The sequence below is a fragment of the Carcharhinus amblyrhynchos genome, unplaced genomic scaffold, assembly GCF_965287045.1.
Source record: "Carcharhinus amblyrhynchos unplaced genomic scaffold, sCarAmb.v2.hapA scaffold_54, whole genome shotgun sequence".
Classification (NCBI taxonomy): domain Eukaryota; kingdom Metazoa; phylum Chordata; class Chondrichthyes; order Carcharhiniformes; family Carcharhinidae; genus Carcharhinus; species Carcharhinus amblyrhynchos.
Genome location: NW_027649795.1, coordinates 49,673 through 121,566, shown reverse-complemented (window position 1 = coordinate 121,566; position 71,894 = coordinate 49,673). Strand labels below are relative to the sequence as shown.

The 71,894-nt window shown below is 48.0% G+C and overlaps 1 protein-coding gene across 1 annotated transcript; it reads left to right on the top strand.

The window, feature by feature from the left end:
• Positions 1-16,344: 16,344 nt before the first annotated feature.
• frmd8 (FERM domain containing 8) lies at positions 16,345-55,927 on the top strand. Its single transcript, XM_080182423.1, has 11 exons — positions 16,345-16,449; positions 25,508-25,589; positions 29,264-29,431; positions 34,615-34,716; positions 35,475-35,533; positions 36,681-36,847; positions 39,589-39,807; positions 41,469-41,592; positions 42,836-42,985; positions 46,328-46,517; positions 55,450-55,927. Exons 2-11 carry the CDS (start codon positions 25,508-25,510, stop codon positions 55,569-55,571), a joined length of 1,383 nt encoding a protein of 460 aa, XP_080038549.1. The 5' UTR covers positions 16,345-16,449; the 3' UTR covers positions 55,572-55,927.
• The last annotated feature ends 15,967 nt before the right edge of the window (positions 55,928-71,894 follow it).

Below are 71,894 nucleotides of genomic sequence, written 5' to 3'. Positions count from 1 at the left end.
GCACAGTGGTTAGCACTGCTGCTTCACAGCGCCAGAGACCCGGGTTCGATTCCCAGCTTGGGTCACTGTCTGCTGGAGTTTGCACCTGTATCTGCATGGGTTTCCTCCAGGTGCTCCGGTTTCTTCTCACAGTCCGAAAGACATGCTGATTAGGGTGCATTGACCCGAACAGGTGTTGGAGTATGGCAACTAGGGGAATTTCATAGTAACTCCATTGCAATGTTAATGTAAGCCTTACTTGTGACTTTAAAAACTTTAATCTACGTCCGTGTTGTTAGCTGCAGGATAAACATTGGCCAGGACACCAGGTAGAACACCTCTGCTTTCTTTCCAAATAGCAGCCATGGGATCTTTAACATCCTTGATTTAATATCTCATCTAGAAGAATGAACCTCAGACAATAGAGTCATACAGTCAGAGGTTTACAGCATGGAAACATGTCCTTTGGCCCAACATGTCCATGCTGATTTTTTTAATAAAACCCATCCAACTTTATTTCAAACATAACCTCCAATTCCAAAACTTGTACTATTGTCTATTGAGGAATTTTTGCATGGCACATCTCCATGGTGCACGTAGTAATTTGCTATGTTAAACAGTCATGCAGAACCTTTACCATTTTTACAAGCATGCTAAGATTTTACAGCTGGATATTAATCTACGATAGATCAGCCATGATCTTATTGAATGGCGGGGCAGGCTCGAAGGGCTAGATGGCCTACTCCTGCTCCTATTTCTTATGTTCTTATGTTCTTATAAGATAATCCCAATTACCCGCATTTGGCCTATATCCCTCTATACCCATCTTACCCATGTAACTATCTAAATGCTTTTTAAAAGACAAAATTGTATCTGCCTCCACTACGACCTCTGGCAGACACTCACCATCCTCTGTGTGAAAGGACTGTCCCTCTGGACCTTTTTGTATCTCTTCCCTCTTCCCTTAAACCTATGCCCTCTAGTTTTAGGCTCTCCTAACTTTGGGAAAAGATATTGATTATCTAACTGATCTGTGCCCCTCGTTATTTTATAGACTTCTATAAGGTCATCCCTCAACCTCCTGTGCTCCAGAGAAAAAACTCCCAGTCTATCCAGCCTCTCCTCATAACCATCAAGTCCTGGTGGCATCCTAGTAAATCTCGTTTGCACACTTTCTAGTTTAATAATATCTTTTCTATAATAGGGTGACCAGAACTGTACACAGTATTCCAAGTGTGGCCTTACCAATGTCTTGTACAACTTCAACAAGATGTCCCAACTCTGTATTCAATGTTCTGACCAATGAAACCAAGCATGCTGAATGTTCGGCACTCCTTCAGTGCACATACCGGGCTACATTTTGAGCTCAGGTGTATGGAGTGGGGCTCAAACCCACATCCTTCTTCTCAGAGGCAAGAACTGAGCCACAGAAGTTGAGGCTAATGTCACTTGCTGTCTGTATTAAATCAGTCATTTTTTTAACATCTGGAGCCAAGGTCACCAAATTGTTGCGTGTTCCTCTCCTCCCACTGCTTCCCGCTACGATTCCTATGGTGGGTGGGATGGGAATATTCTACCCAGATTTCAATCATGTCACCCCATGCTTCACAGCTAAATTATCCCTTAGTGTCCAGAGATGTGCAGGTTAGGTGGATTGGCCTTGCTAAATTGCCCCTTAATGTCCAAAGATGTGGGGTTGGGTGGGATTGGCCATGCTAAATTGCCCCTTAGACCAACGATGTGGGGTTGGGTGGATTGGCCATGCTAAATTGCCCCATTATGTCAGGGGGACTAGCAGGGTAAATGCATGGGGTTGTGAAGATATGGTCAGGGTGGGATTGCGGTTGGTACAGACTCAATGGGCTGAATGACCTCCTTCTGCCCTGCAGGATTCTATGATTTATTTATATGGCACTTCTAACCTCATAAAATATCTCAAGATGTTTCACAGGAGCATTTTAAAGCCAAAGATTTGACACTGGGTCACGTAAGGAGATATGAGAGCACATGACCTAAAGCTGTGTCAAGACGATATGTTTTAAAGAGCATAATAAAGGAGGAATAAGTGATGGAGAGAGGCTCAGCTGTTTAGGGAAGGAATTCTATGGCTTAGAGCCTAAGTAGCTGAAGACATGGCCAGCAGTGGTGCAACAGTTATAATTGGGATGTTCCAAAGGCCAGAGTTATAGAAACGCAGTGTTCTCAGGGAGCTGTGGGGCTGGAGGAGATTAGAAGTTTTATTTATTAGTCACAAGTTGGCTTACATTAACACTGTAATGAAGTTACTGTGAAAATCCCCTAGACGCCACAGTCCAGCGCTGTTCGGGTACATTGAGGGAGAATTTAGCACCTAACCAGCTAAAGACTCAGTCTTTTGGACTGTGGGAGGAGACTGAAGCACCCGGAGGAAACCCACACAGACATGGGAAGAACATGCAGACTCCACACAGACAGTGACCCAAGCCAGGAATCAAACCCGGGTCCCTGGCGCTGTGAGGCAGCAGTGCTGACCATTGCGCCTCCATGCAGAGTGGGGATTTTACATCCTCGCTCACCCCAAAACCATAAAATCCCATCACCAGTGAGGCGCGTTGCCTCCTGCTGCTGAGAAAAAGGCTGAGGGGAGGCCTGAGAATCTCGCTTGCTATGGGCAGAATTTTACCGGCACGTCCGCCCAAGGTTCGTATGATCCCGCCCCAGGCCGACAGAGAATGCCGTTCTCCGAGCCTCGCCCGCCCCTGGAATCGGGATAGACGTGCCAGTAAAATTCTGGCCTATGTCTCTGCAATTTCCTCTGCTTCAACAGTCCCTACACTTCTAAAATATTCCTTTGGTTGGAAAAGCACTTTGATATTCTGAGGGTATGGGAAACGCCATGCAAACACAAGTTTTATTTCTTTCTTTCCACCAGTACAGTTACAGTTGGAGTCAGCATCAATTCCAGCTCATTTTCTTCCAGACCGTCACCCTGCTTAGTGTTGAATTCAGAAGAGAAGCAGAAAAATGAAACGTAACATGCTAGCTCCAGTGAAAACTGGGGTTAGATCTGGATATTACATTCTTGCCAGGACTTTGATTTGATTTGATTTATTATTGTCACATGTATTAGTATACAATGAAAAGTATTGTTTCTTGCACGCTATACAGACAAAGCATACCATTCATAGAGCGGGAAAAGAGAGGGTGCAGAATGTAGAGTTACAGTCACAGCGAGGGTGTAGAGAAAGATCAGCTTAATAAAAGGTAGGTCCATTCAAAAGTCTGATAGCAGCAGGGGAGAATCTGTCCTTGAGTCGGTTGGTACGTGACCTCAGACTTTTGTATCTTTTTCCTGAAGGAAGAAGGTGGAAGAGAGAATGACCAGAGTGCGTGAGGTCCTTAATTATGCTGGCTGCTTTTCCCAAGTAAAAAGTCAATTCCCACATCATGCTTTTCCCAAGGCAGCGGAAGGTGTAGACAGAGTCAATGAATGGGAGGCTGGTTTGCATGATGATATTGGGCTACATTCATGACCCATTGTAGATTTTAGCGGTCTTGGGCAGAGCAGGAGCCATACCAAGCTGTGATACAACCAGAAAGAATTCTTTCTATGATGTATCTGTAAAAGTTGGAGACAGTCATAGTGGACCTGCCAAATTTCCTTAGTCTTCTGAGAAAGTAGAGGCGTTGGTGGGCTTTCTTAACTATCGTGTCAGTATGGGGGGACCAGGACAGGTTGTTGGTGATCTGGACACCTAAAAAGCTCTCAAAACTTTCTACTTTGTTCCCATTGATGTAGACAGGTGCATGTTTGCCTTTGCGCTTCCTGAAGTCGATGACAATCTCCTTCATTTTGTTGGTGAGATGGTGAAATCGTAGCTGACATGTCAAATTTCCCTAGCCTCGAGAGGATGGTGAAGCATGTCTTGTAAGACAAATTGACCTTGAAATTTGCTTCTGTACAGACCAACCATTTGTCTGTCACAGTCACCTGTAGGATTCTCCTGAGCTCCAACTCTTCTTAGAGGTACATATTTAATTTACTGTCTCTTGATTCAGTCCCTTTTTCTAAACTTTTTTTCAATACTTCCAAGCTAATCTACTTGTTGCCTTCTTTGGCACAATACTCCATGAGGACCACTGCAGATGCTTCCGCTGGTTTAAACCCTTGGTAACGTTCCAGCTTTTAGACATCAGTGTTGCAGTTATCATCGCTTTATACAAACTATTTGGGTTTGAGAAGCAAAATGTTGATCCCAAAACAATGAGTTACATTAGAACATACAAATCAGGAGCAGGAATAGGGGTTCAGTCTGTCAAATCAAGACGTTTCTGAAACAGTGCCATGGTTATACAGAAGTGTAAATGTAGACGTAAATGATCACAAATAAGTTCAGGATGGTTCCAATAATCCCCAGCAGTGCTAACATGGATTCTTCCATGTCTTCTTTGCAATCCCAGTGTTTGCGATACTCAGAAACTGAAGAATTCTCCATTTTAGTGGCAATCTGTGGCAGCTTCTGGTGGAAGAGAGAAAAATTCATAGAATCCCTACGCAGAAGGAGGCTGTTCGGCCCATCGTGTCTGCGCGGACCACAATCCACCCAGGCTCTATACCTGTAACCCTACGTATTTACCCTGCTAAACCCCTGACGCTAAGGTTAATTTATGCACCCCAACCCGCACATCTTTTGGACTGTGGGAGGAAACCGGAGCACCCAGAGGAAACCCACGCAGATACAGGGGAGAACAAGCAGACTCTGCACAGACAGTGACCCAAGGCAAGAATTGAACCCAGGTCCCTGGAGCTGTGAGGCAGCAGTGCTAACCCACTTTGCCACCGTGCTGCCCTAGTCTGCATTATCTTCCATTTCCTCTGCATTAGATAATGAAGAACAGAAGGAAAATGGAATGGAGGTCTGTCTCTCTTTTGGTGACATTTTGGAACCCTCCTTTTGTTTCAATTAGTTTGGGCAAATTTTATAGATTCTGTGGAAGGTGTAATGAGATAAATGGTCTTTTTTCTACAGCACATTCTTATTTATCTTTTACTGTTTTCCCTCCACTGGTATTGCTCAACAATTTCATTACTCTCACCCTACTCATTCACTCCCTCCATTGAGTAGCTCCCCAATGAGCAAACGTGGCTCAAGCGGCCATCCATTGGAGGTCAACCATTGGCAAGCGCTTTTAAGTGACAGGTGCTGTATTGAATTGTAGAATCTCTACAGTGCAAAAGGAGGACATTCATCCCATCGAGTCTGCATCAATCACAATCCCACCCAGGCCCTATCCCTATGACCCCATGCATTTACCATAACTAAACGCCCAACATTAAGGGGCAATTTTAACATGGTCAATCCAACTAACCTGCACATCTTTGGACTGTGGAAGGAAACTGGAGCACTCGGAGGAAACCCATGCAGACACAGGGAGAACGTGGCCTTGGTGAAGCCACACCTTGAGTATTGTGTGCAGTTTTGGTCTCCTAGTCTGATGAAGGATGTTCTTACGATTGAGGGAGTCTAGCGAAAGTTCATCAGACTGATTCCTGGAATGGCAAGACTGAAATATGAAGAGACACTGGATTGAGTGGGCTTGTACTCACTGGAATTCAGGAGAATGAGAGGGGATCTCACAGAAACATCTAAAATCCTGATGGGACTGGACAGGCTAGATGTGGGAAGAACGTTCCAGATATTGGGGAAGTCCAAAACTAGGGGGGGGGGGTCACAGAATAAAGGGTAAGCCATTCAGGACTGAGATGGGGAAGAACTTCTTTATTCAGAAAGTTGTGAACCTGTGGAATTCTCTACTACAGTAAGCTGTGGAGGCCAGTTCATTAGATATGTTCAATAAGGAGCTGGACGTGGCTCTTGTGGCTAAAGGGGTCAAGGGGGGGATAGAGAGAAAGTGGGAGTGAGATACTGAAAGTGCATGATCAGCCATGATCATATTGAATGGTGGTACGGGCTCGAAGGGCCTACTCCCGCACCCATTTTCTACGTTTCTAAAAAGTAATTCACTGGCGAAAGCCTGGGGGAAATGATCACCTCATTAAAAACTCAGACATTAAAAAAGCTCTATGCAAGTAAAAACCTATATCACATATGACTGAATTCACTAATATCCTCCCTCTGATGTTGTCAGTGGGAGGTCTTGTGATGCAGTGGGTAGCATCCCTGCCTCTGAGCCAGAAGCTCTGGGTTCCAATCACACCTCAGGACTCAATGGCTAAGGAAAGCCAATCGGTTAAGTGTCAATCTGTAAATTCCATCCAGCACATACCAATGGCAGGTGGCAAGAACAGCAGAAATTCCTGGTCAGCCAGCTTGATATGGAGTGATGCCTCTCAGTCTATAAGCTTCTGGCGACAGGTTAGCCATCAGTTCTCGGATAAAAACTTGCTATTGGAACAGATGAAAAACTGCCTTGTGTGCCAAGAGGTGCAGAAAGTGAAATGGTGCACAGTGGGTTAGCACTACTGCTTCACAGTTCCAGGGACCCAGGTTTGCTTGGGTCACTGTCTGTGTGGAGTTTGCACGTTCTCCCCCCGTGTCTGCATGGGTTTCCTCCAGGTGCTCCGGTTTTCTCTCACCATCCGAAAGAGGGTATATTGCAAGCTAAATTTTCCCTCAGTGTACCCGAACAGGTGCCGGAGTGTGGTAACTAGGGGACTTTCATAGTAACTTTACTTTAAGATGTTGTAAGTGCAAGGACGTCCTCCAACTTTGCAAAGCCTATTATAGGAAAGAATTTGGAACATTGGCACTGAGACACTGTGACACTGAGCATAATATCAAGGGTAAGACTCTTAGCAGTGTCGAGGATCAGAAGGACCTTGGGGTCGGGGTCCATAGGACTCTTAAATCGGCCTCGCAGGTAGAGGATGTGGTTTAGAAGGCGTATGGTGTACTGGCCGTCATCAATTGAGGGATTGAGTTTAGGAGTCAGGAGATAATGTTGCAGCTTTATAAGACCCTGGTCAGACCTCTCTTGGAATACTGTGCTCAGTTCTGGTCGCCTCATTACAGGAAGGATGTGGAAGCTATTGAAAGGGTGCAGGGGAGATTTTCAAGGATGTTGCTTGGATTGGCTGGCATGCGTTATGAGGATAGGTTGAAGGAGCTCGGTCTTTTCTCCTTAGAGAGACGAAGGATGAGAGGTGACCTGATAGAAGTGTATAAGATGTTGAGAGGTACAGATCGGGTGGATTCTCAGAGGCTTTTTCCAAGGGCTGGAATGGTTGCTACGAGAGGACACAGGTTTAAGGTGCTGGGGAGTAGGTACAGAGGAGATATCAGCGGTAAGTTTTTCACTCAGAGGGTGATGGGTGAGTTTGACAAAGTCCCTCACGGTAGGCTGGTAGAAAAGGTTAAGGCACATGGGATACAAGGACAGGTAGCTAGGTGGATCGAAAACTGGCTGGGAAATAGGAGACAGAGAGTAGTTGTCGAGGGGACCTTTTCTGACTGGAGGCCAGTCACTAGTGGTGTGCCGCAGGGCTCAGTACTGGGACCTCTCCTCTTTGTAGTATATATAAACGACTTGGAAGGGGGTGTACGTGGTGTGATCAGCAAATTTGCAGATGACACCAAGATGGTAGGATTGGCAGATACTGAGGAGGACTGTCAGGTGACACAGCAGGATACAGATAGGTTGGTATATTGGGCAGATAGATGGCAGATGGAATTTAATCCTGACAAATGTGAGGTGATGCATTTTGGAAGGAATAATGCAGGGAGGAGTTATGTGATAAAAGGCAGACTGATTAAGAATATAGAGATACAGAGGGACCTGGGAGTGCAGGTGCACAACTCTCTGAAGGTGTCGACACAGGTAGAGAAGGTTTTGAAGAAAGCTTATGGAATGCTAGCCTTTATAAGAAGAGGTATAGAGTATAAGAGCTGCCGTCTAATGGTTCAGTTGTACAGAACGTTGGACCGCATTTGGTGTACTGCGTCCAGTTCTGGTCACCTTACTACGGAAGGACGTGGAGACCCTGGAGAGGGTGCAGAGGAGGTTTACCAGGATGTTGCCTGGCATGGAAGGACTGAGTTACGAGGAAAGGTTGGAGAAACTGGGGCTCTTTTCCTTAGAAAGACGGAGATTAAGGGGTGATATGATAGAGGTATATAAAATACTGAAGGGAATAGATAGAGTAAACAGTGGAAGGCTTTTCCCTAGATTGGGGACAATTACGAGAGGTCACAATCTAAGGGTGAGGGGGGAGAAGTATAATTTGGATATGAGAGGAAGGTTGTTCACGCAGAGGGTCGTGGGGGTATGGAACGCGCTACCAAGTAGGGTGGTGGAGGCAGACACGTTGGACTTGTTTAGGGTTTACTTAGACAGACACATGAGCGAAGCAAGGATGGAGGGTTATAGTAGAGGGTATTAAATAGGGTCAGAGCCTCGGGACGACACCGGAAATGAAGTTTTATATGTTAACGTATTATCTTTTTATTCCACAGGGTTGGTCCATCTTGTTGTCAAACGAGGGGCATGCACACGGTGGGTTGTGTGTGGGCTGCTCTTGGAGGTTCCGGGAGTGGCCTAGTACTTTGTGTCATTGTGTGTGCTTAATCCTGGACCAGCAGATGGGCACCACAACAGCTCAGTGACTACCACTGCTAGCTGTGCAGAAACATGGATTTGGGCCTGTGTCTGTGGGAGTTTGCGCATTCTCCCTGTGGTTGCGTGGGTTTCCTCTGGGCGCCCCGGTTTCCTCCCACACCCCAAAGTTGTGCTCTTAGGCTGATTGGTGTACCAAATTGACACTATTCTCCCCTGAATCTGGCTACATTAGGGGTTCCACTCACATACACACAGGGCGGGGTAGGTGTGGGAAGATGCGGCGGCGCGGGCTCGTTGGGCCGAAGGGCCTGTTTCCCGTGCTGGGATGTTCTTTGTTCTTTGTTGAATCGGTTGCTGTCAGTGGTGGTGGAGGCAAATTCAATCTCTTAAGAGACTTTGGATGAGTACATGGAACTTAATAGAATTGAGGGTTATAGGTAAACCTAGTAGGTATGGATATCATCGGCGCAACTTGTGGGCCGATGGGCCTGTTTGTGCTGTAGTTTTTCTATGCTCTATGTTCCATGAGACACACATGGGCAATTTAGGGGAGACAGTGGCAGTTGTAGCATCACTGGGCTAGTATTCCAGAGTTACAGGATCATGGTATGGGATTCAAGTTCATTCCAACTGGTGGAATTTTGACATTCAGTAATGGTCTCAGTAATGGTGACCATTAAAGTATCACTGATTGTCATAAAAACCCATCTGTTCCACAAATGTCCTTTAGGGAAGGAAATCTGCTGTCCTTACCCAGTCTGACCTACATGTAATCCAGAGCCACAGCAATGTGGTTAATTCTCAACTGCCCCTCTGACATGGGGAGGCTATGCCACTCAGTTCAAGGGCAATTAGGGATGGGCAACAAATTCTGGCCTTGCCAACAACACACCACATTCCCACGAAAAAAATAAACGAAACAGAAATACTGTAGCCCTACCAGATAGGAGAGAATTGTCCTCTGTATGCCCTGTACATTAGAAACATATAGCCCGTACACCAGAGGGGAAGGAATCATTTCCTTTTATTCAGTGTGCACTATAAATATACAGGAGCTGGCAATGAAATACACACAGCCCAAATAGTACAAGCTGGGGCTGGATCACTCTCTTTACCTGGTATAGTATGCAAATGCAGAAGATGTTAAAATGTCACTGTTCGACACGTGGCCTGTCAGGGCGAACTGTTCCCTTGTGCACCATGGGGCAGCACGCTGGCACAGTGGTTAACACTGCTGCCTCACAGTGCCAGAGATCCGGGTTCAATTCCGGCCTCGGGTGCCTGTCCGTGCGAGTCTGCACATTCTCCCCCGTGTCTGTGTGGGTTTTCTCCGGTGGTCCAGTTTCCTCCCACAATCCAAAGATGTGCAGGTTAGGTGGATTGGCCATGCTAAATTGCCCCTTAGTTCCAAAGATGTGCAGGTTAGGTGGATTGGCCATGCTAATTTGCCCCTTAGTGTCCAAAGATGTGCAGGTTAGGTGGATTGGCCATGCTAATTTGCCCCTTAGTGTCAGGGGGATTAGCAGGGTAAATACATAGGGTTATGGGGATAGGGCCTGGGTAGGTTTGTTGCTGGTGCAGGCTCAATGGGCCGAATGGTCTCCTTCTACAATATAGGAATTCTATGATGTACTGCAAATGTCCAGAAGATATTGAGGTCCACACCACCCAGGAGAGAATCATACTCTTTCACCTGCTTGGTACTTGTAAATCTACAGAAGGTGAGACTGAGCCACATGCACACACTCTGTTAAATTATCTCCTGTGTGTTGCGGCTTATAAATACATAGATATACCCTCCCTAGGAAACACGTTACAACATAAGGAATAAATTGGCTGGGGGAAATCACAGTTTGTTCCTGAATTCCCTGCTCATACTTTGAACAGATAACGGAGCTTCTAGAAACATCTAACATCCAATTATAAAGTTGGAGTGGCTTCCAGCATCAGTAAATAATAAATCTTATTCTGAATAACATATAAAAAAGACCAGGCTTACCTCACGATGCAACAATAGATGAATGGTTTTAGGCATACTTAAAAGCCTGTTTGGATTGGAACAAAACAGTCTACATTCAGAAATACATTCAGTTATGACAATCTCAGGTCAGTAAGGGATGGCTAGATGAAACGTAATATTATTGTTTTCAGTTTTCCCTTCACTCCACATGCCAAAAGCACACTCTCCTCTGTGACTTCCGATCTGAATGCAACATAGTCAAGGGAACGTCAAATCATTTCTGGTTTTGGAAACGGGAGATAGCGAGACCTGTGGGCGTTTGGAATGTGCAATCTGCTGTGGGAGTGATACCAGAGCCACACACACACACACTCACACATATTACACATACAGGCAAACATACACATGCACTTATACACACATTGCACACACATAGACATAACATGCAGACTTTCGTATACATTACACACAGACAAACATATACATGTGCTTGCACACACACACACACAAAAATTCATATGCACACACACACATACACACTTCACATGCACAGACAAATACACACATGCATATTTCACACACACTCACATAAACATCACACACAGACAAACTTACATACACAGACACACACATACACATTACACACACTCATGGACAAACATGCACATGCATCCACATACACTCACAAAAACACATTATACACACACAAACATATACATGCACTCACATACATACACACACACACACACAAATATATGTACACAAACATGCACACAAATCCAGAAGTGCACGTTTATTAACATACAAATATAAAAGTAAAATATAGCAGATGCTACAGATCTAAAATAAAAACAGAAACAGCTGGGTGTTTCTAGAACTTTCTGACACTGGTGTCACATCAGTCTTTCCTTCTTTGTCTGAATACACATTGGATCCTTAAATCTCCACTGGGATTTTACTGCTGGGGAGAGTAGGCAGTTTAATTCTCCAGCAGACCCCTTGCTGTGAGACGCTTGCGTTTCTGATGTTTACAGAAAGACGGGGAGATTGAAATAAAAAGGAAGGAGAGAGAGGGAGGAGCAAACTGCCTTTTCTGAATATGCCCTGACTGATCAGGAAGCTAACAGCAGCTCAAGATGAGTCAAACTCACAGATGATGCTACTGATCTAATTTCAAGGAGACAGATTTAGGGACAAACAGCTTTAACAGCCAGCTTGAGAAACAACAGGAATGAGGACATTTATTTTGGGAGGTTGGGGGGCAATAATATCTCAGTGTACTTCTCCCAGTCATTTGGTTTTAATGGGGGCACATCTACATTTTAAAAATCTTGCTTAAATATTTAACACGGCTGCCTCACAGCACCTGGCTTCAATTCCCAACTTGTCTGCATGGAGTCTGGATGTTTGCCCCCATGTCTGTGGGCTTTCCTCTGGTTTCCTTTGAAAGGCTTGCTGGTTAGGAGGATTGGCCATGCTAAATTACCCCTTAGTGTCCAAAGATGTGTAGGTTAGGTGGATTAGTCATGTTAAATTGCCCTTTAATGTCCAAAAATGTGTAGGTTAGGTGAACTGGCCATGCTAAAATTGCCCCTTAGTATCCAGAAATGTGTGGGTTAGATGAATTGGCCATGCTAAATTGCCCCTTAGTATCCAAAGATGTGCGGGTTAAGTGGATTGGCCATGCTAAATTGCCCCTTAGTGTCCAAAGATGTGCAGGTTCGGTGGATTGGCCATGCTAAATTGTCCCTTAGTGTCCAACGATGTGTAGGTTAGGTGGATTGGCCATGCTAAATTGCCCCTTAGTGCCCAGAGACATGCAGGTTAGATAGATTGGCTGTGGAAGTCAGGTTACAGCAATTGTGAAAATTAAAGTTCCATAATTGTCTCAAAAAGAAAACTCTGGCAAGTAATGGGAAATGCTAATTAGCCAAACACGGCCTTCAGTGAGCCCAACACTGATGTACGCAGGATAAGCGAGTATATCGAAAACCTTGTTCCATAAACACTGCACTCCAGGTCAGGACAGCAGGATGGAAACAAAGAACAAGTTATCATGGCAATTACCAAGTAGCAAATATGGGGACATATGATGCTAATGAAGGATTGGTTTTCTATTGGATAAGAAAGGGCAAAAGGCTATGCTATAATTGGTGGATATGTATCATAGAATCCTATAGTCAGAAAGATGCCACCTGGCCCATCGAGTCTACACCAACCACAATCCCACCCAGGTCCCATCCCCACATCCCAACACATTTACCCGCAAATCCCTCTAACCTACGCATTTCAGGACACTAAGAAGCAATTTTAGCATGGCCAATCAACGTAACCCGCACATCTTTGGACTGTTATCAAATCATTGATGTGTGGTTTATATGCATTGGCCATGCTAAATTGCACCTTAGTGTCCCGGGATGCATAGGTTAGTAGGATTAGCAGGGTAAATATGTGGCGTAATAAGACCATAAGACATAGGGAGCAGAATGAGGCCACTCGGCCCATCGAGTCTGCTCCACCATTCAATCATGGCTGATATTTTTCTCATCCCCATTCTCCTGCCTTTTCCCCATAACCCCGATCCCCTTATTAATCAAGAACCTATCTATCTCTGTCTTAAAGACTCTCAATGACCCGGCCTCCACAGCCTTCTGCGGCAAAGAGTTCCACAGATTCCCCACTCTCTGGCTGAAGAAATTCCTCCTCATCTCTGTTTTAAAGGATCGTCCCTTTAGCCTGAGGTTGTGTCCTCTGGTTCTAGCTTTTCCTACTAGTGGAAACATCCTCACCACGTTCACTCTATCCAGGCCTTGCAGTATCCTGTAAGTTTCAATAAGATCCCCCCTGCCCCTAATCCTTCTAAACTCCAACGAGTACAGACCCAGAGTCCTCAGCCATTCCTCATATGGGGATAAGGCCCAGGTGGGATTGTGGTCGGTACAGACTTGATGGGCCAATTTGCCCCCTCCTACACCGTAGGGTTTCTATGATTCTATGAAGATTGCTTCCAACTTAGGATAGAGGGAATGGGCTTTCTCCAGGCACAGCTAGTTGGGACTGGTTACACTTGCTGTGTAGGCTGCGGTTTCAGAAAAAAAGCTCACTTGTCTCAGATGAAGTTGTCTCTGATAGATTGGGCAGGATCTTATAGCATCACTCGTCCCAAAACCAGAAAATCTCGCCTGAGATTAATGGACCTTTCCATTGTCCGTCCTCGCCCACTCCAGATTCCTGTGGTGGACAGGAGAGTAAAATTCTGCCATTTGTTTTTCCTTCCAGTCTTCCATTATCTCAACTAATTTTCTTAGAAGCCATTCTTAACCAGAAATGGTCAAGAGCTTCAAGTTTCTAGGGTCTAGATCACCAACAACCAGTCCTGGTCCCCGTGTGCCACACTAATAGTTAAGAAAGCCCACTAATGCTTCTACTTTCCCAGAAGACTAAGGAAATTGCAGCACGGTAGCACAGTGGTTAGCACTGCTGCTTCACAGCTCCAGGGACCTGAGTTCAATTCCAGGTTTGGGTCACTGTCTGTGTGGAGTCTGCATGATCTCCTCGTGTCTACGTGGGTTTCCTCTGGGTGCTCCGGTTTTCTCCCACAGTCCAAAGATATGTGGGTTAGGTTGACTGGCTATGCTAAAATTGCCCCTTGATGTCCTGAGATGCGTAGGTTAGAGAGATCAGTGGATAAAATATGCAGGGATATGGGGGTAGGACCTGGCTAGGATTGTGTTCGGTGCAGACCCGATGGGCCGAATGGCCTCTTTCTACACTGTACGGTTCTATGATTCTATGAAATTTGGAATGTCAGCTACGACTCTCACCAACTTTTACAGATGCACCATACAAAGCATTCTTTCTGGATGTATTACAGCTTGGTGTGGCTCCTGCTCTGCCCTAGACTGCAAGGAACTACGAAAGGTTGTAAATGTAGTCCAGTCCCATTAAACAAACCAGCCTCCCATCCATTGACTCTGTCTACACTTCCCGCTGTCTCGGGAAAAGCATCCAGCGTAATTAAGAACCCCATGCACCGTGGACATTTTCTCTTCCACCTTCTTCCATCAGGAAAAGGGTACAAAAGTCTGAGGTCACGTACCAACCGATACAAGAACAGCTTCTTCCCTGCTGCTGTCAGACTTTTGAATGGACCTACCTCACGTTAAGTTGATCTTTCTCTACATCCTAGCTATGACTGTAACACTACATTCTGCACCCTCTCCTTTCCTTCTCTATGAAAGGTATGCTTTCTGTACAGTGCACAAGAAACAATACTTTTCATTGTATACTAATACATAAGAACATAAGAGCAAGGAGCAGGAGTCGGCTATCTGGCCCCTCGAACCTGCTCCGCCATTCAATAAGATCATGGCTGATCTCTTCGTGGACTCAGCTCCACTTATCCACCCGCTCACCCTGGCCCTTAATTCCTTTACTGTTCAAAAACCTACCCATCCTTACCTTAAAAACATTCAATGAGGTAGCCTCAACTGCTTCACTGGGCAACATGACAATAATACATCAAAACCTTTTCATTGTATTCTAATCCATGTGATAATAATGAATCAAATCAAATAATTACCTGTATCACACAAAGTCACTTTTTTGAGAGTGTGTGAAATTCTCCCACATCTTCTCTGTCAAATTTTTACCATCTTCACTTTAACTTCTGACGTGCAATTCCCATTGTGACCAACTTGCCTTGGATAACCATTAGGTTATCATGCTGCGGGACTCATCAGCTTATTAATAGCTCCACTAACACAGCCAGACTGTCTTTTTTACAATAATCTAAAAGCAAATGAGTGCAGATGCTGGAATCTGGAAACTTTTCTATAAAATCCATTTTGAAATAGCTTTATTTTTTCTTTAACCACTGAGCGACGGTGTATCCGGCTGTGCTAAATTCTCCCTCAGTGTAACCCGAACAGGAGTGTGGCGACTAGGAGGATTTTCACAGGAACTCCGTTGCAGTGTTAATGTAAGCCTTACTTGTGACATTAATAAATAAAGTTTAAACTCTAACGGCTGCCCAGTGACGGTTGGTAAGGGCGCATGCACCACCAAGAAAAAGGCGCCAAGCAGCTGCAGCGGTTTGAGGAGGCGGGGCTCAATCCCGCTCACGTGACCGTCCCGCGCCAGATAGAAACCACGGGAATCAAAAAATTCAATTAGAGTTGAGGCAGCGAGTGAAATTGATTCTGATTCTGTGTTCCTGAGTTGATTGAGAAACGGGAGGGGAGAGAAGAGAGATATTTATAGTAAAAACTACAGTTCTCCGCTTTGCGACGGGCAGGTCAGGCAATACGCATGCGCAAAGGCTCTCCCCACCATGTACTCATGCTCAGACTGGGCCACCTCAGGCTGGACGACTACATATCCCAGTGGGCGCTGCGTCACGGTCCAGTGGGCGGAGTTAGATTCCACACAGCTACACAACCCGGGGGTCTGGCAGTTGGATGTCGCGCAAGCGGGCCGGTTGGTGATACGTAAGTGGGGGGATGGGACGCGCGAGACGGTCGGTTTGCAGTGCAGACGCCCAAGATGTCGGAGAAAGAGTCGTTAGCGGCGCCGGGAACTGCGCAGGCGCACAAGATGTCAAAGTGTGAGGAGCTGCGCAAGCGCACAAGATGTCAAAGTGTGAGGAGCTGCGCAAGCGCACAAGATGTCAGGGCGTGGGGAGACGCGCAGGCGCAGTGGAAGGGGTGTCAGGCGTTGTGCAGGCGCCCGATGTCGGGAGGGGGAGATGGAGAGCTGCGCAGGCGCGATGCAGTTGGGAATGGGGAGCTGCACCTGCGCAGTGGACGGCGGAAGTGGAGAGCTGCGCAGGCGCGGAAGCGTTAGGCTGTAGTAGTGGTGGTGTTGTTGGGAGGCGGGAAGGAGGTGATCCGAGTGCCGGCTTCACTGGGGCTGGGAGCGCCTTGCCGGGACAGGGCCCAGCTCTGTCTGCAGCCGTGAGTATTCCTCAGCTGGAGTATTGAGGGGGGGGTTTGTATTGAAGCAGGTTGGGAATGGGGACCAGCCTTCCCTCAGCAATGAAGCACTCAACCCCCCCCCCCCACGCCCAAAACCCCTGGACTGTGCCCCACCCCACCCCGAGCCCTGGACTGTGCCCCACCCCACCCCGAGCCCTGGACTGTGCCCCACCGCACCCCGAGCCCTGGACTGTGCCCCACCGCACCCCACCCCGAGCCCTGGACTGTGCCCCACCGCACCCCACCCCACCCCACCCCGAGCCCTGGACTGTGCCCCCCCCCCCCACCGAGACCCTGGACTATGTGTCCCCGCCCCCCACCCGAGACCCTGGACTATGCCCTCCCCTCCCCTCTGTCCTGGGGACCCCTGGATCATAGTTGCCAGGCTTGCATCACTTTCCCTGATATGGAGATACCGGTGTTGGACTGGGGTGGGGACAGTAAGAAGTCTGTCACCACCAGGTTAAAGTCCAACAGGTTTATTTGGAATCACGAGCTTTCGGAGCGCCGCTCCTTCATCAGGTGAGTGGAGAGTTGGGTTTCACAAACACGGCATATATAGACACAGACAAGATAATGGTTGGAATGCGAGCCTTTACAGGTAATCAAGTCTTTATAGGTGCAGACGGTGCGAGTGGAGGGAGGGATAATCACAGGTTAAAGAATGTGTATTGTCTCAAGCTGGGACAGTTAGTGAGATTTTGCAAGTCCAGGCCAAATGTTGGGGACCCATTATCTTGCAATTGTGTCTGTGTCTATATATACCGTGTCTGTGAAACCAAACTCTCCACTCAGCCGATGAAGGAGCAGTGCTCCAAAAGCTCGTGATTCCAAATAAACCTGTTGAACTTTAACCTGGTGTTGTGAGACTTCACTTACCCTGCCCTGTGACAGCAGCACTAACCCTGGACTGGGCTGTCTGATCCCCTCCCTAACACCTGACATTGCGTCCAGACAGTAAAAAGTCTGACAACACCAGGTTTAAGTCCAACCGATTTATTTGATAGTACACTCACTAGCTTTCGAGGTTACCCCCTTCGTCAGGTGAGTGGAGAGTTCTGGCCTCAGACAGAGCATATAAAGCACAGACAGTTTACAGATTACTGATTAGAATGTGAATCTTTACACCTAACCTGCTGTTCAAGTCTTAAAGTGGCTAATAATGTGAGTGGAAGGAGCTCTGATCACAGGTTAAAGAGATGTGATTTGTCTCCAGAGAGGACAGTAAGTGAGGTTTTGCAAACCCAGGCAAGTCACGGGGGTTACAGATGGTGCGACATGAACCTAAGATCCAAGAACTCTCCATTCACCCTTTATGTGCTCCGTCTGAGGCCAGAACTCTCCATTCACCCTTTATGTGCTCCGTCTGAGGCCAGAACTCTCCATTCACCCTTTATGTGCTCCGTCTGAGGCCAGAACTCTCCATTCACCCTTTATGTGCTCCGTCTGAGGCCAGAACTCTCCATTCACCCTTTATGTGCTCCGTCTGAGGCCAGAACTCTCCATTCACCTGATGAAGGGGGTAACCTCGAAAGCTAGTGAGTGTACTATCAAATAAATTGGTTGGACTTAAACCTGGTGTTGTCAGACTTTTTACTGTGTTTACCCCAGTCCAACGCCGGCATATCCACATCATTGCGTCCAGATCCAGCCAAGGTTCTTTTGCTTTTTAATTGTGGTTGTGCTGAGGACTGGACTCTTGCTTCCTCCGCAGATGCTGCCTGACCTGTCCTTCCAGCTGCTTTGTCGCCCTCAGATGTTTTTGCCACATTCTGTTTTTACAATTCTAATCCTGTTGTTGAAATGCCCGGAATGCTGTCGCCTCTTGTGCTGTTTTTAACAGGCAGGGCACGAGCAGTATAGCAAAAACAAGAAAGCACTCAACAGGTTCTTCCAGAAGCGCTTTTCTTTTTGTTTATGTTTTAGATCAGTCCAAAGATGTGCGGGTTGGGTGGATTGGCCATGTTAAATTGCCCCTTGCTGTCCAAAGATATATGGGTTAGGTGGATTGGCCATGCTAAATTCCCCCTTTTTGTGTCCCAAGATGTGCAGGTTAGGTGGATTGGCCAAGCTAAATTGCCCCTTGATGTTCTGGGATGCATCGGTCAGAGGGATTAGTGGGATAAATATGTTGGGTGACAGGATAGGGGCTGAGTAGGATTGTGGTTGGTGCAGACCCAATGGGCCGAAAGGCCACCTCCCGTACTGTAGGGATTCAGTGGTCTTGTCTCCAGCATCCACAGTTCGACATGAGCGCTGTGTGTTTGTCTACTTTCTGTTTTTGACATTTGACATATTTTGTTTCTGTTCTCCATGTATATTTTGGTTGCTAATTGATCTTGTCAAAACTGTGCTGACTGGCGTCTGAAAAATAAAGACAAAGTTTGTTTCTTTGCGTCATGAGTAGGCTTACATTAACACTGCAATGAAGTTACTGTGAAAATCCTCCAGGCGCCACACTCCGGCGCCTGTTCGGGTACACTGAGGGAGAATTTAGCATGGCCACCTAACCTGCATAATGGACTGTGGGAGGAACCCCACGGGGAGAACGTGCAGACTCCACAGACTGTGACCCAAGCCAGGAATTGACACTGAGGCGGCAGTGCTAACTCACTGTGCCGCCTGACCTATGACACTAATAAATAAACTTTAAAACTTTTATTTGACACTTTCATTTTCCACCGCTCTCACTTTCTTGCCTTTCTCTTAATCCTCCCACTGTTTCTGCAGTTCTCGTGTTTGCATAATGCTTCAGGACAAGTGAACACTCAGCAATCTTGCAGCCTCCTGTGCTTTTCTTTCTTTCTCTCTCTCCCCCTTTTTATTAAACTTCTTGTTTATCTACAGAAATGAGGCATGAGTCAGATGCTTTGTGCTTCCTGCTGTTTTTGTTTGAGATCTCCAGTATCTTTTCATGGAAGAACAATTGAGGCTGGTTCCTGAGTCAAGAATGAAGACAGCCAAAATTTAAAAACTAAGGGGGGGGGGTGGAGAGAGAGTCAGAAAATGTATCTTCACATCCTGTCAGGAAGTAACCCACCAGCAGCGGGACGTGAAGGAGAATCACTAACAGTTTTTAAAAGTGAATAAATGTCAGTGAAATAGTAAGCATCACCTGTGTGCAAAGGGCAGGGAAATAGATCCTTCTGAAAATGGTTTACAGGGACTGTCGGTTAGTGGGCTAGTAAGACCATAAGGCACAGGAGGAGTGGTTAGCACTGCGCCAGGGACCTGGGTTCGATTCCCAGCTTGGGTCACTGTCTGCAGAGTCTGCACATACTCATTGTGTCTGCATGGGTTTCCTCCCACAGTCCAAAAGAGCTGCTGGTTAGGGCCGTGCTAAATTCTCCCTCAGTGTACCCAAACAGGTGCCGGAGTGTGGTGACTAATTTTAAAGTTTATTCATTGGTGTCACAATGACCAGCCCCAACAACCCTCCCTGTCTCTGTAACCTCCTCCAGCCCCCTACACCCCCTCCCTATCTCTAACCATCTCCAGCCCCTACACCCCCTCCCTATCTCTGTAACCCCCTCCCTATCTCTGTAACCTCCTCCAGCCCCCTACACCCCCTCCCTATCTCTGTAACCTCCTCCAGCCCCCTACACCCCCTCCCTGTCTCTGTAACCCCCTCCAGCCCCCTACACCCCCTCCCTATCTCTGTAACCTCCTCCAGCCCCCTACACCCCCTCCCTGTCTCTGTAACCCCCTCCAGCCCCCTACACCCCCCTCCCTATCTCTGTAACCTCCTCCAGCCCCCTACACCCCCCTCCCTATCTCTAACCTCCTCCAGCCCCCTACACCCCCCTCCCTATCTCTAACCTCCTCCAGCCCCCTACACCCCCCTCCCTATCTCTAACCATCTCCAGCCCCTACACCCCCTCCCTGTCTCTGTAACCTCCTACACCCCCTCCCTATCTCTAACCATCTCCAGCCCCTACACCCCCTCCCAATCTCTGTAACCTCCTCCAGCAACACAACTACTTTCTATGGGAGTAAGTTCCACCACACTCTGGGTGAAGAAACTTCTCCTCACCTCAAGGAGAACGTGCAGACTCTGTACAGACAGTGATTGCAGCCGGATCCCTGGCGCTGTGAGGCAGCAGCAAAAAGCACTGTGCCACCCACTAGGGGATTTTCACCCGTTTGATAAAGGGGTCATCCGGACTCGAAACGTCAATTCTTTTCTCTCCTTATAGGCGCTGCCAGACCTGCTGAGATTTTCCAGCATTTTCTCTTTTGGTGCTGGATTTTTACAGTGACTTCATTGCAGCGTTAATGAAAGCCCTACTGGTGACACTAATACTTAGAAGCAGGCCTTTCAGCCCATCAAGCCTGCTCCCCCATTGGAATTTAATGTTGGCAAGTGTGAGGTGGTCCACTTTGGTAGGAATAATGGTAGGAAGGATTATTACTTACGTGGAGAAAAACTGCAGCATGCGACGGTGCAGAGGGACCTCGGGGTCCTTGTGCATGAGTTGCAAAAACCCAGCTTGCAGGTGCAGCAGGTGGTCAGGAAGGCGAATGGGATGCTGGCCTTCATAGCGAGGGGGATTGAGTATAAAAGTAGGGAGGTCTTGCTGCAGCTGTATAGGGCATTGGTAAGGCCGCAGCTGGAGTACTGTGTGCAGTTTTGGTCGCCGTACTTACGCAAGGATATTTTGGCCTTGGAGGGAGTGCAGAGGAAGTTTACTAGGCTGATGCCGGGGTTGAGCTATGAGGAGAGGCTGAATAAACTAGGCTTGTACTCGTTAGAGTTTAGAAGAATGAGGGGAGATCTCATTGAGACGTATAAGATGATGAATGGGATGGATAGGATAGAGGTGGAGAGACTCTTCCCACTCAAAAGACAGTAGGACTAGGGGGCACAGCCTCAAAATAAAGGGGGGGCGGTTTAGAATGGAGTTGAGGAGGAACTTCTTCACTCAAAGGGTGGTGAATCTCTGGAATTCTCTGCCCGTTGAATTGGTGGAGGCTACCTCGCTAAATGTTTTTAAGATGCGGGTTGATGGGTTTTTGATAAGAGAGGGGATTAAGGGTTATGGGGAGAGGGCGGGAATGTGGAGCTGATCCACAACAGATCAGCCATGATCTTATTGAATGGCGGGGCAGGCTCGAGGGGCCAGATGGCCTACTCCTGCTCCTATTTCTTATGTTCTTATGTTCTTATTCAGTGAGATTGTGCCTGATCTGATAGGATACAGTAACGCAGAGGCCTGGAAGAGTAATCTAGCAGGTACAAACCAGAACTGCCAAATGGCTTAAAGTGCTGTCAAGTTCTATTTTAAACAGCAAACCACCACCACCCCCACCCCCTCCCCCACAAACCATGTCTCGGCTTCCTCCTACACTCCAAAGATGTGCAGGTTCGGTGGATTGGCTGTACTAAATTGCCCCTTAGTGTGAAGGGGACTAACAAGTTACTGCAGATGCTGGAATCTGAAATCAAAAGAGAAAATGTTGGAAAATCCCAGCAGGTCTGGCAGCATCTGCAAGGAGAGGAAAGAGCTGACACTTCGAATACAGATGATCCTTTGTCAAAGCTAAAAGGCACAGAAAGTGGGCCATGTTTATACTGCAGGGGAAGGGAATAAAAGATGAGTCATAACCTTTCCCCTTGTTTCTGTGGCTGCTATTGGCAGCCCGTAGAGAGAATCGAAGGTGTGAACGGCTAAAGGGCAGAGAAGCTGGAATCGGAGGGTAAACTGTGATAGATGAAGATAAGGGGGAATCGGTGAGAGAGAAAGAAGAAGCGGGGAGAAAAGATGAGGAAAAGGGGTTATGGGGATAGTGCCCTGGTGGGATTGTGGTCAGTGCAGGCTCAATGGGCCAAATGGCCACCTTCTGCACTGTGGGGATTCTAACCCTGTTAGAATTTTCTATGGGATCCCCCCCCTCACTCTTCTAAACTCCGTTAAATGCAATCCGAACCAGCTAAGTTGATGTTTGGTGGCGGAACCTTCCGTTAAAACTGCTGAGGGATCTGTTTAAAACAGCGGCCTGTTGTTCTGTAGATAACAGGCTGGCCTGGGCAGTTTCTGCTCCCTCGGTGTTTGGATCAGCGATTTGCGTCTGTCCCAATCCTTTGTGTTTGCATATCTGACATTTCTCAGATGCTTACAGATCTCCCACCAATTCTCCCTGGCTGGAGAGGATTTGCACGGTTTTACTGGCATGGGGCAAACTCATTCTGAATCACATTTGCCTGGAAAAATGCTGATCTGATGTCCCGTAATAAGCGTTCTGCTTTTTAACGAGGTGTTACGAAGAATACTTTGGCGTGCCAAAGTTAAATGTTCGTGGAGTGCACTTGTCAATACACTTTAAAAACTTCTAACTGTTAGTGGAGCAAACCCCCTCCCTCGTTTTGTATGTGGCTGTGTTTATCCGTTGTAAAATCTTTACTTTCCTGGAGCCCAGTGTGAGATTTGTTTTTTAAAGTTTATTTATTAATCACAAGTAAGGCTTACATTAACACTGCAATGAAGTTACTGTGAAATTTCCCCAGTCGTCACGCTCCGGCATCTCTTCGGGTCAATGCGCCCTAACCAGCACGTCTCTTGGATTATGGGAGAAAACTGGAGGTGGAGCAGGGTGAGGGGGTGGAATCCACACACACACAGTGACCCAAGCTGGGAATCGAACCTGGTGCTGTGAGGCAGCAGTGCTAACCAGTGTGCCACTGGTCAGCACTCTGGATTTCCAGTCTGCGAAAGGAGCAGCACAATGGTTAGTACTACTGCCTCACAGCGCCAGGGACTGGGGTTCGATTCCTGGCTTGGGTCACTGTCTGTGCGGAGTCTGCACGTTCTCCCCGTGCCTGTGTGGGTTTCCTCCCACAGTCTGAAAGATGTGCGGGTTAGGGTGCATTGGCCGTGCTAAATTCTCCCTTGCTGTACCCCAACAGGCGCCAGTGTGATAACTAGGGGATTTTCACAGTAGCTTCATTGCAGTGTTAATATAAGCCTCACTTGTGACTAATACATAATCTTTTGAGGCAGTGTAGACCAACAGCTCGGAGAGAGGCAGCTTTAGTTGTTTGTGTGTGCTGGAACTATGTCAGTCTGTGTTGTAGTTGTGTTGTGATATCTAATGGCATAGCAACGTGAGTGAGATGCTGACAGCCCTGGCTCCAGGAGTAAAGAACAGTACAGCGCAGGAACAGCCCATTTGGCCCTCCGAGCCCGTGTTGATCATCATGCTCTAACTAAAACGCTCTGCCCTTCCTCGACCCATATCCCTCTATTCCCTCCCGACTCATGTACCCGTCCAGATGCTGGTAGATTGGAATCACGCTAATGTGACGTCCCTATTCAAAAAGGGAGAGAGGCCAAAAGTAGGGAACAAGATTTGATTTATTATTGTCACGTATTAGTATACAGTGAAAAGTATTGTTTCTTGCACACTGTACAAAGTATACTATTCACAGAGAAAGAAGGGAGAGGGTCCAGAATGTCGTGTTACAGTCATAGCTAGGATGTAGAGAAAGATCAACTTAATATATTTGTTTTGATTTATTACTGTCACATGTATTGGGATACAGTGAAAAGTATTGTTTCTTGCATGCTATACAGACAAAACATACCGTTCATAGAGAAGGAAAGGAGAGGATGCAGAATGTAGTGTTACAGTCACAGCAAGGGTGTAGAGAAAGATCAACTTAATGCGAGGTAGGTCCATTCAAAAGTCTGATAGCAGCAGGGAAGAAGCTGTTCTTGAGTCGGTTGGTACGTGACCTCAGACTTTTGTATCTTTTTCCCGATGGAAGAAGTTGGAAGAGAGAATGTCCGGGGTGCGTGAGGTCCTTGATTATGCTGGCTGCTTTTGTGGGAAGTGTAGTCATAGTTAGTGGATAGGAGGCTGGTTTGCATGATGAATTGGGCTACATTCACCACCAGTAGGGCAGTTAGCTTGACCTCTGTGGTGGGGATCAATAAGAAGGCGATGACTGTGCAGTCGGAAAGACAAAGCTGAATCCACCACTCAGCCTGGCTTTCTGGAGGGAAAGTCATGCTTGACAAACTTGCTTGAGTTCTTTGAGGACATAACCAACAAGGTGGATAGTGGGGAGTGTATGGATGTGGTATATCTGAATTGCCAGAAGGCGTTTGACAAGATGCCACGTGAAAGACTGATCCAGAAGGTGAGATTGCAGGGCCTGGGGATAGAGTACTGGATTGGATTGAGGATTGGTTGACTGACTGACAGTAGAGAGTCAGGAGAAATGGGTCCTTCCCTGGCTGGCGAAGTGTAACTATAGCAAGGCACCACAGGGGTCAGTCCTTGGACCTCAACTGTTTGCACGTTCTATCTACCCCACCCCTACACCCCCCACCATCGTCTGTATCAGTTTCCTCCCACGCTTCAAAGTTGTGCAGGTTAAGTGGATTTGGAATGGCTGTATTGGCTGTGCTAAATTGCCCCTTAGTGTCCAAAGATAAAACAAAGAACAACCCAGCACGGGAAACAGGCCCTTCGGCCCAACGAGCCCGCGCGATGAACACGGCGATGAAGTTAGTGAAAATCCCCTGGTCGCCACACTCCGGCCGGCGCCTGTTCGGATACACAGAGGGAGAATTTAGCACAGCCAATGCAAGGGGCAGCACAGCGGTTAGCACTGCTGCCTCACAGCATCAGGGACCCGGGTTCGATTCCCGGCTTGGGTCACTATCTGTGTGGAGTCTGCACGTTCTCCTCCAGGTGCTCTGGTTTCCTCCCACAGTCTGAAAGACGTGCAGGTTAGGTGGATTGGCCGTGCTAAATTGTCCCTTAGTCTCAGGGGGTTTAGTGGGGTAAATGCATGGGGTTATGGGGATAGGGCCTGGGTGGGATTGTGGTCAGTGCAGACTCGATGGGCCGAATGGCCACCTTCTGCACCATAGGATTCTATGATAATGGATTTTGTGTCTCTTCATATGATGGACCTGCCATCTCTGGTTGGTGATTGCGCTGCGTATTATAAATTCAAAGCGTGTAACCATGGGAGTGAAAACATAATTTTGATGCAGCGTTCCTAATAGTAGGATTCTTTCCTCACCAGATGGAGCAGAGTGAGCCAAGAAATGTGCCCGAAGGTCCTGGAGGTTCCGAGCGCGGGAGTGTGTCCTCGGCTGCTGCCAGACGTGAGTATGCTTCACTCTCGGGTCTGCACTGAGCTAGCAGCCTTGGTCTAAGACCAGGCTGTCAGCCACTGCTGTCTCAATGCAAACAAAATCAAATCAATGCTGGGAAAAATCTCGGTAAAAAGTCTGACAACACCAGGTTTTAGTCCAACCTATTTATTTGATAATATTCTCACTAGCTTTCGAGGGGACAGCCTCTTCGTCAGGTGAATGGAGAGTTCTGGCCTCAGACAGAGCATATAAAGCACAGACAGTTTAGAGATTACTGATTAAAATGCGAATCCTTACACCTAACCTGCTGTTCAAGACCTGAAGTGGCTGACAATGTGAGTGGTAGGAGCACTGATCACAGTTTAAAGAGATGTGTATTGTCTCCAGACAGTACAGTAAGTGAGGTTTTGCAAACCCAGGCAAGTCACGGGGGTTACAGATAGTGCGACATGAACCCAAGATCCCTGTTGAGACCGTCCTCATGTGTGCGGAACTTGGCTATCAGTCTCTGCTCAGCGACTCTGCGCTGTCGTGTGTTGTGAAGGCCGCCTTGGAGAATGCTTACCCGAAGGTCAGAGGCTGAATGCCCGTGACCACTGAAGTGTTCGCCAACAGGAAGGGAACAGTCTTGCCTGGTGACTGTCGAGCGATGTTCATTCATCCGTTGTCGTAGAACGGCAAGACATGCCGGATCATCGACATGGACACCATCATCACACGTGAGAATACCATCCACCAGGTACATGGTAAATACTCTTGCAACTCGGCCAACATTGTCTACCTGATACGTTGCAAGAAAGGATGTCCCGAAGCATGGTACATTGGGGAGACCATGCAGACGCTACGACAACGGATGAATGAACATCGCTCGACAGTCACCAGGCAAGACTGTTCCCTTCCTGTTGGCGAACACTTCAGTGGTCACGGGCATTCAGCCTCTGATCTTCGGGTAAGCATTCTCCAAGGCGGCCTTCACAACACACGACAGCGCAGAGTTGCTGAGCAGAGACTGATAGCCAAGTTCCGCACACATGAGGACGGTCTCAACAGGGATCTTGGGTTCATGTCGCACTATCTGTAACCCCCGTGACTTGCCTGGGTTTGCAAAACCTCACTTACTGTACTGTCTGGAGACAATACACATCTCTTTAAACTGTGATCAGTGCTCCTTCCACTCACATTATCAGCCACTTCAGGTCTTGAACAGCAGGTTAGGTGTAAGGATTCGCATTTTAATCAGTAATCTCTAAACTGTCTGTGCTTTATATGCTCTGTCTGAGGCCAGAACTCTCCATTCACCTGACGAAGAGGCTGTCCCCTCGAAAGCTAGTGAGAATATTATCAAATAAATAGGTTGGACTAAAACCTGGTGTTGTCAGACTTTTTACTGTGTTTACGCCAGTCCAACGCCGGCATACCCACATCGGGAAAAATCTCAACAGGTCAGGCAGTGCCTGTGGACAATGTGTCAGTCAGTAAGACAGATGAATAACTGTCAGGTGTTGACTGATGTTTCGACTCCTGACTTCGTAGCACAGTGGTTAGTGCTGCTGCCTTCACCGCCACAGACCAGGTTCAGTTCCCAACTTGGGTCACTACCTGTGCGGAGTCTGCACGTTCTCCCTGTATCTGCATGGGTTTCCTCTGGGTGCTCCGGATTCCTCCCACAGTGCGAAAGATGTGCTGGTTAGGGTGCATTGGCCATGTTCAATTGCCCCTTGGTGTCTAAAGATTTGTGGGTTGGATGGATTGGCCATGCTAAATTGCCCCTTAGTGTCAGGGGGATTAGCAGGGTTAATGAGTGGGGTTATGTGGATGGGACCTGGGTGGATTAAGGTCAGTGCAGACTCGATGGGCTGAGTGGACTCCTGCACTTGGGGGTTCTATGATTCTTATCTGGTGACTGAGAGTGAAGGGGGGGGTTACTGGACCAGATCAGATGCAGATACAAAATGACATTAACGAATATGGGGATAAAAGTTTGAAGTTTATTTATCAGTGCCACAAGTAGGCTTACATTTACACTGCAATGAAGTTAGTGTGAAAATCCCCTAGTCGCCACACTCCAGCACCTGTTCAGGTTACACTGAGGGAGAATTTAGCATGGCCATTGCACCCTAACCTGCACATCTTTCAGACTGTGGGAGGAAACCGGAGCACCTGGAGGAGAACGTGCAGACTCCACACAGATAGTGACCCAAGCCGGGAATCGAACCCGGGTCCCTGATGCTGTGAGGCAGCAGTGCTAACCGCTGTGCTGCCCCTTGCATTGGCCGTGCTAAATTCTCCCTCAGTGTATCCGAACAGGCGCCGGCCGGAGTGTGGCGACCAGGGGATTTTCACTGTAACTTCATCGCCGTGTTAATGTAAGCCTTACTTGTGAGACTAATGAATAAACTTAAAAAGATTTGGCAGCATCTGTAAGGAGAGAAAAGAGCTGATATTTCGAGTCCAGATGACCCTTTGTCAAAGCTAAAATGTAGAGAAAGTGTGCTTTATGCCTATAAAAGACTCTCTGTCTTTGTCAAAAAAATCATCTGGACTCAAAGTCAGCTCTTTTCTTTCCTTACAGATGCTGCCAGACTGGCTGAGATTTTCCAGCGCTTTCTCTTTTGGTATAAGATTCCAGCATCTGCAGTAATTTGCTTTTAGAGTCTGAGTCGTAGACGTTTCCAGCATGGAAACAGGCCATTTGGTCCAACTTGTCCATGCTGTCCCTTTTTTTTTAAACCCCTAAGCTAATCTCAGTTGCCCACATTTGGCCCATATCCCTGTATACCCATCTTACCCATGTAACTGTCTAAGCACTTTTTAAAAGACAAAGTTGTACCCACCTCTACTACTCCCTCTGGCAGCTCATTCCAGACACTCATCACCCTCTGTGTGAAAAAATTACCCCTCTGGACCCTTTTGTATCTGTCCCCTCTCACCTTAAACCTCTGCCCTCTAGTTTTAAACTCCCCTACCTTTGGGAAAAGATATTGACTATCTAGCTGATCTATGCCACTCGTTATTTTATAGACTTCTATAAGGTCACTCCTCAGCCTCCTACGTTCCAGAGGAAAAAAAAGGTCCCAGTCTATCGAGCCTTTCCTTATAACTCAAACGAGCAAGTCTGGATAGCATCCTACTAAATCTCTTTTGTGCTCTTTCTAGTTCAATAATACCCTTTCTACAATAGGGTGACCAGAACTGTCCACTGCATTCCAAGTGTGGCCTTACCAATGTCTTGTACAACTTCAACAGGACGTCCCAGCTCCTTTATTCAGTGTTCTGACCAATGAAACCAAGCATGCCGAATGCCGTCTTTGTCACTCTGCCAACCTGCGATTCCACTTTCAAAGAGTTATGAGCATGTATCCCTAAATCTTTGTTCTGTAACTCTCCCCACTGCCATACCATTAACTGAGTAAGTCCTGCCCTGGTTCAATCTACCAAAATGCATCACCTCACATTTATCTAAATTAAACTCCATTTGCCACTCGTCAGCCCACTGGCTCAATTGATCAAGATTCTGTTGCAATCTGATTTTATTTTTAAAGATTTTGCTTCTTGTGCAGAAATAAGATTTGTCCAAATTCCTGCTGTTTTTAGGCGTGCTGACCGTTCCTCAGCAAAGTGTATCTGTTCTTCGGTTAACTTTATTTTTTCTGCTTTTTTTTTCTCCTTCAACCCTTTCCCAGACCTGGAAGTACTCGTTTACCTGGTGAATAACTCTGTCATTCAGATATCCGTGGACAGTCTGTCGACCCTGACGGCAGGGGAGCTCAGCCGGACCGTTCGGGAAGCGCTGCAGTTACCTGATCAGGCTCAGGAGATTTTTGCGTTGTGGCTCATCTCTCCATTCCTGGGTGAGTGCCTGTGTCGCTTTGGGCCCTGGAGACTGGGGCGGGTATCACGGCGCCTGTCTCCGCTTACGCACGAGTCAACTCATTCGCCGAAAAATATGCCGGAGGGGACTTCAGCATTATTGGGGAGGCACTTATCTAAGGAAGGATGGGCTAGAATACAAGCCACGATGTGGAGGTGCTGGTGTTGGACTGAAGTGGGGACAGTAAGAAGTCTTTCAACACCAGGCTAAAGTCCAACAGGTTTATTTGGAATCACGAGCTTTCGGAGCACTGCCCCTTCATCAGGTGAGTGGAGAGTTGGGTTTCACAAACACGACATATATAGACACAGACACAATTGCAAGATAATGGGTCCCCACCATCTGGCCTGGGCTTGCAAAATCGTACTGATAATTCACATCTCTTTAACCAGTGATTATCTCTCTCTCCGCTCACACTGTCTGTACCTGTAAAGACTTGATTACCTGTAAAAACTCGCACTCCAACCATTAGCTTGCAGTTGTGTCTATACGTGCCGGGTTTGTGAAACCTACCTCTCCATTCACCTGATGAAGGAGCGGCGCTCCAAAAGCTCGTGATTCCAAATTAACCTGTTGGACTTAAACCTGGTGTTTTGAGATTTTGTACCAGAATACAAAAGGAGGGATGTACTTCCAAGACTGTATAAAGTCTGATCAGATCCCATTTGGAGTGTTGTGATCAGTTTTGAGCTCCCTATTAAGGAAGGATGTGGTGGCCTTGGAAAGGGTCCAGAGGAGGTTCACAAGAATGATCCCTGGAATGAAGAGCTTGTCGTATGAGGAATGATTGAGGGCTCTGGGTCTGTACTCCTTGGAGTTTAAAAGGATGAGGGGGATCTTATTGAAACTTACAGGATACTGCGAGGCCTGGATAGAGTGGACGTGGAGAGGATGTTTCCTCTAGTAGGAAAAACTAGAACCAGAGGGCACAACCTCAGGCTAAAGGGACGATCCTTTAAAACAGAGATGAGGAGGAATTTCTTCAGCCAGAGAGTGGTGAATCTGTGGAACTCTTTGCCGCAGAGGAGGCTGGGTCATTGAGTGTCTTTAAGACAGAGGTAGATAGGTTCTTGATTAATAAGGGGATCAGGGGTTATGAGGAAAAGACAGGAGAATAGAGATGAGAAAAAATATCAGCCATGATTGAATGGCAGAGCAGACTCGATGGGCTGAGTGGCCTCATTCTGCTCCTATTTCTTATGGTTGAAGACTTTTTAAGTACTTTGCTGTAGGTTAGGTGCTGGGCTTTCAGCTTGGCACCCTGGCTTCAAATCCAGCCTGAGTGATGTGAAGGATGTCTCCTCTCTGCAGGCTGAACAGGATGAAATAAGCTTTTAGGTGTTCCTTGATCCCGTCATGGGCTTCCAACCGGGTGTCTGCTCCAGTAACAGGGCTGGCTGCCTGTCCTCTGCCTCCAAACCATTGCTCAACTCTGCCCCATCTCTGTTCATCAGCTACTGAAACCCTCATCTGTGGCACAGTGGGTTAGCACTGCTGCCTCATAGCGCCAGGACCCGGGTTCGATTCCCAGCTTGGGTCACTGTCTGTGTGGGTTTCCGCCGGGTGCTCCGGTTTCCCCCCACAGTCCAAAAGACATGTTGGTTAGGTGCTAAATTCTCCCTCAGTGTAACCCGAACAGGCGCCAGAGTGTGGCAACTGGGGGAATTTCACAGCAATTTAATTGCAGTGTTAACGTAAGCCTACTTGTGACTAATAAATAAATAAACTTTTGAAGTGGTCATCGCTGCTACCTCACAGTGCCAGGGACCTGGGTTCAATTCCCAGCTTGGGTCACTGTATGCAAAGTCTGCACATTCTCCCTGTGTCTGTGTGGGTTTCCTCCCAGGTGCTGGTTCAGGTGCATCGGGCCATGCTAGATTCTCTCTCATTCTAAAATGGGAGAAATTTTAAAAACAATTTGCACTGAAGCTACTTTACATAATTTGAATTGTAAAGTACTGATGTTATGACACTGGAAGATTTTAATCACATTTTTATCTTCGTTTGATGTTTTAAAATTTCAATCTGGTTTTTAATATGTTGATTTTGGAACAGGTGCCAGAGTGTGGCGACTAGGGGCTTTTTACAGTGACTTCATTTGCAGTGTTAATGTAAGCCTTACTTGTGACAATTAAAAAACTTGGAACATTACCCCTCGACATAAATATTTCCTAGTCATCCTTTCATCTTATGTATTGGGATACAGTGAAAAAATATTGTTTCTTGCGCATTATACAGGCAAAGCATACTGTTCATAGAGAAGGAGGGGGTGCAGAATGTAGTGTTACAGTCATAGCTAGGGTGTAGAGAAAGATCAACTTAGTGCGAGGTAGGTCCATTCAAAAGTCTGACAGTAGCAGGGAAGAAGCTGTTCTTGAGTCGGTTGGTACGTGACCTCAAACTTTTGTACCTTTTTCCTTGATGGAAGAGAGAATGTCTGGGGCGTGTGGGGTCCTTAATTATGCTGGCTGCTTTTTCTGAGGCAGTGGGAAGTGTAGACGGAGTCAGTGGGTGGGAAGCTGGTTTGTGTGATGGGATTGGGCTATGTTCACCACTCTTTGCAGTTTCATGTGATTTTGGACAGTCATACCAAGCTGTGATACATCCGGAAAGAATCATACAGTACAGAAGGAGGCCATTCAGCCCATTAAGTCTGCACTGGCAACAATCCCATCCAGGCTCTATTCCCACAATTTACCCTAGCTAGGCCCCCTGACACTAGGGTCAATTTTGTACGTCCAATCCACCTAACCTACACACCTTTCTGACTGTGGGAGGAAACCGGAGGAACCACCACACAGACACGGGAGAACGTGCAAACTCCACACAGACAGTGACCTGAGCAGGGAATCGAACCCGGGTCCCTGGTGCTGTGAGGCAGCAGTGCTAACCACTGTGCCACCGTGTCGACCCTTGAGGGTGGCTGGCATGATGGACTGGGCCATGTTTCACAACCCTTTGTAGTTTGTTGCGGTCTTGGGCAGAGCAGGAGCCAGACCAAGCTGTGATACATCAGGAAAGGATGCTTTCTACGGTGCACCTGTAAAAGTTGGTGAAAGTCATGGCAGAATTTCCTTAGGCTTTTGCGAAAGTAGAGGCGTTTAGCTGGCTTTCTTAAATAAAGTGAAAGTGTAGAGGGACCAGGAGAGGTTGTTGGTGATCTGCATACCTAAAAAGTTGACGCAGTTTGGTTTGGGCAGACAGTCTGTGCTCTGTGCCTCTAGGAGTTGTATGCACTGACTGTGCAGGCAGGTTCTGCCACACCATTGCCCAGAAAGATGACCTAACTCTGTGACTCATCCTTGGGGTGACACAGTAACCCAGTCCCTTCCTGTGGGTTCAGATGTCCTGTCCAAGGCCCTCAAATAACGCCAGCAGCGAGTCATTCATGGCCTTGCTGTTTTTCTCTGTGGTGTTGCTGGCACAGGATTTCGGCCTTGTGTACCGGTGACTGTAGCCCCGCAGACACACACACAAAAAAAATTAAAGTTCATTGTCTGGACCACTGAGTCATCTGAAATGTGAGATGTGAATTGAAGCATTATCCCAGAGCAAAGGGGGGAGAGAAATGAATGTGAGGAAGGCTCTTGTCAAGCTTTGCACTGTGTATAAATAGGTTCCACAGTGAGTTTCTTGCATAACACCACCCTCAGGACTTGAGTGTCCAAATGACTACACCCACGGCACTTAAATACCATGGACTTGGCTATGCACAATGGCTGTATTGTGTCCCCCTTCTTTAGAATTCATTGTGAGACAGGCGCCAAAAAGACGTTGCCCCAGTCCCCCGGCCGTAACACGAGAATTCATTTTCCTGTGTCTGTGGTTGCGTTTCTCCATTAACAGGATTAAAGTACATCCAATCCGAATGTAAATGACTAAGATATTCGTCCGGGGGGAGCAGCTCTGTCAGGCTGAGGGGGTGCGTCTGGGACGGATTTTGAGAGAACATTTGAGCATTCTCTCTGTTCGCCGTCTCCCACGTAACATTCCCCTATCTGACATTCACCTCAGCAGCAAAGAGAGGAAGGCGGATTGTCATCAACTTCAGGAATTGTAAAGGAGAGCATGCTCCGTTCTACAGCAACGGGGATGAAGCAGAAAGGGTCGAGAGCTTCAAGGTTTTAGGTGTCCAGATCACCTATCCTGGTCACCCCATGCGGACACTATAGTTAAGGGAGCCCCACCAATGCCTCTGCTTTCTCAGAAGACTAAGGAAATTTGGCATGTCAGTTGCGACTCTCACCAACTTTTACAGATGCCCCATAGAAAGCATTCTTTCTGGTTGTATCACAGCTTGGTATGGGCTCCTGCTCTGCCCAAGACCACAAGGAACTACAAAAGGTCGTGAATGTAGCCCAATCCATCACGCAAACCAGCCTCCCATCCATTGACTCTGTCTACACTTCCTGCTGCCTCAGGGAAAAGCAGCCGGCATAATCAAGGACCCTCACACACCCCGGACATTCTCTCTTCCACCTTCTTTCGTCGGGAAAAAGATATAAAAGTCTGAGGTCGCATACCATCCGACTCAAGAACGGCTTCTTCCCTGCTGTCTAGAAGAGTGAGAGAGAATCTCATAGAAAACTTTAACAGGGTCAGACAGGGTAGATTCAGAAAGAATGTTCCCGATTCCTTTGAGTCACAAGTAAGGCTTATATTAACACTGCAATGAAGTTACTGCGAAAATTCCCCTAGTCACCACAGTCTGGAGCCTGTTCAGGTCAATGCACCCTAACCAGCATGTCTTTTAGAATGTGGGAGGCACTCGGAGGAAACCCACGCAGTCACGGGGAGAATGTGCAAACTCCACACTGTGACCCAAGGCTGGAATCAAACTCGGGGGGATGGTGGGGGGAGTCCAGAATTAAAGATCAGAGTTTGAGGATAAAGGGTAAACCTTTTAGGACTGAGGCAAGGAGAAATTTCTTCACCCAGAGAGCGGTGGAATTCACTCCCACAGAAAGTAGTTGAGGCCAAAACGTTGTGTGATTTCAGGAAGGAATTAGATATCACTCTTGGGGCTAAAGGGATTGAGGGATATGCGGGGGGGGGAAATCAGGATATTGAATTGGATGATCAAAATGAATGGTGGAGCAGGCTCAAAGGTCCGAATGGCCTCCTGCTTCTAGTTTCTATGACATGTTTTTGCTTCATTTGCAGAGTTACAGCTTAAACCGAAACACCTCCCATACAAGCTGTGCAGGCAGTGGCAGGATCTTCTCTACCGCTTCACCAAGTGCCCTGTCGATGACATTGTTTACGGTAGGTGCGGCACCGGTCGACGGTTTTGGTGAGAATTCCGAGGCACCGGCAATGGCCAGCAGTGACGATGAGCATCGGGCAGTTACTGCTCCCTGTATTCTACAGCTCCTCCAACCACCACCGCCCCCTGCCCCTCCCCTCCTGCCCCTGGGCCCACTGTCTCTTCACCCCAATCACCTATAGCTTAAAAAGTTCATTTATCAGTGTCACAAGTAAGGCTTACATTAACACCGCAATGAAGCTACTGTGAACATCCCCTAGTTGCGACACTGGTGCCTGTTTGGGTTACGCTGAGGGAGAATTTAGTACCTAACCAGCACATCTTTCGGACTGTGGGAGGAAACCAGAGTACCCGGAGGAAACCCATGCGGTCACAGGGAGAACGTGCAGACTCCACACAGACAGTGACCCAAGCCGGGAATCGAACCCAGGTCCCTGGGGCAGTGAGGTAGCAATGCTAATCACTGTGCCACCCAATAGTATGTTTCAGTAACCCTGGAGAATGGAATCCTAGAATTCGTACAATGTAGAATGAGGCCATTCAGCCCATCAAGCATGCATCGACGACAACAATCCCACCCTATCCCCATAACCCCACAATTTACCCCGCTAATGCCACTGACACTAAGGGGCAATTTAGCATGGCCAATCCTCCTAACCTGCACATCGTTGGACACTAAGGGGGCCACCTGGTTGAATGGGAAATGTGTTCGTCGCTTGTTCACTTTCTGTCCTAATGATATCTCGATCTCTGACAGATGAACCATCGTTGCAGTTTCGGAAAAATGTGTTCTTCCCAAAAGGCAAGGAGTTACAGGTGGGTTCTGACCCAGCTGGTTGCTGTGCATACGGTAACTTATTAATTTGCTGAATTTTCTATAGAAAATAGATACAAGAGTGGGCCATTCGGCCCCTCGAGCCTGCGCCACCATTCAATATGATCATGGTTGATCATGCACTTTTGGTATCCCACTCCCTTTTTCTCTCTATCCCCCCCTTGATCCCTTTAGCCACAGGGCCTATTGAGTCTGCAGTGATCCCAATCCCACCCAGGCCCTATTCCTGTAATCCCATACATTTACTCTGTTAATCCACCCGACCTGCACACCTTTGGACACTAAGGGACAAATTAGCATGGCCAATCCACCTAACCTGCACATCTTTGGACTGTGGGAGGAAACCTTAGCATCAAGGAAACCCACTGTGTCGCTGCGCTATTGTAAGCAGGGTAACCCAGGTCATAAAATCAAGAATCCTGCAGTACAGAAGGAGGCTGTTCAGCCCATCGAGTCTGCACCGACCACAATCCCACCCAGGCCCTATCCCCATTATCTCATGTATTTACCCTAGCTGGCCCCCCCTAAAACTAGGGTCAATTTAGCATGGCCGATCAACCTAACACTCGCATCTTTGGGAGGAAACTGGAGCACCCGGAGGAAACCCAAACAGACACGGAGGAGAAAGTGCAAACTCTACACAGACAGTGACCCGAGGCCGGAATTGAACCTGGGTCCCTGGTGCTGTGAGGCATCTGTGCCGCTCCTAACAAACTGACCCCAACAGCTTCCTGTGGTAGAGAATTCCACAGGTTCCCAACTCTGAGTGAAGAAGTTCTTCCCCATCTCAGTCCTGAATGGCTTACCCCCTTATTCTCAGACTGTGACCCCTAGTTCTGGACCTCCCCAAATTTGGGGACATTCTGCAATTAGCCTGTCCCAGCCCCATCAGGATTTTAGATGTTTCTGAGATCTCCTGTCATTCTCCTGAATTCCAGTGAGTACAAGCCCAGTTGATCGAGTCCCACTTCATATGTCAGCCCTGCCATTGCAGGAGTCAGTCCGGTGGACCTTCTCTGGACTCCCTCAATAGCCAGAATCCGCGATGTCCCTGTTCTCTCCTCCCCACAAAGATTTACGCAATTTTAAAAATAGAGTGACGAATGTTAAATTTGTTTGAAATTTCAGATCGAGGACGAGGGCATTCTGCGACTGTTGTACGAAGAGGCTAAGTTTAATATCCTGCAGGGCAGGTACCCCTATGACATGGAGGATTGCCTCGGGCTGGGCGCCCTCGCTTGTCGCATCGAGCTCGGCCCCTTTGATCAAGATCAGCACAACCTGGCTTTCATCAGGTAAGGGGAGAGTTGATGCTAAGACAGTGGGCAAGAAGTTTAAAGTTTATTTATTAGTGTCACAAGTAAACCCGTGCAATAGCACTGAACCACCGTGCTGCCTGACTAGCAGGGTAGAGAGTAAAGTTAAAAATACATTTATTAGTCACAAGTAGGCTTATGTCAACACTGCAATGAATGTAAAAAATCTCCTAGTTGCCACACTCCGGCGCCTGTTCGGGTTACACTGAGGGAGAATTTAGCACCTAACCAGCACGTCTTTCAGACTGTGGGAGGAAACTGGAGCACCCGGAGGAAACCCATGCAGATATGGGAAAAATGTATAAACTCCACACAGTGACCCAAGCCGGGAATCGAACCTGGGTCCCTGGCGCTGTGAGGCAGCAGTGCTAACCCGCTGTGCCACCGTGCCGCCAAATTAGCAGGGCAAAAAGTAAAGTTAGAAGTTTGTTTATTAGGCTTACATTAACACTACAATGAAGTTACTGTGAAAATCCCTAGTCGCCACACCCTGGCACCTGTTCGGGTACGCAGAATCATAGAATCCCTACAGTACAGAAGGAGGACATCGAGTCTGCACTGACCACAATCTCACCCAGGGCCCTAACCCCACACACTTATCCTGCTAATCACCTGACACTAGGGTCAATTTAGCTTGGCCAATGCGCCTAACCAGCATGTCTTTCCTCCCACGGACTATGGGAGGAAACAGGAGGAAACCCACACAGACACAAGAAGAACGTGCAGACTCCACACAGTGACCCAAGCCCAGAGTCGAACCCGGGTTCCTGGCGCTGTGAGGCAACAGTGCTAACCCACTATGCCACCGTACGGCCCCCCGAATACAGTACAGGAATAGGCATTTGACCCATCATACCAGTGCTGGCTCTGAGCTGTCCCCTTCAACTCATTCTCCTGTCAACGCCACACTATAAAGTTATCTGGTTACTTGCTCTTTGAGACTTCTTGCTGTGTGCAAATGGCTGCTGTGTTTCCAGCATTGCAGTGAATAGATTTCTCTTCAGTGTCTGTAAAATGTTCGAATCCTGCCACGGCAGATGGTGGAATTTGAATTCAATAAAAAATATCTGGAATTAAGAATCTACTGATGACCCATTGTCGGAAAAACCCATCTGGTTCCCTTTAGGGAAGGAAATCCGCCGTCCTTATCACTTCAATAGATTTAACATTGTCAGATGTATTAGCATACAGTGAAAAGTATTGTTTCTTGTGCGCTGTACAGACAAAGCATACCATTCATAGCGAAGGAAAGGAGAGAGTGCAGAATGTAGTGTTACAGTCACAGCGAGGGTGTAGAGAAAGATCAACTTAATGCGAGGTAGGTCCATTCAAAAGTCTGACAGCAGCAGGGAAGAAGCTGTTCTTGAGTCGGTTGGTACGTGACCTCAGGACTTCTGTATCCTTTTCCCGATGAAAGAAAGTGGAAGAGAGAATGTCCGGGGTGTGTGGGGTCCTTAATTATGCTGGCTACTTTCTCCGAGACAGCGGGAAGTGTAGACAGAGTCAATGGATGGGAGGCTGGTTTGCGTGATGGATTGGGCTACATTCAAGACCTTTTGTAGTTCCTTGTGGTCTTGGGCAGAGCAGGAGCCCATACCAAGCTGTGATACACCCAGAAAGAATGCTTTCTATGGTGCATCTGTAAAAGCTGATGAGATTCCCTTAGTCTCCTGAGGAAGTGATGGGCGGGATTTTCCACACGCGCCCCAAAGCCGGAAATTCCCGCCCTAGGAATTGCATCCCCAGCCCGCTACGATTGCCGTGGTGGGCCGGATGGGAATATTCCACACAGTGTCTCTGATCGTCTGTCAAATCAGTTTGCTTTTGATTTGATTTATTATTGTCACGTGTATTGGGATACAGTGAAAAGTATTGTTTCTTGCGCGCTATACAGACAAAACATACCGTTCATAGAGAAGAAAAGGGGAGAGTGCAGAACGTAGTGTTACAGTCATAGCTAGGGGGTAGAGAAAGATCAACTTGGTCCATCCAAAAGTCTGACAGCAGCAGGAAGGAAGCTGTCCTGTGATACAACCAGAAAGAATGCTTTCTATGGTACATCTGTAAAAGTTGGTGAGAGTCGTAATGGACATGACAAATTTCCTTATGTTTGAAAAACTAGTGTAAAATTTAACATGGCCAATCCACCTAACCAGCTGGGAATCGAACCTGGGTCCCTGGCGCTGTGAGGCAGCAGTGTTAACCCTTAGTGCCACTGCGCTGAGCGGAAAACTGGCTGGGTGCCAAAGTCTCCATCCTCACTCCAGTCAGAGTGGGAGCACCCGGTGTGAAACCTGACCACACAATCCCAAAGCATACCATTCATGGAGAAGGAAAGGAGAGAGTGCAGAATGTAGTGTTACAGTCATAGCGAGGGTGTAGAGAAAGATCAGTTTAACGCGAGGTAGGTCCATTCAAAAGCCTGACAGCAGCAGGGAAGAAGCTGTTCTTGAGTCGGTCGGTACGGGACCTCAGACTTTTGTATCTTTTTCCCAACAGAAGAGAGAATGTCCGGGGTGCGTGGGGTCCTTAATTATCCCGGCTGCTTTTCCTGAGGCAGCGGGAAGTGTAAAGAGTCAATGGATGGGAGGCTGGTTTGTGTGATGGATTGGGCTTACATTCACCACCCTTCTGTAGTTCCTTGTGGCCTTGGGCACACATGCATATGAACACAGACACACACACAGCTTGGAGTAACCTGTTGTGTGAAATGTTTTCAGGGAGAAAGTCGACTCGTTCCTTCCCGCTCATCTCTGCAAGAAGCACGGCGGGTTCCTGGCGGCGCTGCGGAGCCGTGGAATGAAGCAACACAGCTACGAGGAGGGCCTCCTGGAGTCCTTCAGGCAGCTGGTGGGGGACTCAGCGTGCGAGGAGACACAGGCACTGAAGCTGCACTATCGGGCTTACCTGGAGAAGTGTCACCTGCTGCAGTATTACGGGTAAGATGTCAGGAACGTGTGGGTGGTGTCCTAATCCTTTCAGACTCTGAGGGCGTGTACATAAAGAACAAATGAAAAGTACAGCACGGAAACAGGCCCTTCGGCCCCTCCAAGCCCATGCTGATCATGATGCCCTAACTAAACTGAAAAAAACCCTTCTGTCCTTGGTCCGTATCCCTCTATTCCCTCCCTATTCATGAACCCATCCAGGTGCCTCTTAAATGTTGCTTCCACCACCACGACCCCTGGCAGCGTGTTCCAGGCACCCGACACACTCCCACTTCCCCTGCACATCTCCCTTAAACTTTCTCCCTCTCACTTTGAGCCTGTGTAATTGACACTTCCACCCTGGGGAAAAGCCTCTGACTATCCACCCTGTCTATGCCTCTCATCATTTTGTAGACCTCTACCAGGTCTCCCCTCAGCCTCTGTCTTTCCAATTAAAACAATCTGAGTTTATCCAACCTCTCCTCAGAGACAGCTTAAAATGCTTGTGTTTTCTGACCATTAATGGTTACCTGCCTTGTTACAGTATTCCTGGGATGCCGTTCCTGAATTCTCCTGGCGTTCTGTGATTAAATTTATGTTCATTTGTTAGTGTCGCAAATAAGGCTGACATTTAACACTGCAATGAAGTTACTGTGAAAATCCCCTAGTCGCCGCACTCTGCTGCCTGTTCGGGTTACACTGAGGGAGAATTTAGCACCTAACCAGCACGTCTTTCAGATTGTGGGAGGAAACCGGAGCACCCGGAGGAAACCCACGCAGACACGGGGCAGAACGTGCAGACTCCACGCACATAGTGACCCAAGCCAGGAATCGAACCCAGGTCCCTGGTGCTGAGAGACAGCAGTGCTAACCCACTGTGCAGCCCACATGTACTGCTATAGAGTGAAAAGTATTGTTTCTTGTGCACTTTACAGACAAAGCATACCGTTCATAGAGAAGGAAAGGAGAGAGTGCAGAATGTAGTGTTACAGTCATAGCTAGGGTGTAGAGAAAGATCAACTTAATGCAAGGTAGGTCCATTCAAAAGTCTGACAGCTACAGGGAAGAAGCTGTTCTTGAGTTGGTTGGAACGTGACCTTAGACGTATCCCTCCCCCCGCGCGCGCGCACCAAGCGAAGGAGGTGGAAGGGAAAATGTCCAGGGTGCGCGGGGTCATTGATTAAGCTGGCTGCTTTTCTGAGATAAGATTTTCACTAAAATCCAGTAGGACGTTCAGGAGAAGTTTCCTGCGGGTGCTCTGGTTTCCTCCCACAGTCCAAAGATGTACGGGTTAGGTGGATTGGCCATGATAAATTGCTCCTTAGTGTCAGGGGGACTGGCAGGGTAAATGCATGGGGTTATAGAGATAGGACCTGGGTGGGATTGTGGTCGGTGCAGACTTGATGGGCTGAATGGTCTCCTTCTGCACTGTTGGGATTCTATGTGGTGATAAGTCAGATCAAAAATGTCAAGCCCCTCCAGTTTTGGATTCTTATCACTTGTATATCTGTTTTATCAGGCCCTGCCATCGTTTTTAATGGCCATTTTCCCTGCAGTTTTTCATTTCTAGAGGAAAGAACCTCCCTAACCCAGGACCTTGCCTGATTGTTGAGAGCTCTCAGTCCTGGTACCATCCTGGTGAACCTTTGTGCTTTGTTCTCTTGTCGTTTCAGCTCTGCAATGTTTACCGGGGAGATTGATAAGCCGGCACAGAGCTTTCTGCATCGGAATGGGCGCAAACCGGTGACCATAGCCATCAGCCTGGATGGTGTGTCAGTCATGGACAGCAAGGAAAAGGTGATGTTTAATCATTTAGAATCCCTACAATGCAGAAATAGGCCATTCGGCCCATCGAGTCTGCGCCGACCACAATCCCACCCAGGCCCAATCCCCATAACTGCACATATTTACCCCACTAATCCCCCCCTCCCAACACTTGGGTCAATTTAGCTTGACTGTGCATAGCAGTGCTAACCACTGTCCCTCAATGCACCTGCTTACATTCACACTGCAATGGAGTTACTGTGAAAATCCCCCAGTTGCCACAGTCCGGCGCCTGTTCGGTAACACTGAGGGAGAATTTAGCACCTAACCTGCCCATCTTTCGGACTATGGGAGGAAACCAGAGCACCTGGAGGAAACCCACGCAGACACGGGGAGAACATGCAGACTCCGCGCAGACAGTGACCCAAGCTGGGAATCGAACCCGGGGCTCTGGCGCTGTGAGGCAGCAGTGCTGACCACTGTGCAGCCCCATATGTTATAATATAGACGGGATGGTCAAATGTGCAGATAATGCAAACACGGTGGCTCGATGGGCCGAATGGCCACCTTTTGCTCTGTAGGATTCTATGAAAATGCCCCTTAGTGTCCACAGATATGCAGATTAGGTAGGTTGGCCATGCTAAATTAAGTTTATTCATTAGTCACAAGTAGTCTTACATTAACACTGCAATGAAGTTATTGTGAAATTCCCTGAGTCGCCACACTCCGGTACCTGTTCGGGTTAGTCTATCTAAACCGCGCATCTTTCGGACTGTGGAAGGAAGCCGGAGCACCTGGAGGAGACCCACGCAGACATGGGGAGAATGTGTGGGGAGACCCCCACACAGACAGTGACCCAATCTGGGAATCGAACCCAGGTCCCTGGTGCTGTGAGGCAGCAGTACTAACCCACTGCCGCCATGCTGCCCTGAGTTGCCCATTGGTGTCCAAAGATGTGCAGGTTAAGGGGATCAGAGGGACAAATATGTGGGGTTATGGGGATAAGGAACTGAGGTGGGCCTGGAGAAGGATCAGTGCAGACCTGATGGGCTGAGTGGCTTCTTTCTGCACGGTGCTGATTCTACAATTTGGGCATTGGCCAGTGGAGGCAATCTGGGTATTAATGGAACTGGGATAAGAACCCAGGCCCTCCAGAACATTAGTAGCTGAGCGATAATACCACTAGACCGTCACCCACCCCCAGAGTTGAGTTGATTTAAACTGATTGCCATTGGGAAAGTAATTAATGTCAGATCTTCCCTTTCACTCTATCCAGTGCGTGCTCTTGGCCCTCTGTTTTCATGAGCTGTCGTGGGAATACACCTCCTCCGAGGATGAGGACACCACTGACATCTTATGGCTGGAATTTGACGGGGAAGAGGGAGGAGCTGTTGTGAACAAGCTTCTGAAGATCTATTCCAAGCAGGTAAGAAGGAGATGACAGCCTGCTCGGTGTGGGTCTCGCCTGCTGCGAGGCAGAGTGCGTTTAAACATGCGTTGAAGGGGGGAGCCGCATCCCCAATGTGGTCTCCTCTATACTGGAGAGACCAAGCGTAGACTGGGTGATGGCTTTGCTGAGCACCTCCGGTCTGTGCACAATCAGGACCCTGACCTTCCGGGTGCTTGCGTTTTTAACACACGGTCCTGCTCCCATGCCCAGGTGTCTGTCCTTCTGCAATAAGAACTAGGAGCAGGAGTCGGCCATCTGGCCCCTCGATCCTGCTCCGCCATTCAATAAGATCATGGCTGATCTTTTCATGGACTCAGCTCCACTTACCCACCCGCTCACCATAACCCTTAATTCCTTTACTGTTCAAAAATCTATCTATCCTTGCCTTAAAAACATTCAATGAGGGAGCCTCAACTGGGCAGGGAATTCCACAGATTCACAACCCTTTGTGTGAAGAAGTTCCTCCTCAACTCAGTCCTAAATCTGCTCCCCCTTATTTTGAGGCTATGCCCCCAAGTTCTAGTTTCACCCGCCAGTGGAAACAACTTCCCTGCTTCTATTTTATCTATTCCCTTCATAATCTTACATGTTTCTATAAGATCTCCCCTCATTCTTCTAAATTCCAATGAGTATAGCCCCAGTCTGCTCAGTCTCTCCTCATAAGCCAACCCTCCCAACTCTGGAATCAACCTAGTGAATCTCCTCTGCACCCCCTCCAGTGCCCGTATATCCTTTCTCAAGTAAGGAGACCAAAACTGTACAGTGTTCCAGTGAAACTCGACGCAAACTGGAGGAACAGCATCTCATCTTCTGGCTGGGCACTTTACAGCCTTCCAATCTCAACATCGAATTCAACAACTCCAGATGATTCGCTCTACCCCACCTCCACCCGCTTTGTTTACATTTTATTTCATTTTTAACTCCTCTCTACCTTTTTATTTCTTGTCTTCCTTCATTTTTCTCCCCCCTACTTCCCCTTTTCTACACTCTACCTCTGTCCTCTGGGCCACCCCCTGTAAACATCATCATCATCTGTCACAGTTTACCCTCTGATTCCAGCTTCTCTGCCCTTTCTCTTCTCTCTACGGGCTGCCATTAGCAGCCTTTCCCCTGGTTTCTGTGGCTATGACTCATCTTTCATTCCCTCCCCCTGCAGTATAAATATCTCCCTCTTTCTTTGCCTTTGACAAAGGGTCATCTGGACTCGAAATGTCAGCTCTGTTTTCTCTCCTTACAGACCTGCTGAGATTTTCCAGCGTTTTCTCTCTCGGTCATTGAAGGGGGGGGAAGCTGAGTAGAAGTATGAGGGGAGAAAGCAGCAGAAGGCATGTTCTGACGGGGTTTGATGCCGAGAGGGTGGGAGGAGGCTGGTGTGGAGCAGAAACACAGGACAGGACGCATGGAGTGACCGTTTCTGAGCTGAGTGTTCTGGACAAAGTCTTGCGTCTGGCAAATAATTTGCAATGAGCTTGGCTCAGTTCTCACTGGGGCCAGAAACCAAAAATGTTGGTCGATTCAGAGAATTGAATCACAGAATCCCTACAGTGCAGATGGAGGCCATTTGACCCATTGTGTCTGCACCAACCACAATCCCACCCTGGTCCTATCCCTGTAACCTCTCATTTACCCTGCTAATCCCCCTGACACGAAGGGGCAATTTAGCATGACCAATCCACCTAACCTACACATCTTTCGGACTGTGGGAGGAAACCGGAGCATCCGGAGGAAACCCACACAGACACAGAACGTTCAGACTCCACACAGACAGTGACCCAAAGCTGGGGATCGAACCCAGGTCCCTGGCGCTGTGAGGCAGCGGTGCTAACCACCGTGCTGCCATGCCACCCAGTGAAATAATTTTATCTCCCATGCCGGTTAGATTCATAGAAACCCTACAGTACAGAAAGAGGCCATTCGGCCCATCAAGTCTACACTGACTGCAATCCCACCCAGGCCCACCCCCATACCCCTACATATTTACCCGGTAATCTCTCTAACCTTCAGGATACTAAGGGGCAATTTTAGCATGGCCAATCAATCTAATCAGCACATCTTTGGACTGTGGGAGGAAACCGGAGAAAACTCTCACAGACACAGGGAGAATGTGCAAACTCCACACAGATGGTGACCCAAGCTGGGATTCAAACCCAGGTCCCTGGAGTTGTGAAGCAGCAGTGCTAACCCACTGTGCCACCGTGTCACCCCAAAATGAGAAAATTGATTTGGGTTTTTATATATTGAAGCATTATTTTCTAACGCGTGCACAATCCTTGCTCATAATCTGACTAGCGCTTGAACCTGATAATTCTGTCTCCCTCAATGACTTTATCACGTCTGCCTTACCCTTGACCTGCTGTGTGACGACATCGCTTCTTGGCTTTGTCCTCCTCCTTGTCAGACAAGTTTTTTTAAAAACTTAGTTATTAGAGGCGGGTGCAGGGACAGTAAAAACATCATCAAACACAAGAATATCTTGTCTTGCTAAATGGCTGATTAAGTGCCTAGTTATTTCGAAATATGTAGACTAACAACTTAATAACTTGTGTGTAAAAGTTTCAGTAGTTTTTTTTTCTTTGCACTTTGTGTGGAGTGCAGGCAAGGGAGAAAGCGTTAACCAGTTTCCCTAAGTGGTTTCCCACAATGGGTTAGCACTGCTGCTCCTCCGCGCCAAAGACCCAGGTTCGATTCCTGGCTTGGGTCACTGTCCGTCTGTGCGGAGTCTGCACGTTCTCCCCCGTGTCTGCGTGGGTTTCCTCCGGGAGCTCCAGTTTCTTCCCGCAGTCCAAAGACATGCAGGTTAGAGGGATTGGCCGTGCTAAATTGCCCCTCAGGTTAGATTATGCTATGGTAAATGTGCGGGTTATGGGGATGGGGCAGGGGACAGGGCCTGTCAGAGATGGTGCGGACTCGATGCACTGTTGGGATTTTACGATCACAGTACCCAAGTTGGGTAACCTGGTGCTGTAGCAGACCACAACTAGCCAGGAACATCCAGGGTGCACAGACTGCACCTCTTATCAAGAGCAATATGTGGGCCAGAGTTAGCCCTGCACAAAACTGGGAGAACCAGTGTTCCTGCTCTGGGTCACAGCCTGGCAATCTGTACCAGTCCGAGGTTGTATGGCTATCAAATTGTGATGAGGTATGATTCCTCTCACAGTTGAATAGTCTGCCACTGCTCGTTGATTAGCCACGCCTGCATAGTCAGGGCAACAGTGACCAAGGAAGTGTAGCTCCTTTGGGTTTGGGAGGGGACAGGGTGATACCTTGAAACTAATGTGTCCCTGTGTGTGTGTCTGTCTTTCCGTGTACCCACAGGCAGAGCTGATGAGTGGAATGATCGATTACTGTATCGATTTTAATGCTGCCTTTGAGATGCCCCCGGCGCAGGAAACCATTGCTTCAAAACCCCCGAGGCCCAAGGAGAAACGCGGCAAGCTGAAGCGACAGAACAGTGTGGTGTGCAACCGAATCCAGCAGCTATCCACCATCGACTACGTGGAGGAGGGTAGGCCGAGGGCTCTTTAACACACATCTCGCGCAGTGACAGTGGATTATTTATTAGTGTCGCAGTGAGGCTTATGTTAACACTGCAATGAAGTTTCTGTGAAATTCCCCTAGTCCCACACTCTGGTGCCTGTTCATGCTAAATTCTCCCTATATACCCTAACCAGCGCATCTTTCAGACTGTGGGAGGAAACCAGAGCACCTGGTGGAAACTCACGCAAACATGGGGAAAACGTGCAGACTCCACACGGACCCAAGCTGGGAATCGAACCCGGATCCCTGGCACTATGAGGCAGCAGCACGAACCACTGTGCCACCGTACCTCCCCCAGTGGACACGGGAGGGTCAGGGGCTAGATTCATTTACTAACCGTACACAGAAGCATGGCCCTGAGTCGTGTCAGCAGCACACTCCTGCTGCCTCCTCTTTAAAGCTTAAATTAAAAGCTTTAAAGTTTGTTTATTAGTGTCACGAGCAGGCTTACTTTGGGGGTGCTGGGAGGTGAAGGAATGTTGCAGTCGGAGGTCACAGTAAGGTTTACATTAACGCTGTAGTGAAGCTACTGTGAAAATCCCTTAGTCGCCACACTCCGGCACCTGTTCGGGTACACCATCGGGAGGGAGCCTTTCTGGGGAGAGGGCAAGGCATGTCAGTCAGGGTGCTTTGTTCAGTACCCCTCACTCCAACAAGCTTAGTGTTCACCAGTAACAAAAATTGCTGCTTGCTGGCAGATTAAAGTGCCACAAATAGCTTACATTAACACTGCAATGAAGCTATTGTGAAAATCCCCTAGTCGCCACACACTCCGGCGCCTGTTTGGGTACACCGAGGGAGAATTTAACACGTCTTTCGGAGTGTGAGAGGAAATCGGAGCATCCGGAGGAAACCCACGCAGAAACGATCTGGGGATCTGATAGAAACTTATAAAATTCTAACAGGGTTAGACAGGGTAGATTCAGAAAGAATGTTCCCCATGGTGGGGGGAAGCCCAGAACCAGGGGGTCAGAGTTTGAGGATAAGGGGTAAACCTTTTAGAACTGAGGTGAGGAGAAATTTCTTCACCCGGTGAGCCTGTGGAATTCACTCCCACAGAAAGTAGTTGAGACTAAAACGATTTCAAGAAGAAATTAGATATCGCTCTTGGGGCTAAAGGGATCGAGGGATATTGGGGGGATTAGGATATTGAATTGGATGATCAGCCATGATCAAGATGAATGGTGAAGCAGGCTCGAAGGAGTTGGCCATTCGGCCCTATGCGCAGACATAGAAATATAGAAACTAGAAGCAGGAGGAGGCCATTCGGCCCTTCAATCCTGCTCTGCCATTCATTAAAATCATGGCTAATTGTCAAATTCAATATCCTGATTTTCCCCGCAGCCCCCATATCCCCTCGATCCCTTTAGCCCCAAGAGTGATATCTAATTCCTTCTTGAAATCACACAACGTTCTGGCCTCAACTACTTTCTGTGGGAGTGAATTCCACCACACTCTGGGTGAAGAAATTTCTCCTCACCTCAGTTCTAAAAGGTTTACCCCGAATCCTCAAACTATCACCCCCTGTACTCCCCCCACCATGGGGAACATTCTTTCTGAATCTACCCTGTCTAACCCTGTTAGAATTTTATAAGTTTCTATCAGATCCCCTCTCACTCTTCTAAACTCCAGTGAATATAATCCTAACCCACTCAGTCTCTCCTCATATGACAGACCTGCCATCCCAGGAATCAGCCTGGTAAACCTTCACTGTACTCCCTCTATAGCAAGGACATCCTTCCTCAGATAAGGAGACCAAAACTGTACACAGTACTCCAGGAGGTGGCCTCACCAACCTGTTTCTGTCATTTCTGTTCCCTGACATCAGAGGGTGCTGCTGTGTTGTAAAAGCAGTTCTGTGAATCCAGACAGCGCAGACGAGATGATCACATTGAAATACCATGCCGAGGAATGTTCACGGATTTGTCAACTGGCCAGCACTCAGAGGAAGTCTAACCCTCGGTTATACCTCTCCAAAATCCACAAGAAGCAGTCGAAGGCTGAAAGGGGAATAAGTACAGTTGTTCGGTACAGTGATGGGCCAGTGCAATGGCACCCTCTGAATCATACAATCCCTACAGTTCAGAAGACCATTCAGCCTGTCAGGTCTGTGCTGACCACAATCCCACCCAGATCCTATTCCCAAAACCTCACACATTTACCCTAGCTAATCCTCCAGACACTAAGGGGCAATTTAACATGGCCAATCCACCTAACCTGTACATCTTTGAACACTAATGGGCAATTTAACATGGCCAATCCACCTAACCTGTACATCTTTGAACACTAAGGGGCAATTTAGCATGGCCAATCCACCTAACCCGCACATCTGTGGACTGTGGGAGGAATTTGGAGCCCCTTGGTGTTCAGAGATGTGCAGTTAGATGGATTAGCCATGCTAAATTGCCCCTTAGTGTCCAAAGATGTGTAGGTTTAGCCGTGTTAAATGTGTGGCGATTACTGGCATAGTGTGGCAGTTAAGGCCTGGGTAAGGTACTCTTGTCAGAATGTCGATGCAGGCTCGATGGCTAAATGTCCTCTTCTGCACTATAATTTGAAGGAGGTAACTGGGGAACGAAAGTTACTCGTGTGATGTGGGTTAGGAGGCGTAAGCTTGTACTGGTTAAGTCTCTCTGCCAAACAAAACATTTGAGTAGAGTTTGTCTCTGGGACCCTGCTGTCTGGAGGTGAACAGTGAGTAAGGGAAAGATGTAAGAACATAAGAAATAGGAGCAGGAGTAGGCCATCTAGCCCTTTGAGCCTGCCCCGCCATTCAGTAAGATCATGGCTGATCTGAAGTGGATCAGTTCCACTTTCCCGCTTTCTCTCCATAACCCTTAATTCCCTTGTCTGTCAAAAACCTATCTACCCGTGACTTAAATATATTTAGCAAGGTAGCGTCCACCACTTCAACGGGCAGAGAATTCGAGAGATTCACCACCCTTTGAGTGAAGAAGTTCCTCCTCAACTCCGTTCTAAACTGCACCCCCCCGCCCCCTTATCTTGAGGCTGTGCCCTCTAGTCCTGCTGTCCTTTGAGTGGGAAGAATCACTCTACCTCTACCCTATCCATCCCCTTCATTATCTTATACGTCTCTATAAGATCCACCCCTCATCCTTCTAAACTCCGAGTACAGACCCAGTCTATTTAGTCTCTCTTCATAGTCCAACCCCCTCAACTCCGGTATCAGCCTAGTGAACCTCCTGTGCACTCCCTCCAAGGCCAAAATATCCTTGCGCAAGTGCGGCGACCAAAACTGCACACAGTACCCCAGCTGCGGCCTCACCAGTGCCCTGTACAGTTGCAGCAAGACCTCCCTGCTTTTATATTCTATCCCCCTCGCTATAAAGGCCAGCATCCCATTTGCCTTCTTGGTCACCTGCAGACTGGGTCTTTGCGTTTTGTGCACAAGGACCCCCAGGTCCCTCTGCGCCGTAGCATGCTACAGCTTTTCACGCTTTAAATAGTAATCCCTCCTATTATTTCTGCCAAAGTGGATAACCTCACACTTGCTAATGTGCAGATTGGAGCATCAGGAGGCTTGACAGGTAGAGGGTAAGAGGTAATGTTTCCAAGTGGACCACTAAACATAGCACATTGGTTAGAAGTGGAGGCATTTTGTAGCCATATTCCATCATAAACCCAGACAACAAGCCACTTATTAAAACTGTTTCTGTTGGATCAGAGAACACTGAGGTCCGTAGTGTTGCATAAGTTTCATTTTTACACAAATATATTTGATTTTATTTATTATTGTCACATGTATTAACATGCAGTGAAAAGTATTATTTCTTGTACGCTATATAGACAAAGCATACCGTTCATAGAGAAAGAAGGGAGAGAGTGCAGAATGTACTGTTACAGTCATAGCTAGGGTGTAGAGAAAGATCAAATTAATGTGAGGTAGGTCCATTCAAAAGTCTGACAGCAGCAGGGAAGAAGCTGTTCTTGAGTTAGTTGGAATCAGAATAAAACAACTCCTGTTTGTAATCTGGACGCAGGATAATGTGCAAATGTTGGCCTGTTGCTCAATTCCCGGCAGGGGGAAGGATGGAATATCTCCGTCTCAGGAAGTAAAATGGCCAATAAGATTGAAATGGAAAGGATGATCGCTGTTTGTATCTCCCACAATAACCATCCTTCGGCAAGAAGCTTTGTTGTTTGTACCTTCCATCCAGGAAACACCTTGTTAGTTTAGGATTAGAACCGGGTCTCGCTCATCAACTTGCTAGCTGTTAAGGTCATCTACAAATCTGATTTATTATTGTCATGTGTATTGGGATACAGTGAAAAGCATTGTTTCTTGCGCACTATACAGATAAAGCATACCACTCATAGAGAAGGAAAGGAGAATGCAGCATGTAGTGTCAGTAATAGATGGGATTTTGATTTGATTTATTGTCCACGTGTATTGGGGTACAGTGAAAGGTATTGTTTCTTGCGCACTATACAGACAGAGCATACCATTCATAGAGAAGGAAAGGAGAGAGTGCAGAATGTTGTGTTACAGTCACAGGGAGGGTGTAGAGAAAGATCAACTTAATATATTTTGATTTATTATTGTCACATGTATGAGTGTACATCAGAAGTACTGCTTCTGGCGTGCTAGTCACAAAGGTTTACAGCATGGAAACAGGCCCTTCGGTCCGGCTTGTACATGCCAGCCCTTTTTTTTAAACCAGTAAGCTGGTCCCAATTGCCCATGTGAGGCAGCACGGTGGCACAATGGGTTAGCACTGCTGTCTCACAGCGCCAGGGACCTGGGTTCGATTCCTGCCTCGGGTCACTGTCTGTGTGGAGTCTGCGTATTCTCCCTGTGTCTGCGTGGGTTTCCTCTGGGTGCTCCGGTTTCCTCCTCCAGTCCAAAGATGTGCAGATTGGGTTGATTGGTCATGCTTAGTGTCTGGGGGATAAGCAGGGTAAATAAGGGTTACAGGGGTAGGGCCTGGGTCAGTACAGACTCTGGGTTGATTGGTCGCCTCCTGTACTGCAGGGGTTCTATGATAAGGTAGGTCCATTCAAAAGTCTGACAGCAGCAGGGTTGCAATAACGGGCGGTTGCATCGCTTATTAGCTAACACAATGAGATGAGTAAGCGGGGGGGGGGGGGGTATAGATCAGCAGTGTACACCATTTTGGACAAATTACTCTCTCCCAAATCCATCCTACCTCCCCTCGTGTGGTCACCTTGATTCCCAGCTTGGATCACTGTCTGTGTGGAGTCTGCACATTCTCCCCATATCTGCGTGGGTTTCCTCCGGGTGCTCCAGTTTCCTCCCACAGCCTGAAAGACGTGCTGGTTAGGGTGCATTGACCCAAACGGGCACCAGAGTGTGGTGACTAGGGGGAATTTCACAGTAGCTTCATTGCAGTGTAAATGTAAGCCTTACTTGTGACACTAATAAATAAACTTTAACTTTGAATGCCTTTACTGTACCCACTTCAGTGCGTGTTGGCAGAGCGGTGCACTGTGCCATAGCCCTGCCCTCTTTTATAGCTGTGACTGTTGCTACACCGAGTGAATAGTGTGTGTCAGGAGTTGAGGAAAAACAAGTGTGGAAACAGACTCATTCATTTGCAGGGATCTGTCTGCTCTTGGTGCGGTGCCAGGATTCTGCTGTTAGGGAGCCTCTGTGTGCTGCATTTTAAAAAGCTTGTTCTTCGTCACAGGAAGCGGACACTCCATTATATCAGTTTACTGAACAGCTCCTCCAGCGTCTCGATTCCACTCGTGACTCCAAGTTGTCGTCATTCTCCCTCCTCTCTCTCTCCCCCCCCCCCCCCCCCCCCCCACCCCCGCCACCCGACCATAGAATCGTAGAAAAACTACAGCACAAACAGGCCCTTCAGCCCACAAGTTGCGCCGCTCTTGTCTCTACCTACCAGACTTACCTATAACCCTCAATCCTATTCAGTCCCATGTACTCATCCAGAAGTCTCTTTAAAAGACCCTACAGAATTTGCCTCCACCACCACCGACGGCAGCCTATTCCACTCACCCACCACCCTTTGAGTGAGAAACTTACCCCGGACATCTCCTCTGTACCTACTCCCCAGCACCTTAAACCTGTGTCCTCTCGTAGCAGCCATTTCAGCCCTGGGGAAAAAGCCTCTGAGAATCCACCCGATCTGTACCTCTCATCATCTTATACACCTCTATCAGGTCCCCCCTCATCCTTCATCTCTCCAAGGAGAAAAGACTGAGCTCCCTCAACCTACCCTCATAAGGCATGCCACCCAATCCAGGCCACATCCTTGTAAATCTCCTCTGCACCCTTTCAATAGCTTCCACATCCCTCCTGTAATGAGGCAACACTCCAAGTGGGGTCTGACCAGGGTCTTATACAGCTGCAGCATTATCTCCCGACTCCTAAACTCAATCCCTCGATTGATGAAGGCCAGTACACCTTAACCTAACCCATAGCGTAGACCTTACACCTTAACCTAACTAATAGCGTAGCTCTGGCTGACTTGCTGAGGTAACACTGGAGCTAAGGCTGTGCTTAAATTCTCCCTCAGTGTAACCCGAACAGGTGCTGGAGTGTGGCAACTAAGGGATTTTCACAGTAACTTCATTGTGGTGTGAGTGTAAGCCTCGTGACACTTCACTTTTTATAAAGAAAAGTGAATTTTGAACCTCTGTAGGTCTGAACTGCAGGTTTAAAATCAAACCTGTCTTCCTCCCTGTGGGTGTCTTGCTCTCCAGCTCAGAAGGGCAGTTTTTTGCGCACTATGCAGACAAAGCATACCTGACTAGATTTAATTAATGTCACATGTATTGGGATACAGTGACAAGTATTGTTTCTTGTGTGCTATATAGACAAAACATATCTTTCATAGAGAAGGAAAGGAGAGTGTAACGCTACATTCTGCGTGTTCATAGCTAGGGTGTAGAGAAAGATCAACTTTTGATTTGATTTATTATTGTCATATGTATTAAACAGTGAAAAGTATTGTTTCTCGTGCACTATACAGACAAAGCATTATCGTTCAGAGTACATTGGGTGGCACAGTGGGTTAGCACTGCTGCCTCACAGCGTGTGGGTCCCGGGTTTGATTCCAGGCTTGGGGTCATCTCTGGAGTTTGCATGTTCTCCCCGTGTCTGCGTGGGTTTCCTCCGGGTCCTCCAGTTTCCTCCCACAATCTGAAAAACATGCTGGTTAGGATCGTTGACCTGAACAGATTGCGTTGAGAGGCGACAAGGGGATTTTCACAGTAACTTCATCGTGGCGTTGATCTAAGCCTACTAGTGACACTAATAAGCTTTAAACTGTTCCTCCCACAGTCTGAAAGACGTGCTGGTTAGGTGCTAAATCCTCCCTCAGTGTATCCGAACAGGCATCGGAGTGTGTTGACTAGTGGGTTTCACAGTAACTTCATTGCAGTGTTAATCTAAGCCTTATTTGTGACACTAATAAATAAACTTTTAACTTATTTCAGGAGGAGGCTGGTAGCTTGTCCAGTGGTTTGAGGTTGCTGCGATTACGTGGGGACCTGCTGTTCATAAAGTCCAGAAACCTCAAAGCATGGGATGCAATCTTGGAGACCTTCATCTGAGCTTTGCCTCAGTCCCTGACCTCTGAGCGTGTGTGGCAGTGGGAGGGAGGGAGGGGTGTTGTTAACTGTGGCTCCACAGGGTGCGGCTGTTACGGGAAAGCGTCTCCCCTCCAAAGCCAGAAGCTGTGGGTTCAGCTGCCACTCTAAGCCTGTGCTCCCGGTGATCCTCTCAAGGGTCAGTATACCGCCTTTCAGAGCGGACATCAAACTCTCGTCTGCTCCCTCCGCAGGGAGGCTCTTAACGACCTCACTGCTATTAGAAGAGCAGTGGATTTCTCCCTGGCTGTCCCTGGGGGGGGGGGGGGGGGGGTCTGTGTTTATCCCTCATCAAAGATTAATAAAAGCGGGTTATCTAGCTGGGGTGGCACTCTATACAGAGTAATAAAGCAATACGGCATGGAAACTGGCCCTTCGGCCCATCTGCTCCATGCCAACTGTGATGTCCTCCCAGCTAGTGCCGACTGCCCGCATTTGGCCCCCTATCTCTCTAATCCTTTCCCATCCACGTACTTAACCAAATGCTTTTTAAATGTTGTAATTGTACCCCCAGTGTCCGCTTAGGGTTTCCTCCAGGTGCTCCAGTTTCCTCCCACAGATCAAAGATGTCAGGTGGATTGGCCATTATAAATTGACCCTAGTATCAGGGGGATTAGCAGGGTAAATATGTGGCATCACAGGGATAGGGCCTGGGTGGGATTGTGGTCGGTGCAGACTCAATGGGTCAAATGGCTTCTTTCTGCACTGTAAGGATTCTATGATTCTCTGACAGCTCATTCCATGCGCACGTGTGAAGAAGTTGCCCCTCGGGTCCTTTTTTAAATCCCCCCCCTCCCCCCCCAACTTCGAACCTATACCCTCTAGTTTTCAAGTCTCAAGTTTATTAGTGTCACAACTAGGTTTATATTAATGCTGCAATGCAGTTACTGTGACAATTCCCCCAGTCGCCACACTCCAGCGCCTGTTTGGGTTACACTGGGGGAGAATTTAGCACCTAACCAGCACGTCTTTTGGACCGTGGGAGGAAACCGGAGAGCCCGAGGAAACCCACGCAGACACGGGGAGAATGTGCAAATTCCGCACAGACAGTGACCCAAGCCGGGAATCGAACCCAGGTCCCTGGCGCTGTGTGACAGCAGTGCTAACCCACTACTCTGCCCCTTACACCAATCTGTGTGTGTGGGTGGGAGTTGCTGTGTTTGTTCTGTCGCTGGAATGAGCACACTTCAGGAAGTGTTTCGCTGGAGCTGTGTGGCGCTTTGGGATCTCCTGAGGTGTGTGAACACCAGTTGTTTATCTTGTTCCTTTTTCTTCTTTTTCCCCCCTCCTCCCTCCCACCCACCCAGGCAAAGAAATCAAGCGGGTGAAACCCAAGAGAGCGGCGTCATTCTTTACCCGACAGTTGTCCCAGGGCCCGACCTCCACTTACAGTGCGGTGGAGGTCACAGAGACACTGGAGCAAGGCTGAGGCCGTTCATTGACACGAGAAGGGTTCCGAGGGCGAGGAGGGTGGAGGGGTGCCGTATATTCCCAAAGAGGACCGAAGGGGGTGGTGACGATGGTTTTGGGGGGAGGGAGGGGAACAAAACCAGGCGCTTACCAACAGTTGAGACTAAACCCCACAGTCTGGTGGATTGGAGAGAGCTTGCAGAGACTAAACAACGGGACTCCTTCTCTGTTCTTCACGTCAGGTTTGCTGGAGGCTCCCTGACGCACAATGCTGCGGTATTCCTGGATCCCAATTATCTAGTCTCGAACCTCGGAGGAACCATTTGAAATTACAGATCTATATTATGTATATATAAAACTTTGTTTATTTAAGAATGATATGAACTCGATTATGTAGCAGTTATACGGCGCAGTGGGATAAATCATGTCCTTCTGCCCCACTTGGTCCTTTTATTTCTAGGAGAAATCGTGTGTGGGCTCTGAAAGGGTGAAGGTCTCTCCACTGTATCGGTGGGGGGCGGGGGGTCTTATGTTAAAGCTGGTTGGAGGGGGGAGGTTTGTCATCCACTCAATATAGCACTGATACAACCATCTGACTGATGGCGTGCACGGCTCGTAGGTGGCTGCACTAGCGCTGCACCGTTGGCCTTCAGTGGCACAGTGGGTTAGCACTGCTGCCTCACAGCGCCAGGGACCCGGGTTCGATTCCTGGCTCGGGTCACTGTGCAGAGACTGCACGTTCTCCCCGTGTCTACGTGGGTTTTCTCCGAGTCCTCCAGCTTCCTCCTGTGATCCTAAAGATGTGCGGGTTAGGTGGATTGGCCATGCTAAATTGCCTCCTCCTGTCCAAAGGTGTGCAGGTTAGGTGGATTGGCCATGCTAAATTGCCCCTTAGTGTCCAAGGATGTGCAGGTTAGGAGGATTGGCCTTGCTAAATTGCCCTGTAGTGTCCAAAGACATGCAGGTTAGTTGCATTGACCATGCTAAATTCCCCCTCAGTGTGCTCGAACAGGCGTTGGAGTGTGGCAGCTAGGGGATTTTCACCATAACTTCATTGCAATGTTAATGTAAGCCTTACTTGTGACAATGATAGTTTTAAAGTTTATTTGTTAGTGTCACAAGTGGGCTTGCATTAACACTGCAATGAAGTTACTGTGAAGATCCCCGAGTCGCCACACTCCAGCGCCTGTTCAGGTTACACTGAGGGAGAATTTAGCACAAACCTCTTTGGACAAAGTGTCTTGTGGAGACAGGGGGAGCTTTAATCTCTGGTGAGCCCGCAGTTTAGCTGAAAGGTAAGCGAGACAAAGCTCGAAAGGTGGATAACCAGCCTCTGGAGAATGGGGGGGGAGGGGGCTGGTGCTATTCCCGTTTAACCTATTGGGGACACGGGCTGTTATCAGAACTTCCCCACTGCTGACAGTCCTGTCGTCACTTTCCAGTATCTTGTGCCTTTCACATTAGTGCCTTCTGTAGTCTTTTTTAAACCTGCGCAATATCTTGCCCTGGGTGTCTACAGGGCGGAAGGATGGGAGGGGAGAGGAGAGAACTAACACACCCTAAACACTGGGATTAGCCCCTAATGCACGTCCTGTAGTCGGTGAGCTTTCCGATGCTTCGTTACATTCCACCTCCTCTGGGGCAGGGGCGATTCCAGTGGACAAGCCCTTGGTTTTTCTTTCTTGCCCCATTCACCTTTAATCAGAGCCCCGGAGAGGCTGCCTTCAGCGATCTGAACTGAAATCGAACTTGTTAGGTAGCACCACTAGACCCTGTGTGTAGTTGGGATGCCTCTTTGACACAATCAAAAGCACTCTCGCATTTCCCCCCCACCCCCGTGCCCCCTCCCAAAAATAAAAGGCTGTGACCTTGAAATATTGCCATGGGGTCACTGAACCGGGGGGGGGGGGGGGGGGGCTTGTATAATATCCCTTCCTCCACTTAACAGAGGCGCGTTAACGGCCCTTAACAGGTAAGGTCGCAGGGCGTCAATCCCAAGGCCTAAAGGTTTAACGGGGGGCGGTTTAAAGACCTTGAACCCAAAGAGAGAAAATGCTGGAAAAATCTCCGCAGGTCTGGCAGCATTGTTCAGGAGAGAAAAGAGCTGACGTTTCGAATCCAGATGACCCTTGGGGGGGTGGCACAGTGGGTTAGCGCTGCTGCCTCACAGCGCCAGGGACCCGGGTTCGATTCCCAGCTTGGGTCACTGCCTGTGCGGAGTCTGCACGTTCTCCCCATGTCTGCGTGGGTTTCCTCCCGCTGTCCCGAAAGACGTGTTGGTTAGGGTGCTAAATTCTCCCTCAGTGTAACCCGAACAGACGCCGGAGTGTGGCGGCTGGGGGATTTTCACTGTAACTTCATTGCAGTGTTAAACTAAGCTTCACTTGCGACACTAATAAATAAACTTTACTTTAACTTTGTCAAAGCTAATGGGTGACTTTTGGGTGGGTGATTGCGTGGAGTCTGCGCATTCTTCCCATGTCTGCTTGGGTTTGTGTCGGTTCCCTGCCAAAGTTGATTGTCCAGCTTTGACAAAGGGTCATCTGGACTCAAAACGTCAGCTCTTTTCCTGCAGACGCTGCCAGACCCGCTGAGATTTTCCAACGTTTTCTCTTTTTGGTTTCGGATTCCAGCATCCGCAGTAATTTTGCTTTTATTTAAAGACTTTGATTTCAGTCCGAGCAAAAATGTATTGCATTCCTTTACGCAGTGCTTTCGAGCTCAACCGCATTCGGAGCTGTGCTGAACTAGCAAAAGTATACCTACCTTCCCTGACGGAGTGCCTGCACTGATCTGAATCCAAAGGAAACTCCTGTGCGCGTGCAGTGTGGTGCCTTTTCTCGAGTTAAACTACAATAGGGTAAACCGATTCCAGTATGATTTTGAGAGTTTAGCGGAATTTCACTTTGTTCTTGTACGGTCTGATATGCTTTGTATGAATTAACCACTTCTCCATTCTGACAGGGCGATTGGTTTGTTCCTACTAACTGTTTATAATGCACAGTGTTTTCGTAGATTTGCCACATTCAACACAATGTCTTTCTTACTAATGTGGATTAAAGTTTTCCCTTATTTAAGCCTGTTCTTTCCGATCAGATTAATTAGCTTCCAATCGAATTAAGAATGCGATTAATTGATTATTCCAGAATGTATTTTGGATTAGAATCCTGACAGTGCCATTCAACCCCAGAGGCAGAGGAGGTGGAAGCAGGCACATTAGCAACATTTAAGAGGCATCTGGATGACTACATGAATAGGGAGGGAATAGAGGGATAGGAACTGAGTAAGGGCAGAAGGGTTTTTAAGTTTACCTAGGGTTATATTGACTGGCACAGGCCAAAAGACTTGTTCCTGTGTTTTGTTTTATTCATCCATGGGACGTGGGTGTCACTGGCTGGGTCCAGCATTTATTGCCCATCCCTAGTTGCCCCTTGAGAAGGTGGTGGTGAGCTGCCTTCTTGAATTGCTGCAGTCCACGTGCTGTGGGTTGAACGTTAGGGAGGGAATTCCAGGATTTTGACCCAGCGACTGTGAAGGAACAGCCAATATATTTCCAAGTCAGGATGGTGAGTGGCTTGGAGGGGAACTTGCAGGTGGTGGTGTTCCCCATGTATCTGCTGCCCCTTGTCCTTCTAGATGGAAGTGGTCGTGGGTTTGGAAGGTGCTGTCTAAGGATCTTTGGTGAATTGTTGCAGTGCATCTTGTAGATGGTATGCACTGCTGCTACTGAGCGTCAGTGATGGAGGGAGTGGATGGAGTGCCAATCAAACGGGCTGCTTTCTTTGACCCAATGAGTCTGCACCGATCACAATCCCACCCAGGACCCATCCCTGTAGCCCCACGTATTTTAGATTAATCCCCCGACACTAAGGTCAATTTAGCACGGCCAATCCACCTAATCCATGTATCTTTGGACTGTGGGAAGAAACCGGAGCACCCGGACGAAACCCACACAGACGCGGGGAGAACGTGCAGACTCCACACAGACAATGACCCTTGGCCAGAATTGAACCCGAGTCTCTGGAGCTGTGAGGCAGCTGTGACAACGGCAATGAAACCACCCATCTGGTTCCCTTTAGGGAAGGAAATCTGCCGTCCTTACCCGGTCTGGCCTACGTGTGACTCCAGAGCCACAGAATGTGGTTGACTCTCAATTGCCCCCTCAAAGGCGAATCATGAATGGGCAATAAAGGCTCCCTGTGTCTGCGTGGGTTTCCTCCCACAGTCCAAAGTTGTGCAGGTTAGGTGGATTGGCCATGCTAAATTGCTTCTCAGTATCAGGGAATTAGCAGGGTGAATATGTGGGGTTACTGGAATAGGGCCTAGTTGGGATTGCTGTAGGTGCTGGCTCAGTGGGCCGAATGGCCTCTTTCTGATGTGAAGAGTCTATGAATGCCAATGATTCCAACAGCCTATGAAAGAAAAAAGAGAATGTGTTTTTTTTAATCTCTTGGTAACAGTGTGATTCCTGTACACACAGACACACACACTCACACACACCCCAAACTGTGTTCACAAATTCCTGGAATCCTGCATTTTTGTAAGGCTCTGGAATGTGCTGTTCTGCCTGACTGGATGGTGTCATTAGGTCCATTAATAAGCTGTCAAAAGGGAATTGGATGCACACTGCGGGCACAGAGTAGAGGGTTTAAGAGTGACTGGATTGCTCTTTCAGTGAGCTGGCACTGATATGATGGACGAATGGCCTCCTGTGCCTGTGATCCCAAATTCCACCACCTAGCTCAGTGATCCTAAATACTCACAGCCCCTGTCACTGCTGCCAGAGATTCCATCTGCTCTGCTAGACCCCCCCACCCCCGTGCTCTGAGTTCCAGAGAGACTCCTCAAACAGTGCAAAGGCCTGTAGACCCCATCCCAATACTACCTGCCCCCGGTGGGTGGACTTTCCACTTCTCCAGGATCACAGAGTTTTCCCCAATAATCTCAGGTAAAAATTATTCCAGGTGGCACAATGGTTAACACTGCAACCTCACGGCGCCAGGGACCCGGGTTCGATTCCTGGCTTGGGCCACTGTCTGTGTGGAGTTTGCACGTTCTCCCCATGTCTGCATGGGTTTCCTCCCACACTGCAAAGATGTGCGGGTTAGGTGGATTGGCCATGCTAAATTTCCCCTTACTGTCCAAAGGTGTGCAGATTAGGTGGATTAGCAGGGTAAATATGTGTGGATATGGCTTAGGTGGGATTGTGGTTGGCACAGACTCGATGGGCTGAATGGCCGCCTCCTGCACTGTTGGGATTGTATGATTTTATAATGACTCTGAGAAAGCCAGCAACTTCTGTAACATTAGTTTATTCAAAGTTCATGATTGATACAGTTCAGAAAATAGTGTTTGGGGCATCAGTTATTCTACATGAGGTCAATACTTGGGTCACTGGGGTTGCTGTTGTGATTGTTGTCCGATTAATATTGGTTGTTTTTTGACCAAAGGTTCATTCAGGACACGGTGACCATGCTCAGTCTAACACTGATCCAGTGAGTCCAGAGACCAGCCGAGACAATCTGTATCACACAACAGAGAATCCGTACTGGGCCCACTGATTCTCAGACCCCAACCCCTGAGTTACACTTATCTTTGTCTCCCATGTCCTCCTCAGTGCTCCCCTGCACTGTGAACACCCCGAGGGGGCTGGAAAATCAGTGATACGGTGGCAACAGTGGATTAGCACCGCTGCCTCACAGCGCCAAGTTCGATCTCCGGCTCGGGTCACTGTCTGTGTGGAGTCTGCACCTTCTCCCCGTGTCTGCATGGGTTTCCTCCCACAGTCCCAAAAGGTGAGTGTTAGGTTGTGCTGTATTGTTCCTTAGTGTCAGGAGATTAATAGGGTAAATGTGTGGGGTTACGGGGATAGGGTCTGGGTGGGATTGTTGTGGATGCAGACTCGATGGGCTGAATGGCCTCATTCTCCACCGTAAGGATTCTATGAATTCACTTCACTGTTGGTTGAGCTGTATCTCAGCAAGGTGAGACCCACTTTTCAGGACATAGTCCAATCCATCACACAAACCAGCTTCCCATCCATTGACTCTGTCTACACTTCCCCCTGCCTCGGGAAAAGCAGCCGGCATAGTTAAGGACCCCACGCACCCCAGGCATTCTCTCTTCCACCTTCTTCCATCGGGAAAAAGATACAAAAGTCTGAGGTCACGTACCAACCGACTCAACAGCTTCTTTCCTGCTGTCATCAGACTTTTGAATGGACCTACCTCGCATTAAGTTGGTCTTTCTCTACACCCTAGCTATGACTGTAACACTACATTCTGCACCCTCTCCTTTCATTGGTGGCACAGTGGGTTAGCACTGCTGCCTCACAGCGCCAGGGACCCAGATTCGATTCCCAGCTTGGGCCACTGCCTCTGTGGAGTATGCACATCCTCCCCATGTCTGCATGGGTTTCCACCGGGTGCTCCGGTTCCCCCCCACAGTCCAAAAGATGTGTTGTACAGGGTGCATTGATCATGCTAAATTCTCCCTCAGTGCACCTGAACAGGCGGTGGAGCATGGCGACAAGGGGATTTTCACAGTAACTCCATTGCAGTGTTAATGTAAACCTACTCATAAATAAACTTTATTTAACTTTAATCTGCTAGCTAGCTGCGATTTCTGTCCTTTACTGGCAAACTCCAAGCTCGTCGGAGTGAGGGATACTGAGCGAAGTGCTTTCTACACCCTGAGAAATAGATATGCCTTGTCCCCTGCCAAGAATGCTCATCCACTACCCCTTACTGCAATATTTCTTCATCCCCCAGCTCCCTCTGATTTGAGTTGATTTATTATTGTCACATGTATTGGGATACAGTGAAAAGTATTGTTTCTTGCGCACTATACAGGCAAAGCATACTGTTCATAGCGAAGGAAAGGGGAGAGTGCAGAATGTGGTGTTACAGTCACAGCGAGGGTGTAGAGAAAGATCAACTTAATGCGAGGTAGGTCCATTCAAAAGTCTGACAGCAGCAGGGAAGAAGCTGTTCTTGAGTCGGTTGGTACATGACCTCAGACTTTTGTATCTTTTTCCTGGCGGAAGAACGTGGAAGAGAGAATGTCCGGGGTGCGTGGGGTCCTTAATTACGCTGGCTGCTTTTCCCGAGACAGCGGGAATGGATGGGAGGCTGGTTTGTGTGATAGATTTGGCTAGATTCATGACCGTTAGTCGTTTGGTCAGAGCAGGAGCCCATACCAAGCTGTGATACATCCGGAAAGAATGCATTCTATGGTGCGTGTGTAGAAGTTGGTGAGAGTAAGTTTAGTTGTGACACTAATAAAATTTAAATTTAAATTCAAAGTTTGAAAGTTTACTAAAGTTTGCTAAATTCTCCCTCAGTGTATCTGAACAGGCACCAGAGTGTGGCAACTGGGGGATTTTCACAGTAACTCCATTATGGTGTTAATGTAAGCCTACTTGTGACACCAATAAATAAACCTTAAAATTTTCCTTCTCCCCAATGTACTCTATGAACAGTGTGTTTTGTCTGTGTAGCATGCAAGAAACAATACTTTTCACTGTATCCCAATACACGGGGGAGGTGATGGCCCAGTGGTATAATCGCTAGACTATTAATCCAGAAACTCAGCTAATGTTCTGGGGACCTGGGTTTGAATCCCACCACGGCAGATGGTGGAGTTTGGATTCAGTTTAGGGCAGCAGTGTTTAGCACTGCTGCCTCACAGTGCCAGGGACTGGGGTTCAATTCCCGGCTTGGGTCACTGTCTGTGTGGAGTCTGTACATTCTTCCCCGTATCTGCTCCAGGGTTCCTCCATCAATCCAAAAGATGTGCAGGTTGGGTGGATTGGCCATGCTAAATTGCCCCTTAGTTTCCAAAGATGTGCAGGTTAGGTGGATTAGCCATGCTAAATTGCTCCTTACTGTCCAAAGATGTGCGGGTTAGGTGGATTGGCCATGCTAAATTGCCCCTTAGTATCCTGGGATGTATAAGTTAGGGGGCTTGGCCATGCTAAATTGTCCCTTAGCATTGCAGGAAGGTTAGGTTAGCGGGGTTACGGGAATAGGGCCTGCGTGGGACTGTGATCAGTTCAGACTCGATGGGCCAAATGGTCTCCTTCTACACTGTAGAGATTGTGTGACTATAGTAAATCAAATCATAGGGAGAACTGAGAAAGCATGAAACACATCCAAAAGGTAAATTAAGAGAAAATTAGTGTACGTCTCCTACATTTTGGGGTTGGCTGCGGTTGCTGTGTTTGACCTTTGCTGATCCATCACTGATTGGACCAGCCGCATTGCCTGTAGAATGACCAGGCGCCCTGGTGTTATTGTTAAAACGCGGACCTAACTGCTGGGATTTGTTCCAAACAATAACCTCAGCCACGGAATATGTGAGCAATGCCTGGGAGCCCACGACATTCCTTCCATCTCAGTGTTTTACTTGCATGAAACCAAAACAGCGGCGCTGCCTAGAATAATAGAGAAGGTACATTGCGTCCAGACTCTGAACACATCCGCACTGACAATGCCGGCAACAAGTGGGAAAGGAGGCTGTTTGCGTTGGCCGGCGATGCTTCCACTTTGGAATAAACACCAGGGCTGAAACCAGTTTGGTTTTCCGAATGTTCAAAGGACGTGACTGATAACAAAGCCTTTTGTTACAGCAAGGCACAGTGGGTTAGCACAGCCGCCTCTCAGCGCCAGGGACCCAGGTTCCATTCCCAGCTTGGGTCACTGTCTGTGTGGAGTCTCCATGTGCTTCCCATGTCTGTGAGTTTGCTCCGGTTTCCTCCCACACTCCAAAGATGTGCCTGTTAGATGGATTTGCCATGCCTAATTGCCCCTTGGTGTCCAAAGATGTGCAGGTTAGGTGGATTGGCCATGCTAAATTCTCCCTGTGTTTCCCAAACAGGTGCCAGAGTGTGGCGACTGGGGGATTTTCATTGCGGTATTAATGTAGCCTTGTGACAGTAATAAATAAACTTTACCTCCTGATAAGATTGGAATATCTACTGACCAATGTACTGGTGTGAGCTTGTGGCCTCTTGAGTTGATTTAATGCATGGCTGTCAAGTGTTTATGGTGTTTTCCCTCACAGGAAAGGAATCAAACATTGAATTGTCATATTTTGTTAGCATTTTATGTCAGAGTGGGAAAATATCAGCTGCCTGCCGTGTCAAGTACACACTAGAGAGACAGCATTTCATCAGGATCCTTTTTTAGAACATAGAACGCTATAGCACAAACAGGCCCTTCGGCCCACAAGTTGTGCTGATCACATCTATACCTACCAAGCCATAGAACTATCTGTAACTTCCAATGCCATTAGATCCCATATACTCATCCAGAAGCCTTTTAAAAGACCTCAGCGAGTTTGCCTCTACCACCACCAACGGCAGCCGATTCCACTCACTCACCACCCTGAGTGAAAAACTTCCCCCAAACAGCTCCTCTGTACTTGCTTCCCAGCACCTTAAACCTGTGTCTTCTCGTAGCGACCATTTCAGCCCTGGGAAATAGCCTCCGAGAATCCATCCTATCTATACCTCTCAACATTTTATAAACCTCTATCAGGTCGCCTCTCAACCTACACCTCTCCAGGGAGAAGTAACCTAGCTCCCTCAACCTATCTTCATAAGGCATGCCTCCCAATCCAGGCAACATCCTTGTAAATCTCCTCTGCACCCTCTCAATAGCTTCCACATCCTTCCTATAGTGAGGCGACCAGAACTGCGCACAGTACTCCAAGTGGGGTCTGACGAGGGTCTTATAAAGTTGCAGCATTACCTCCCGACTCCTAAACTCAATCCCTCGATTAACGAAGGCCAGTACACCATACGCCTTCTCGACCACATCCGCCACCTGCGAGGCCTATTTAAGAGTCTTTTTAAAGTTTATTTATTAGTATCACAAGTAGTCTTAACACTGCAATGAAGTTACTGTGAAAATCCCCTAGTTGCCCACACTCTGGCGTCTGTTCGAGTCACACTGAGGGAGAATTTAGCACCTAACCAGCACATCTTTCAGACTGTGGGAGGAAACCAGAGCAGACACGGTGGGGGGGGGAGAACGTGCAGACTTCACACACAGTGACCCAAGCCGGGAATCAAACCCAGGTCCCTGGTGCTGTGAGGCAGCAGTGCTAATCACTGTGCCACCGTGCCATACATATTGCTGTGAATGTTTTTTTCCCCCACTCCTTCTCCAGCAAAGAACAAAGAAAATTACAGCCCCTCCAAGCCTGCACCAACCATGCTGCCCGACTGAACTAAAACCCCCTACCCTTCCGGGGACCATATCCTTCTATCCCCATTCTATTCATGGATTTGTCCAGATGCTCTTTAAAACTCACTATCGTATCCGCTTCCACTACCTCCCCCAGCAGCGGTTCCAGGCACCCACCACCCTCTGCGTAAAAAAAATGCCTCGTACATCTCCTTTAAACCTTACCCCTTGCATCTTAAACCTGTGCCCCCCTAGTAACTGACTCTTCCACCCTGGGAAAAAGCTTCTGACTATCCACTACGTCCATGCCCCTCATAATCTTGTAGACTTCTATCAGGTCTCCCCTCAACCTCTGTTGTTCCAGAGAGAACAAACCAAGTTTCTCTGACTTTTCCTCGCAGCTAATGCCCTCCATACCAGGCAACATCCTGGTAAATCTTTTCTGTACCCTCTCCAAAGCCTCCACATCCTTCTGGTAGTGTGGCGACCAGAATTGAACACTACATTCCAAGTGTAGCCTAACTAAGGTTCTATAAAGCTGCAACATGACATGACCCCCCAATCTTTAAACCCAATACCCCAGCCGTTGAAGGCAAGCATGCCATATGCCTTCTTGACTACCTTCTCCACCTGCATTGCCGCTGTCAGTGACCTGTGTACCTGTACACCCAGATCACTCTGCCTATCAATACTCTTAAGGGTTCTGCCATTTACTGTATAAAGCAAAGCAGTGTCCATCTCTCTTTTTTATATAGGGGATGCAGAGGAGATTCACTAGGTTGATTCTGGATTTGAGAGGGTTGGATTATGAGGAGAGACTGAATATAGCTATACTCATTGGAATTCAGAAGAATGAGGGGAGATTTTACAGAAACACAAGATTATGAAGGGAATAGATAAGATAGAAACAGGGCAGTTGTTTCCACTGGTGGGTGAAACTAGAACTAGGGGGCATGGCCTCAAAATAAGGGGGATCAGATTTAGGACTGAGTTGAGGAGGAACTTCATCACACAAAGGGTTGTGAATCTGTGGAATTCCCTGCCCAGTTGAGGCTCCCTCATTGAATGTTTTTAAGGCAAGGATAGATAGATTTTTGAAGAGTAAAGGAATTAAGGGTTAGGGTGAGCGGGCAGGTAAGTGGAGCTGAGTCCACGAAGAGATCAGCCATGATCTTATTGAATGGTGGAGTGGGTTTGAGGGGCCAGATGGCCCACTCCTGCTCCTACTTCTCATGTTCTTATATAATGTAGAGACTTGAACTGTGGACAGAAAATTAACATGAATTGAATGTAATCTTTGTTGGGACTAAGTGGTGTATTTATACTTGATGAGAGGTGGCTGGTGATTGGGTTCTGGGCACTGAGGTAATGTCTCGCATTAGCGACCGGTCTGAGCTGATAAATGGGAAAGGTGGATAATAAGATGATAACTTGTTACGTGCCATTTGGAACCAGATTTACCCAGCTAAATAGATCACTTTCTTTTTCTCTACCCCTTTCCAAGGCTCCGATTTGCCACAGCTTTCAGCAGTTAGTACATTTTTTGTGAACTGAATCTAGATATTTAATGAATGGTTTGATGCATCCGATTGCTAAGGCTTCCCAGTTATTCCAATCTGTGCTTCTGTTGTGTCTCAGGCTGTCCTTGGGGAGATTCTGGACTGCATTAGGATTAAGTGGAATGTGCAAACTTGTGTCTGTCGCCCTTTATCTGCTTGGTTTAACTGTTTGAGCGCAGAGAAGTCTCCTGAGTGCTTTTCGGCGGGGTGTTCATTCCCAGGTGGCATGGTGGGGTTAGCACTGCTGCCTCTCAGCGCCAGGGACCCGGGTTCGATTCCCGGCTTGGGTCACTGTGTGGAGTTTGCACATTCTCCCTGTGTCTGCATGGGTTTCCCCTGGGTGTTCCGGTTCTCCCACCACCTCCTCCTCCCCCCCCCCCCCCACACACACACACACACACACACACACACACACACACACACACACAGTCCAAAGATGTGCGGGTTAGGTGGATTGGCTGTGCTAAATTGCTCCTCTGTCTCAGGGGGATTAGCAAGGTAAATATGTGGGGTTACGTTAGGGTCCGGGTGGGATTGTGGGCGGTGCAGACTTGATGGGCTGTATGGCCCCTTTCTGCACTGCAGGGACTCCATGATTCTCTGAATGATTCAGTGTCGTGAATGATTCAGTTTTAATACTTCAGAGCCTCTCAAATTGCTCGATGGGCCAACCAGAGAGTGCTGCACTCGGCTGGTTATAGACTGTCTCTTATCGAGAAGATACTTTGATGTCTTCAAAAAAAAACCTAGTCCTGCAAAAACAAAATGTAAACTCAACAAGAGAGAACATGCCCAGCTGGTATGCTGCAGCTGGCCCACACTTCACACATTGAATCATAGAATCCTACAGTGCAGAAGGAGGTTATTCGGCCCATCGATTCTGCACCGACCACCCAGGCCCAATCCCCATAACCCCATGCATTTACCCTAGCTAGTCCCCCTGACACTATGGGACAATTTAGCATGGCCAATCCATCTAAACTGCACATCTTTGGACACTATGGGACAATTTAGCATGGCCAATCCATCTAAACTGCACATCTTTGGACACTATGGGACAATTTAGCATGGCCAATCCATCTAAACTGCACATCTTTGGACACTATGGGACAATTTAGCATGACCAATCCATCTAACTTGCAGTTCTTTGGAGCATGGACTGTGTAGAGGCAAAAGATCTTTAGAAAGGCACCGTGTGTTGGTGCAGTCTTGGTGGGCCGAAGGGCCTGCTCGTGTGCTATATTTGTTCTGGACTGAGATCCTGCTTCAGGACTTGATGGCCATGGGAGAAGTAACGTGACCAAGCAGGTAGATTATCAGCCTACAAGTCCTTGAAATGCACATATCAAGTTTAGAAGCACATTATTTATTAGTGTCACAGGTAAGCTTGCATTAACACTGCGATAAAGTTACTGTGAAAATCCCCCTAGTCGCCACACTCTGGCGCCTGTTCGGGTACAACAAGGGAGAATTTAGCACGGCCAATGCATCTAACCAGCGTGTCTTTCAGGCTGTGGGAGGAAACCGGAGCACCTGGAGGAAAACCATGCAGACACAGGGAGAACGTGCAGACTCTGCACAGTGACCCAAGCTGGGAATCGAACTCAGGTCCCTAGCGCTGTGAGGCAACACTGTGCCACCGTGCTGCTCACTCTAAGTAGACCGGTGGTGCAGGGCGTTACTGCAGCAGTGTAAACATCTCACGGTGGGAACACGTTAATGTTTTAATTTGTTTAAAGTCAAAAGTTTTTAAGTTTATTGATTAGTGTCACAAGTAGGCTTGCATTCACACCGCAACAGTGTTACTGTGAAAATCCCCTAGTGTCCACACTCCAACGCCTTTTCGGGTACACTGAGGGAGAATTTAGCGCCTAACCAGCACGTCTTTGGACTTGGGCAGAAACCCATGCAGACACGAGGAGAATGTGCAGATTCTGCACAGACAGTGACCCAAGCCAGGAATCGAACCCGGGTCTCTGGTGCTGCGAGGCAGCAGCGCCAACCCACTGTGGCCAAGAGTGGGAAATGGTGATCCAAGTAACTGGGCCAACATTTCTCCCTCAAAGAACAACACCTAGACAAATGTGCTCGTGAAAGGAGTTTACAATATTGTCTGGCAAACAAAATGTTCATTTGACAGTTCATTAGTTTATATTTAATTTGGAGGATATCTAGGATGCGACCAGGACTTGATGGTTTGAGTTATAAGGAGAGGCTGGATAGACTGGGACTTTTCTCTCTGGAGTGTAGGAGGCTGAGGGGTGATCTTATAGAGGTCTATAAAATAATGAGGGGCACAGATCAGCTAGATAGTCAATATCTTTTCCCAAAGGTAGGGGAGTCTAAAACTAGAGGGCACAGGTTTAAGGTGAGAGGGGAGAGATACAAAAGGGTCCAGAGGGGCAATTTTACAGAGGGTGGTGAGTGTCTGGAACGAGCTGCCAGAGGTAGTAGTAGAGGTGGTACAATTCTGTCTTTTAAAAAGCATTTGGACAGTTACATGGGTAAGATGGGTATAGAAGGATATGGGCCAAATGTGGGCAATTGGGACTAGCTTCGGGGTTAAAAAAGGGTGGCATAGTCAAGTTGGGCCGAAGGGCCTATTTCCATGCTGTAAACCCCTATGACTGTATGGATAGGAAGGGAGAGTGGTTGGAACAGGCTTTTCTGTGAAGCTATGGAACGTACATCTCTGTTCAAGCCTATGATGGGGGGCTTGTCTCTCAGTTGTTGGTTAACAGGGAAGCCTCAGTAATGTGTAACAATTTGGCATTGGTGGACCTCAAGGTTCCATGATGGCTGATAGTGAAAATCAAACCAATGAAGTAATGCGCACACTTCTGAGACTGGAATACTTCTAAGGGAACACAGAGGGAGTTTTACTCAGTGTCTAACCCCGTGCTGTACCTGTCCTGGGAGTGTTTGATGGGGGGGACAGTGTAGAGGGAGCTTTACTCTGTATCTAACCCCATGCTGTACCTGTCCTGGGAGTGTTTGATGGGGGACAGTGTAGAGGGAGCTTTACTCTGTATCTAACCCCGTGCTGTACCTGTCCTGGGAGTGTTTGATGGGGGGGACAGTGTAGAGGGAGCTTTACTCTGTATCTAACCCCATGCTGTACCTGTCCTGGGAGTGTTTGATGGGGGGGACAGTGTAGAGGGAGCTTTACTCTGTATCTAACCCCGTGCTGTACCTGTCCTGGGAGTGTTTGATGGGGGGGGGACAGTGTAGAGGGAGCTTTACTCTGTATCAAACTCCATTTCTGTAACTGCCCTGGGACCTTAGATGCCAAAACCATCCCTCCTTTTCATTCTTCCAGATAAATATTATGATTGAGTCCCACATGCCTGAGGTTCCTGATGTGAGGGAAGCAGTTGGAGAAAGTGATTGGGTTGTCATTAATCTCTCATTGCTTTTCCCTCTCTCTCTCTCTCTCTCTCTCTCTCTGAAGCCTTTGCTTGCTGAGCAGGACTGTTGGTTTAAATGTTGAAAGATGTGCTGTTAAAGTGGCCTGAATTCCTCCCCCACACAGCTGCTGACACAACTGCAGCGTAAGGGGAGCTTGGAGACTCTTCCCTCTGCGTTATGAACTACCCCTCAGATCTCCCGCCCGATGGCTCGACCGGAGAGTGAATTTAAAAGCACAGGCTCCCCGCACAAACGACAAGTCGCGCCTCCCAGAGCCACCTGCACACGTTTGAGGAAGCGCAGCTGCTGTTGAGTCGGGGGGGTGCCAAGTGCGCATACTTGCGTGTCGGGAAAAACTCAATGGCTGAAGCGGGGCGCAGCGAGTCTGCCCAGCTCCCCCTCGTCACTGAACAGTCGGTAGAATAACAGCCCCTCAGTCTCTCTCTCTCTCTCTCTCTCCCTCTCCCTCTCTTAGCACCTCGCTGCCTTGATCTCCCTGGCAACGCTTTAGCCTGAATGCAAACAAGAGATCAACTGGCAAGATCTACCTGGTAGGGAGATTGCCCTCCCGGGCTTTGCGATAGGCAGCCAAGTTACCAACAGGGGAGGGAAGGAAAATTGAACAAAAACACCAAGTTCTCCTTGCAACCAGCGAGCGAGTGTTTCAGCAAAGCACTGGCAACGAGAGACCAGCAGTAACTTCCCATGGGATCACACACAACATCTGTGCCTGCATTTCCAGAGCTGCGTACAGCCCATGTTCTTGGGTGACTAGGGAGATGATTTTATTTTTTATATATCTATCTTGGCAGCCTCTCTGTGCGCTGGCCGCCAGCATTCTGTGCGTAATCACAGACTCATGCTACAAAGGAGGCTTTTTTTGACCCACTCCGCCTGGGCTAACTCCGTGAAAGAATGATCCAACAGTGCAAGGAGGAGGCCACTCGGCCCACCGAATCGGCGCCAGCTTTCCGTCAGAGTGTCTTACCCAGGCCTTCTTCTCCCGCCCTACTAGCACTGCTACTTCACGGCGCCAGGGACCCGAGTTCCATTCCCACCTCGGGTCTCTGTCTGCGTGGAGTCTGCACATTCTCCCTGTGTCTGCATGGGTTTCCTCCCACAGTCCAAAGATGTGCGGGTTGGGTTGATTGGCCGTACTAGATTGACTCTAGTGTCAGGGGATTA

What these genes read in the sequence shown, in the direction of transcription:
- frmd8 (XM_080182423.1), top strand. Translation starts at nt 25,508, where the DNA reads ATGGAGCAGAGTGAGCCAAGAAATGTGCCCGAAGGTCCTGGAGGTTCC. An exon ending in GTCCTCGGCTGCTGCCAGAC is followed by an intron (nt 25,590 to 29,263) that starts GTGAGTATGCTT and finishes ACCCTTTCCCAG; the next exon opens with ACCTGGAAGTACTCGTTTAC. An exon ending in GCTCATCTCTCCATTCCTGG is followed by an intron (nt 29,432 to 34,614) that starts GTGAGTGCCTGT and finishes CTTCATTTGCAG; the next exon opens with AGTTACAGCTTAAACCGAAA.